Source organism: Salvelinus namaycush, chromosome 27 (assembly GCF_016432855.1).
Source record: "Salvelinus namaycush isolate Seneca chromosome 27, SaNama_1.0, whole genome shotgun sequence".
NCBI lineage: Eukaryota > Metazoa > Chordata > Actinopteri > Salmoniformes > Salmonidae > Salvelinus > Salvelinus namaycush.
In genome coordinates, this window is record NC_052333.1 from 36,793,832 (window position 1) to 36,865,920 (window position 72,089).

At 42.5% G+C, this 72,089-nt stretch overlaps 2 protein-coding genes and 1 long non-coding RNA gene across 5 annotated transcripts; 2 read left to right on the forward strand and 1 right to left on the reverse strand.

Moving 5' to 3' along the window:
- Positions 1–5,742: 5,742 nt before the first annotated feature.
- On the forward strand, positions 5,743–46,949 carry LOC120022696 (protein PRRC2A-like). 3 transcript variants are annotated; one of them, XM_038966679.1, is made up of 16 exons: positions 5,743–6,056; positions 13,485–13,636; positions 19,678–19,855; positions 20,258–20,354; positions 20,447–20,540; positions 20,664–20,807; positions 21,216–21,469; positions 23,340–23,580; positions 27,613–27,736; positions 27,986–28,187; positions 28,338–28,436; positions 29,135–29,738; positions 36,428–36,687; positions 40,019–40,340; positions 40,603–40,825; positions 41,282–46,949. In XM_038966679.1, exons 2-16 carry the CDS (start codon positions 13,522–13,524, stop codon positions 44,334–44,336), a joined length of 6,012 nt encoding a protein of 2,003 aa, XP_038822607.1. In that variant the 5' UTR covers positions 5,743–6,056; positions 13,485–13,521; the 3' UTR covers positions 44,337–46,949. The 3 variants fall into 3 exon arrangements, with proteins under 3 accessions (XP_038822607.1, XP_038822608.1, XP_038822609.1); XM_038966680.1 differs by having other exon boundaries at positions 5,743–5,834; XM_038966681.1 differs by lacking the exon at positions 28,338–28,436.
- Positions 46,950–48,596: 1,647 nt separating this feature from the next.
- LOC120022128 (casein kinase II subunit beta) lies at positions 48,597–52,064 on the forward strand. The gene is made up of 7 exons (XM_038965974.1): positions 48,597–48,709; positions 49,214–49,294; positions 49,593–49,695; positions 50,064–50,179; positions 50,293–50,368; positions 50,753–50,942; positions 51,160–52,064. Exons 2-7 carry the CDS (start codon positions 49,223–49,225, stop codon positions 51,248–51,250), a joined length of 648 nt encoding a protein of 215 aa, XP_038821902.1. The 5' UTR covers positions 48,597–48,709; positions 49,214–49,222; the 3' UTR covers positions 51,251–52,064.
- Positions 52,065–57,714: 5,650 nt separating this feature from the next.
- LOC120022502 lies at positions 57,715–59,127 on the reverse strand. Its single transcript, XR_005472606.1, has 3 exons — positions 59,044–59,127; positions 58,033–58,164; positions 57,715–57,933 (listed from the first exon to the last, which is right to left on the reverse strand). It is a non-coding gene; the product is annotated as an uncharacterized LOC120022502 (long non-coding RNA).
- Positions 59,128–72,089: the final 12,962 nt, after the last annotated feature.

Here is a 72,089-nt window from a genome sequence, read left to right on the forward strand (position 1 = left end):
CTTCTCCACCATATCCCCCTTTGACGAATGGCTCACACCATGAGCCAATCAGCAAATAGTAGAGATCATGGTTGATGGTAAACAGGGCATGCCAGACAAAATATGTAGCAATAAGCCAGACCTATTAGTAAACCTTCTTGCTCTCCAAACCCCACTAGCATATGCTGAGTCTGAGTAGACAGTAAGGGCCTTCCATTACTTAATGTCCACAGTCTGTTTTCTTTCTAGACGATACTGAAAACAAAATGCACGGCGAACTGGGAGCTGTGAACTGGGTATGTAGTCTACTGTGTATAATACTGAAGGCTTGATGCATGGCAAGATATAATAGTTGTGATGACTTGTTGAGTAGTTATAGATATCACTGAAAACCCCTTTAGTAATAGTGGCTTTTGTTTGCATGGTGGTATTGTGAAAGTGGGGTGTGATTTGACTTGATCACCCAATGAGGCACTATTCCTAATATTTATTCTTCCTTTTTCTTCAAGGAAGCAGATGTTCTTCTAAGGGACACCCTAGAGGCAGCAAGGTGGTGCGAACGCCAAACATTTAAAGGCACTGTTTCCCTCCCTAGTGTAACTGGGATGGACAGGGAAGACCGCATTACAACCCTTATTTATTTATTTACATTTATTTCACCTTTATTTAAAGAAAAATGTATTTCACCTTTATTTAACCAGATAGGCCAGTTGAGAACAAGTTCTCATTTACAACTGCGACCTGGCCAAGATAAAGCAAAGCAGTGCGACACAAACAACACAGAGTTACACATGGGATAAACAAACGTACAGTCAATAACACAATAGAAAAGTCTATATACAATGTGTGCAAATGTAGTAAGATTAGGGAGGTAAGGCAATAAATAGGCCATAGGGGTGAAATAATTACAATTTAGCAAGTCAACAGGGAGTGATAGTTGTACAGAAGATGAATGTGCAAGTAGAGATACTGGGGTGCAAAGGAGCAAAAAGGAGGAGTTGGCTTTGGGGATGACCAGTGAAATATACCTGCTGGAGCGCGTGCTACGGGTGGGTGCTGCTATGGTGACCAGTGATCTGAGATAAGGCGGGGCTTTACCTAGCAAAGACTTATAGATGACCTGGAGCCAGTGGGTTTGGCGACGAATATGAAGCGAGGGCCAGCCAACGAGAGCATACAGGTCGTATATATATATGGGGAAGTATATGGGGCTTTGGTGACAAAACGGGTGGCACTGTGATAGACTACATCCAATTTGCTGAGTAGCGTGTTGGAGGCTATTTTGTAAATGACATCGCCGAAGTCAAGGATCGGTAGGATAGTCAGTTTTACGAGGGTATGTTTGGCAGCATGAGTGAAGGATGCTTTGTCGTGAAATAGGAAGCCGATACTAGATTTAATTTTGGATTGGTGATGCTTAAATAGCTACGGTTGTATGATGGCCTGGATGAAGAGGAAAATATTCTCAAGGAACCCTTCATGTTCCAGTTACAGAGATTTTATGAGATGTTCTACGTGGAGGCAGTTGACAACAAGACAATTACTGTCTTTGTCTCTTTTGAGGAGCAGAAGTGAAGCCATTTTTGAAGAGTGGTCAAATCCTGTTTTTGTCTGCTGTGTTAATTGTGTTATGTTGCTTAGTAAAGATGACGTAGAAGTCATCTGAGTCTCTGATCTCTTTACTGGAGCTGGTATAACTTAATGTAAAAGCACATTCAGCTTTCAGTATGTCAATATGGTATAGTCTGTCTCCATTTTCACGAGGAAAGTAAATAGCAGTATAAATCAGGTCAGGTAGCAACTGTGTGTGTGTTTATATGCTCAATTAAATAATATAATTACAAAGTTATAACATTTATCAACACAATTTTAACAGTACATGACTTACATAACAAGTATGTTCACTGCGACAATATCAGTAGCTTGTCTCAAAATATAGCATGAAGCAAAAAGTGTTACACATCTGCTGGTACCACTTTATACACTGCTCAAAAAAATAAAGGGAACACTAAAATAACACATCCTAGATCTGAATGAATGAAATATTCTTATTAAATACTTTTTTCTTTACATAGTTGAATGTGCTGACAACAAAATCACACAAAAATTATCAATGGAAATCAAATTTATCAACCCATGGAGGTCTGGATTTGGAGTCACACTCAAAATGAAAGTGGAAAACCACACTACAGGCTGATCCAACTTTGATGTAATGTCCTTAAAACAAGTCAAAATGAGGCTCAGTAGTGTGTGTGGCCTCCACGTGCCTGTATGACCTCCCTACAACGCCTGGGCATGCTCCTGATGAGGTGGCGGATGGTCTCCTGAGGGATCTCCTCCCAGACCTGGACTAAAGCATCCGCCAACTCCTGGACAGTCTGTGGTACAACGTGGCGTTGGTGGATGGAGCGAGACATGATGTCCCAGATGTGCTCAATTGGATTCAGGTCTGGGGAACGGGCGGGCCAGTCCATAGCATCAATGCCTTCCTCTTGCAGGAACTGCTGACACACTCCAGCCACATGAGGTCTAGCATTGTCTTGCATTAGGAACCCAGGGCCAACCGCACCAGCATATGGTCTCACAAGGGGTGTGAGGATCTCATCTCGGTACCTAATGGCAGTCAGGCTACCTCTGGCGAGCACATGGAGGGCTGTGCGGCCCCCCAAAGAAATGCCACCCCACACCATGACTGACCCACCGCCAAACCGGTTATGCTGGAGGATGTTGCAGGCAGCAGAACGTTCTCCACGGCGTCTCCAGACTCTGTCACGTCTGTCACATGTGCTCAGTGTGAACCTGCTTTCATCTGTGAAGAGCACAGGGCGCCAGTGGCGAATTTGCCAATCTTGGTGTTCTCTGGCAAATGCCAAACGTCCTGCACGGTGTTGGGCTGTAAGCACAACCCCCACCTGTGGACGTCGGGCCCTCATACCACCCTCACGGAGTCTGTTTCTGACCGTTTGAGCAGACACATGCACATTTGTGGCCTGCTGGAGGTCATTTTGCCGGGCTCTGGCAGTGCTCCTCCTGCTCCTCCTTGCACAAAGGCGGAGGTAGCGGTCCTGCTGCTGGGTTGTTGCCCTCCTACGGCCTCCTCCACGTCTCCTGATGTACTGGCCTGTCTCCTGGTAGCGCCTCCATGCTCTGGACACTACGCTGACAGACACAGCAAACCTTCTTGCCACAGCTCGCATTGATGTGCCATCCTGGATGAGCTGCACTACCTGAGCCACTTGTGTGGGTTGTAGACTCCGTCTCATGCTACCACTAGAGTGAAAGCACCGCCAGCATTCAAAAGTGACCAAAACATCAGCCAGGAAGCATAGGAACTGAGAAGTGGTCTGTGGTCACCACCTGCAGAACCACTCCTTTATTGGGGGTGTCTTGCTAATTGCCTATAATTTCCACCTGTTGTCTATTCCATTTGCACAACAGCATGTGCAATTTTTTGTCAATCAGTGTTGCTTCCTAAGTGGACAGTTTGATTTCACAGAAGTGTGATTGACTTGGAGTTACATTGTGTTGTTTAAGTGTTCCCTTTATTTTTTTGAGCAGTGTATAATATTTCTTAAGATCTCCAAAAATGAAATATGTCTGTATACAACGTGTGCCTTGCGCAAACGTGTGTGTGTTTGCACTCAGTGTGCGACTGTCAAACCTCAGAAGGGCAAAAAAAAGGTGGGTGGGGTCAAACGTGGGACTCCGCCCACATTGAGCCAGGCCCCGAATTGCACACTGCAGTCAGGGGTGTTTTGGGTTCGGCAGCAGCTTGAAGGCCGGCGACTCCGAACGCCTGAGCTGGACAGGAGGGGGAGCCAAAGCGAAAGCTGGTGTGACAATAATGATTAACTTTAGTGGTTTTTATGACCAAACTCAAGGTTGATTTGTCTTCTATCCAAACAAATTCCCTTTCAAGATCAATGTCTTGATTGACATTGATTACTGTGTGTTTATGTTACATAGAGCTAGTTAATGCAACAACAAACAAAAAACTTAATGGAGGAGAGTAAAACAATTCATAAAATAAATACTTTAAGCGTTGACCACTGAAAAAAAAAGTACTAAAAATTACCCCACTTGAAAGCTACTCTATCATCTGCATACGTTTTAGTAATCTTCATGAACAGGTCTACTGTCCATCTTAACATACTGAAACTGTTCATGCATGGTAAATAGAGAGAACTCACAGAACATGAAATTATTTTATTTTATGCTACTCAGTCAGAAGTGGAAAGAGTACTGAAATATCCCACTCAAGTAGAAGTTCTGTTACTTTAATTACATTTTATTCAAGTAGAAGAAAAATGACGTTTAAAAAAAACGACTCAAGTAAAAGTCAAAAGTAGCTCAATTAAAAAGTACTCAGAGTAAAAGTAATTGAGTTACTTCAAAAAAAACATTGACGTTGATAATTAAGGTTACCTGAATGTTGCTACACATGATCTTGTCCATGCATTAAATTAAAAAAGAAAGAGAGGAAATTGTTACTTGACATCTTAGACCTTCCATCAAAATACATGTTTCACATTTAAAAACCATTCTCGAAAAGCTTCACATCTATTTGGTATTTTATTAGGATCCCCATTAGCTGTTGCAAAAGCAGCAGCTACTCTTCCTGGGGTCCACACAAAACATGAAACAATACAGAATGACATAATACAGAATATCAATAGACAAGAACAGCTCATGGACAAAACTACATAAAATAAAATTTAAAGGCACAAGTAGCCTACATATCAATGCATACACACAAACTATCTAGGTCAAAATTCTGATATTGAGATGCTGTCTCAAAGCGTTGAAGAATGGGAAAGTTTCAGTATTTCATCCACACGTTATAATCAACAATTATAATGTTTTGTTATGGATATACAGCCCCTGTGCTGCATCAGGATAGTGCTGCCTGTCTATAGTCTACAATGAATTAATGAATGAAATTACTAATATATTAATGAATAATTGAATGAATGAATTACTAATAAATGAATGAATTACTAATATTATTGACCGTTTTTTAAGGGGACGTTTGCCCATTTCACGTGGCCTTATTTTCACTGTTTCTGTGCTTGTGGTTGATCGCCCAAACTGTATTTTGTTTATTTTTTGTTTGGTCAGAGAAAATTGGTTGTCACTTTTTGAGTCATCACTTGCCATTGACTACAATGCATTAAGAAAATGTGTCTAAAGCATGTTAGAAAAAGCTCCAAAACACTCAAAAAAAATCTCATATTACATCAGAATCACATTCTGAATGTCTCTGCATTCGATTAAAAAAATCGTGCTCAAAATAAAAATAATAAAATATATTAAAATGTTAAAACAGTTTTGGGGGATCAACTACAAGCACAGAAAGAGTGAAATTAAGGCCACGTTAAAATGAGTGAACTTCCCCTTTAACGCTATGGTCACGCAAGAGAGCTGATCAAGAGGAGTAAGGCATAAACTATTGAATTGCATTATATTGTGAGTGAAAAACACACATTTGATTTTGTTTTGGTGTTGATAAATAGCAACCAGACAGTAGGACAAGATAAACACAGTAGACGGTTCGCTGATCAGAGTGCTGTAAAATACATTACGTAGCTAAATGTCAACACGATCTGACAATGTAGGATAGGGCGTGATTTAAATCCATGCAAATGTTGACATAATCAAAAATATTAGATCTGATAGGACAAAATGCGGATTCAGAACTCATGATGTTAATTTGAGCCCGCCCTCTTTGTGTGCCCTCCACCCCCTCTGCACTACGGTCTCTAGTAGCCGTTGACGGCTCTTGTAGTGACGGATTAAGCGCTCCTGTAATAATTTTATTTTTCATTGGTTTTGTGGAAAAAGAAAAAGGAGTACAAGTAAGCCGTTTTACACACATCAATCTCCAGTATCCCCTCTCTTATTTTATAACGTTAATTAATTTCTAGTTTGAGCTAGCAAAGTGGTAATTCTGCTAGCAAGCTAGGGTAAACGTTACTTGCCAGCGACAGCGTGAGCAATAAACTAGCTAACGTTAGTTAGTAGAGGGCTACATTACATTATTCTGCGATACAACTCGAGACAAGTCGGGACAAGACCAGGTTAGTAGTTACATCTTGTATTTCCTGATGTAAAATATTAGCTAGCTAGCTAACTATATTATAGTTGAAATGTAACGATGGCAACCGCAAGAGATGTGTGCTAATGTGGTAACATTAGTTAACTAACGTTAGCATCGGCTAACAGTCACTCGCTAGCGACAATAGTGTTGGTTAGCTAGCTATTAGCTGGCTGGTTTGGTTCATAGCAGGGCGATATGTAGAGATCTATTACAGATGGCTAGGTTACTAATTTAGATATATTGGTTCTACTGTATAGTTATACAATCTTGTTGCACAACAGCCATGCCCATGTGTATCACGGCGTGGGTCATAGCTACATGCAATGTTTGCATCGTATAGTTAGCTAGCTTAATTGCTAACCGGTTTGTTATAATGCAGATGGCCTACCCGCACCGCCATTTTGTTATGTTCTCTTCATAAAATAATTTGCGAAATCGCATAGTTCCTAGAAATTGGGATTTATACAATCTATACTAAAGCATTAAAAACTGAGTTGATTGACGTATTCAATGTGATTCAACGAGGAATGTAACTAAACTAATTTCACCACCGCAATTTATCTGGATATGCATTACGAAACATCGCAGTCCCCCTTCCCAACGTGAATATGGAGGCCGCATTAGATTGCTGTTCAGAGTTAACTATGGCTACAGTCAATGTGATGTTTATGCTAGCAACTATTTTTGGTGAAGCGGTATACTTGGACTGTGTTGTGCTGACCCTTGCCTTTGAGTGTGCTTGTGATTCTGATGGCATGCTGTGGCTGGCCCTGAACTCCTTTATGCGTTACAAGGCCCTTCCTGGTGTATTACATTGATGGCTTGTTTATCTGCCCTCTTAATCCCTGAACAACATGTTATTTGCTTGCCATCCCACAACCTAATTTTCTAATCTCATCGGGGTATTGAGGCACACAAGGTGTGCTGCTATTTGAAGGTGTTTGGGACAATAGTATGACTAAATGTACATTTATCCCATTAAAGCAACCCATATCTTCACGTCATACAAATGTGCATTGAACACATCCTTTATTTATCATGTTGTGTATTTAATGGTGGGTGCCTGCCGGTCTCTAATAATATTGTTGCAGTCTTTTAAATGGGTCAAGTTATCTTGTCAGTTGCTCTTGTGGTGTGCAGTGCACTATTACAAGGGTTCTCAAACTTCTTGAGGCCGGGGAACCCTTCTGTGATGGCAAAGTAATAAGGGACACCTCATAATTAGAACACAACTTGAGTGAGATACAAATAACATACAAGGTGTTTTACCATGACTTGAGATGTCTCGGGCCCTGGGAAGGAACATTTTAATGGTCCGCCTCTTGGCATTGGAAAGAGAATATTAGTTTAAAAGCTAATTTCTTGCAATTCTACATTTTTTTTTTATGGGGCAGCAAAATGTTTTGTCGCAGCTTTAAAGCTAATATCCTGCAGAGCGCTGAGGCGATTTTTAAACAACTAATTGACCGACTGCAGTAAAATTATTTAAATTCCATTTAATTTGTTTGTTTACTGTGAGCTCAATGCGCACCTTGCGCTGCAGTTTCTCGAGATAAATCAGATCATGCCGAACTGTGCAATGCAGTAAGGTGTTGTAGTTTCCAACAGGCCAATTTTCTACATAGTTTAGTGCAGAAAACGTGATGATTAACTACGATGACCATATTCCATAGTGGTGGCTACTTGTCCGGTCTGTAATGTGAATAACTGATGGTTAATAAGTGATAATCCATCATGAGACTTTTATTCTGCGCTACAGCATTCAACCCACAATGCATAGTGCATTTAATGTTTAATAAATATTATTGAAATCAAAAATCTTTTTATTAATAATATAACTGAAACCGAAACGACCTCAAGGCACTAATCGCTCAGCACTAATCCTGCAATTCTACACATTTTCCCAAGAGGCAGAGTGAGAACTTTGCCATATTAAAGCTTATAGTAGTCTCCAGTGTAATTCTATGAAATATGACCTATAATTAATTACAATATGAGTGAAATAGTTTTCCCACCAAAAAATTGTAGATAAGTATGTTTAAAAGCAGCCTTTTTTGTGTTGGAATAGTGTGTTGTCATACCCCAACAACAGAATGTTGTGGGCGTTTACCGGTCAATATTCATGCGAGTAGACCGCTGATTGGTCAGCTCATCGTCCTCAGGAGGATGACATAATCCTCAAGGAAACAAGCATTTTTTAGTGTGATTTGGGTTTTTTAACGTGTTTTTTAAATCTAATTTATGCATTGGCCACAGATACGATTATAAGATCAGTCAACAACTTTATTTGGGTATGAGTTAACAGAATATGAACATTTAAAAGTGAGATTTTCAATGGACAGTTTCTAATTACAGAGCATTTATGTAAATACAATTTTTGGGGAATTCAAGAAATATTGAGTTGAACAATTTATAATTGGCAGAGTACTGTGCATACCAATATCACTGTGAGCCTCTCAGACCCATTTTGTGCAGGGCAAAAAAATAAATACAATGTAATATTATTACTCTAAAATGTATTACACCCCATAAACTTATTCCGCTGGCCAAAATTAATTGCATCTGTCAAATCAAAATCAAATGTTATTTGTCACATGTGCCGAATACAACCGGTGTAGACCTTACAGTGAAATGCTTACTTACAAGCTCTTAACCAACTATGCAGTTTTAAGAAAATACATTAAAATAAGAAAAAAATAAGAAAAAAGTAAGAGAAGAAAAACAAATAATTAAAGAGCAGCAGTGAATAACAAAAGCGGGGTTATGTACAGGGGGTACCAGTACAGAGTCATTGTGCGGGGGCACCGGTGTCGAGGTAATTGAGATAATTGTGTACATGCAGGTAGGGTTGTTAAAGTGGCTATGCATAGATTATAACAGAGTTGTAGCGGGGGGGCAAATAGTCTGGGTAGCCATTTGATTAGCTGTTCAGGAATCTCATGGCTTGGGGGTAGAAGCTGTTGGCACTCCGGTACCGCTTGCCGTGCGGTAGCAGAGAGAACAGTTTATGACTAGGGTGGCTGGACCAGTCATAAGTCTGGACACCTACTCTTTCCAGGGTTTTTCTTTATTTCTACTATTTTCTACATTGTTGAATAATAGTGAAGACATTAAAACTATGAAATGACACATGGAATCATTTAGTAACCTAAGTGTTAAACAAATCAAAATATATTTTATTTTTGAGTTTCTTCAAAGTAGCCACCCTTTCCATTGATGACGGCTTTGCACACTCTTGGCATTCTCTCAACCAGCTTCATGCGGTAGTAACCTGGAATGCATTTCAATTAACAGGGGTACCTTGTTAATTTGTGAAAATACTTTCCGTAATGAGTTTTAGCCAATCAGTTGTGATAATGTGGGGGTGGTATACAGAATATAGCCCTATTTGGTAAAATACCAAGTCCATATTATGGCAAGAACAGCTCAAATAAGCTAAGGGAAATGACACTCCGTCATTACTTTTATTGGTCGACCGATTATGATTTTTCAACGCCGATACCGATTTATTGGAGGACCAAAAAAGCCGATACCGATTAATCGGCCTATTTTTTTTTAAATTTATTTGTAATAATGACAATTACAACAATACTGAATGAACACTTATTTTAACTTAATATAATACATCAATAAATTAAGTTTAGCCTCAAATAAATAATGAAACATGTTCAATTTGGTTTAAATAATGCAAAAACAAAATGTTGGAGAAGAAAGTAAAAGTGCAATATGTGCCATGTAAGAAAGCTAACGTTCCTTGCTCAGAACATGAGAACATATGAAAGCTGGTGGTTCCTTTTAACACGAGTCTTCAATATTCCCAGGTAAGAAGTTTTAGGTTGTAGTTATTATAGGAATTATAGGACTATTTCTCTCTATACCATTTGTATTTCAGATACCTTTGACTATTGGTTGTTCTTATAGGCACTTTAGTATTGCCAGTGTAACAGTATAGCTTCCGTCTCTCTCCTCGCTCCTACCTGGGCTCGAACCAGGAACACAACGACAACAGCCACCCTCGAAGCAGCGTTACCCATGCAGAGCAACGGGAACAACTACTCCAAGTCTCAGAGCGAGTGACGTTTGAAACGCTATTAGAGCGCACCCCGCTAACTAGCTAGCCATTTCACATCGGTTACACCAGCCTAATCTCGGGAGTTGATAGGCTTGAAGCACAGCGAAGAGCTTCTGGCAAAACGCAGGAAAGTGCTGTTTGAATGAATGCTTACGAGCCTGCTGCTGCCTACCACCGCTCAGTCAGACTGCTCTATCAAATATCAAATCATAGACTTAATTATAACATAATAACACATAGAAATACGAGCCTTAGGTCATTAATATGGTCGAATCCGGAAACTATCATCTCGAAAACAAGACATTTATTATTTCAGTGAAATACGGAACCGTTCCTTATTTTATCTAACGGGTGGCATCCATAAGTCTAAATATTCCTGTTACATTGCACAACCTTCAATGTTATGTCATAATTACGTAAAATTCTGGCAAATTAGGTGGCCCAAACTGTTGCATATACACTGACTCTGCGTGCATTGAATGCAAGAGAAGTGACACAATTTCACCTGGTTAATATTGCCTGCTAACCTGGATTTCTTTTAGCTAAATATGCAGGTTTAAAAATATATACTTCTGTGTATTGATTTTAAGAAAGGCGTTTATGGTTAGGTACACATTGGAGCAACGATACGCACCGCATCGATTATATGCAACACAGGACACGCTAGATAAACTAGTAATATCATCAACCATGTGTAGTTAACTAGTGATTATGATTGATTAATTGTTTTTTATAAGATAATTTTAATGTTAGCTAGCAACTTACCTTGGCTTCTACTGCATTTGCGTAAAAGGCAGGGTCCTCGTGGAGTGCAATGTAATCAGGTGGTTAGAGCGTTGGACTAGTTAACTGTAAAGTTGCAAGATTGAATCCCCCGAGATGACAAGGTAAAAATCTGTCGTTCTGCCCCTGAATGAGGCAGTTAACCCACCGTTCCTAGGCCGTCATTGAAAATAAGAATGTGTTCTTAACTGACTTGCCTAGTTAAATAAAGATGAAATAAAGATGTAAAATAAAAAATCGGTGTCCAAAAATACCGATTTCCGATTGTTATGAAAACTTGAAATCGGCCCTAATTAATCGGCCTTTCCGATTAATCGGTCGACCTCTAATTACTTTAAGACATGAAGGTCAGTCAATAAGGAAAATTTCAAGAACTTTGAAAGTATCTTCAAGTGCAGTCGCAAAAACCATCAAGCGCTATGAAGAGACCAGCTCTCACGAGGACCGCCACTGGAAAGGAAGACCCAGAGTTACCTCTGCTGCAGAGGATAAGTTCATTAGAGTTACCAGCCTCAGAAATTGCAGCCCAAATAAATGTTTCACAGAGTTCAAGTAACAGACACATCTCAACATCAACTGTTCAGAGGAGACCGTGTGAATCAGGCCTTCACGTCAAATTACTGCAAAGACAACACTACTAAAGGACACCAATAAGAGGAAGAAACTTGCTTGGGACAAGAAACATGAGCAATGGACACTAGACCGGTGGAAATCTGTCCTTTTGGTCTAGAGTCCAAATTGGAGATGTTTGGTTCCAACCGCGGTGTCTTTGTGAGATGCATAGTAGGTGACCGGATTATCTCTGCATATGTGGTTCCCACCGTGAAGCATGGAGGAGAAGGTGTGGGGGATGCTTTGCTGGTGACACTGTCTGATTCACTTAGAATTCAAGGCACACTTAACCAGCATGGCTACCACAGCATTCTGCAGTGATATGCCATCCCATCTGGTTTGCGCTTAGTGGGACTATCATTTGTTTTTCAACAGGACATTGACCCAACACACCTCCAGGCGGTGTAAGGGCTATTTGACCAAGAAGGAGAGTGATGGAGTGCTGCATCAGATGGCCTGGCCTCCACAATCACCCGACCTCAACCCAATTGAGATGGTTTGGGATGTGTTGGACCGCAGAGTGTAGGAAAAGCAGCCAACAAGTGCTCTGCCTGTGTTGGAACTCCTTCAAGACTGTTGGAAAAGCATTCCAGGTGAAGCTGCTTGAGAGAATGCCAATAGTGTGCAAAGCTGTCATTAAGGCAAATGGTGGCTACTTTGAAGAATCTAAAATATGTTTTATTTGTTTAGCACTTTTTTTGGTTACTACGTTATTCCAAATGTTTAATAGTTTTGATATCTTCACTGCTATTTTACAATGTAGAAAATAGTAAAAATAAAGAACCTTTGAATGAGTAGGTGTGTCCAAACTTTTGACTGGTACTGTACATTCATTCTAATCTTGACAAATCCATCCTTATTGTTCTGAAATCAAATCATGTATCAAGCATTCTACTTTTTGCCACAAGGACTCAAACGTACATGTGCAGAAGGGTGATGAAACCCCTACTACATCACAAACAAAAAACTTCTCCCAAATAGAAGCAGATTTAGTGATACTAGCCCAGCAACATGTGACAGAGCTGACATTCTCACCATGCAGTACCAGCACAAACAGGACTGTTTTGGGTGACTCACACAGAGACAGTAGGTAGGTTGGTATGTCTTTTCTGGGTCATTCTAGAAGAAAAACCCTTGAATGGGTAGGTGTGACCAAACTTTTGACTGGTACTGTATATATTTTGAGATCTGACCGCGGACCCCCTGCATTTTTTACGTATGGGTGGTCCCAGGAATCGAACAAACCATCCTGGCGTTGCAAGCTCCATGCTCTACCAACTGAGCTACAGAGGGCTCCAGTTGCACGTTAATTCATTTGATAATCAACTCATTGTGCAGTTTGCAATTGGCCTCCGTCTTTGTAAAATGACAAGGGGGCAACATTTTCCTCAAACAAGATTGCGCCGCCTACAAAGACGGATATTGTTTTTGTAATATTTGATCCGTTTACAGACACAGAACAACTCTCTAGCTGTAGCCAAATCTTTATGATTTGGACCGATGTCAGCCCAGTGGATTTTATTGGTGAGTTGTAAAATGGGCTCAACCCTGGTGTTGTTGCCATGGAGGCAACCCCTCTCAAGGCAGACCTAGAAAAAGTGGAACGTAATTTATAATGCATCACCATGGCAACTATACCATGGATCGCATTATTCTCTCGGTACAGTATTTCCTGTGTTGACGTGTTCATGGCAATGTACTGTTCACGTGCTAGCTCTGCTCACACATTGGTCTCTAATGTTATTGACCTGTTCTGAGCACTGTCCTCCCCCTCTGTCTGTCCACACTACAAACTTTGTAATGCATACACTGCTAAGCAAAGACTGGATATCGGGACTCGTTTTGTTGTTTAGAACCTGCATCAACTCAACACCACGTTTACCTTCACGTTCAGTGACGCATACATGGTGTCAAATGTCTCCATCTCTTTCTCTCTTCCAGTCTCAGGGCTCACCTTACTCAATGAGCGGACAGCGCAATGTCAGAGCGCTCTGGGCAAACTGCAAAGGGGAAGGATGGCAAATCCAAGTATGCGTCTCTCAACCTGTTTGATACCTACAAAGGGAAGAGCCTTGAAGCACAAAAGCCTGTTGGTGAGTATTCTCGTTTCCATTGTCCAGGTAGTGTGTTAGCGTGTGGAACAATGTCAGGTGTTGACGTGAGGTGTCCGGATCATTTTCTGATCCATCATAGGGGATTGGATTTGTTGATATCGATTATGATAAATGGGTCATATTATGCAATCATTTTTCAACATGAGATGTATGGGCCGACTTGACTAGAAGTGCATACACAACCCACGTTTTAGCACTTAACATTTTAGCGTTTAGTTTTAAGTTTTAATGTCACTTGTACAAGTGCAGTGAAATGCATTTCTTGCCAACTCAAAACTATGGCTGTGGCGGTCAATTTCGTCAGCCAGTGATTGTCAAGCTATTAACTAGCAAGCTATTAACAATTTCGTCAGCCAGTGATTGTCAAGCTATTAACTGGCAAGCTATTAACAATTTCGTCAGCCAGTGATTGTCAAGCAATCAATAGCTTGATTGTCAAGCTATTAATGGCTGTTTAATTAACCAACACATTTAGCATCCCCTGGCTTCCTTGCATTTAAACAAACTCATTATATAACCAGGAAGGGCTCATTGCGATTTGAAATGTACTTTTCAAGAGCGTCCTGGCCAATCTAGGCAGCACCAAGTCATTACACAATTACAGACAGATACAACATGAAAAACGACAAGTCATCTAGTAAAAACCATAGAAATCAATAACGAAATCATAAAAAAGCAAATTAAAAACATTGACAGGTCAAGGCCTCCGTCAAGGTCAAGGCCTCTGACACGTCGTCAGACCCACTGGCTCCAGGTCATCTACAAGGCTATGCTAGGTAAAGTGCCGCCTTATCTCAGTTCACTGGTCACGATGGCTACACCCACCCGTAGCACGCGCTCCAGCAGGTGTATCTCACTGATCATCCCTAAAGCCAAAACCTCATTTGGACGCCTTTCCTTCCAGTTCTCTGCTGCCTGCGACTGGAAAAAAGGAATCAGCCTCAAAATCCTTCATAAATTATTTTAAAAAAACACAAATCGGGACAAGTTCTTCCAGTTTAAAAGTAATTTGTAAGGCGTTCCAAGACGATGGTGCACAGTACATAAAAGCCCTTTTACCAAATTCAGATTTGGAACAGTTAGCAAAATGAAATCCTGCGAACGAAGAGTACCCACCACATTTCCGAAGAATAAAAATGGTAGTAAACACACATTGGCTTTTTAATTAAAAGTATACCGGTGACAGAGATTCAAAGCAATAAATTCCAACTGTTTACAAATAGTTTCAGACTTTGCCACACTTACAAGGAATGTAGGCTTTACATATATAGCCACACCCACACCCTTTTTAAATCGATCAGTGCGATACACACTGTAACCATTTTATACAAATATCCTTATCAAGAAGAGACTTGCGGAGCCAGGTTTCAGGAAACACAATTGCCATCAGTTGATTAAGCCAAAATCCTAACCCCATCAATCTTAGACAACAGGCTCCAATTGTCAGATATACTCACCCAGCGGCAATGTTTATTTTCTCCAGAGTTCAGTAAAGTCAGTGTGCAAAGCAATACCACTAGAATTGTCATTTTCTCTGAGAGATTTAAGAAATAGAGTCCAAGGAAAGGTAAGGGGAGAGAGGGACTGGGTGTGTCTGAGTAGATTGGGGGTCGATTGAGAGAACGGTTTGGGGATTGTTGCGCTGCCGCTGACAGCCAGGTGGAGAGCGAAGAGGAGCAGCTTGGACGAGACACTCAGCAGAGGGAAAGGGAGAGTTACCTAGGTAAATTTTGAGTAAAGAAGTGCAAATGGCGATTTAAAAGATTATCCAAGTTGAGGGAGACCCACTATCTTTACACCAGCAAAAAAGTAGTTTGCACTACACAACAAGGAAAGTATAGATTTGCTCCACTATAAATGAATTGCTATTAGTAGGTTAAAAACTACTAATCACAGACAAACGACTTGACATGCTGCCATCTTGGATTGAGAGACTGCATAGCCTACAAGCCACTGATGCAGACCTTTGAAACAACTATATTTAAAGTAATATAGCCTACGTCATCACAATAAATCCAATATTTATTTTAGACTGGTCTAAAGAAACATGGTATATAGTCTATTTCAGAAGAACAGAATAGCGTACTCTGAATTGTCGTTATGTTAGGCCCTGATCTGGCTGTGGGCTACACTGGTTCATTTTGCAGACGAGATTTGCTTTGAATTCCGTGGCATTATTTTGTAGTATGAAGAATACAACAGGGCTCTACAGTGCTACCATTTTGGGGGCATATGCTCCTAAATATTTTGCTGTGCTACCTGGAATTATAATTTGGGAGCACAAGTGCCTAAAAAAAAAAAAAAAAGAATCACCAAGGTAATAATTATTGTAATTTATTCGCTGTCCCGCATCCTCAGTAGTATTCAAACAAAGAAAGGAAAAAGTAGAGCTTCTTCAGGACCTGAGCTCCAAAGTAGCTAGGATTTATATAGACCCAGTTAAAATATATATATATTTTCTGCTGCTCATAAACCCTGTATTTTATAATTGGTGGCAGTTATTAGTATTATTATTATTAAAGGGGCAATCTGTAATTACTACATACATTTTTTTACTTAGAAATTAATGATATAAACCCACTGATTCCTGAAGAGTATTACTTATAAATGCCCCATGGACTTAGTACCCCATCAGAAGCAAATATACAAGATTGTTTTTCCAATGTTTGTAAACAAAGTAAATGTAAACAAACGCTGTATAGCCTCAAACGTGGTTAAAACTATAGTTTTCATATGTTGATGGTCAGTCCCTGCGTCCATAGCTCTATGAATTTGGTTACATTTCTCAAGCCCCATCCCTCAGCTTTTTACTGAAACTGTGGCGGCGATGATGCTTTGTTATCGTTTTAACAGCGGATTGCCCCTTTACTACCTCCGATTTTTCATTCTGGTCCTAAATGTATTTGTGTGCTCCTAGATTTTTCAGTTTAGGAGCAGATATGCTCATTGTAAAAAATGTCACAGTCGAGCTCTGTACAATTGAACATAGCTGAATAAAATAAAGGACATTTTCTCCAAAAAAATTGAGGTAGTTCACGCGTACGGCTATTCTGTGTTGAGCGGTTAACAAAGAAACAGGTCCTATGTGCTTAATTTAGTTATTTATTTCACTTTAGTTGTGATACAAACGTTGGGCTATATGTTTTGATTTGTAATACATTCTAAGGCTGCATGGTGCGATTTGAAAAAAGTTGCATGAAAGGCATGAGCGCTGCTTTGTTTTTTGTGCAGGCTGTACACACTTCATCAGTCTCTCATTCACAATTTGACAAGCACTTGATAATGCATCGAATTGCCCGGCGGCATCCTCTGTGTGGCCATAATGACCCCTAAAAAAATCCATGTCTTTTGTGGCTGTTGTGCCATTGGGCTGAATATAATAATTATAATTAGAGGTCGACCGATTAATTGGCATGGCCGATTAATTAGGGCCGATTTCAAGTTTTCATAACAATCGGTAATCTGCATTTTGGACGCCGATTATGGCTGATTACATTGCAATCCACGAGGAAACTGCGTGGCAGGCTCACCACCTGTTACGCGAGTGCAGCAAGGAGCCAAGGTAAGTTGCTAGCTAGCTTTAAACTTTGTAAAAAACAATCAATCTTAACATAATCAGTAGTTAACTACACATGGTTGATATTACTAGGTTAACTAGCCTGACCTGCGTTGCATATAATCAATGCGGTGCCTGTTAATTTATCATCGAATCACAGCCTATTTCGCCAAACAGGTGATGTTTTAACAAAAGCGCATTCGCGAAAAAGCACAATCGTTGCACGAATGTACCTAACCATAAACAACAATGCCTTTCTTAAAATCAATACACAGTAGTCTATTTTTTTTTAAACCTGCATATTTAGTTTAAAAAAAATGTTAGCAGGCAATATTAACTAGGATAATTGTCACTTCTCTTGCGTTCATTGCACGCAGAGTCAGGGTACATGCAACAGTTTGGGCCGCCTGGCTCTTTGCGAACTAATTTGGCAGAATTTTACATAATTATGACATAACATTGAAGGTTGTGCAATGTAACAGCAATATTTAGACTTAGGGTTGCCACCCGTTCGATAAAATATGGACCGGTTCCGTATTTCACTGAAAGAATAAACTTTTTGCTTTCGAAATGTTAATTTGCGGATTGACCATATTAATGACCAAAGGCTCGTATTTCTGTTTTTATTATAATTAAGTCTATTATTTGATATTTGATAGAGCAGTCTGACTGAGCGGTGGTAGGCAGCAGCAGGCTTGTAAGCATTCATTCAAACTTTACTGCGTTTGCCAGTTTAATAATAAAGTGTCTACTAGGACATCCAATAGTCAAAGGTATATGAAATACAAATGGTATAGAGAGAAATAGTTGACGCGTCACAATTCCTATAATAACTACAACCTTAAACTTCTTAACTGGGAATATTGAAGAACTGGGAATATTGAACCACCAGCTTTCATATGTTCTGAGCAAGGAACTTAAACTTCACGCACCAATCCCTTTAGCAGGATCGATTTGACAACATCCAGTGAAATTGTAGCGCGCCAAATTCAAACTACAGGAATATATTTCCTTGAATGTTGAATATTGATACGTGTAATACATCAAAATAAAGCTTAACTTCTTGTTAATCCAGCCGCGGTGTCAGATTTCAAAAAGGCTTTACGGCGAAAGCATACCATGCGATTATCTGAACATTTTCCAGCCAAGTAGAGGAGTAACAAAAGTCAGAAATAGCGATCAAATTAATCAATTAGCTTTGATCTTCATATGGTTGCACTCACAAGACTCCATGTTACACAATAAATGTTCGTTTTGTTCGATAAAGTCCCTCTTTATGTCCAAAAACATTTTGTTCAGTAATTTGGTTATTGCTGCCAAGGGTTCACATACTTTTCCCACCCTGCACTGTGAATGTTTACACTGTGTTTTCAACAAAGACATGGAAACATATAATTTAGAGTGTGTTATTAGTTTAAGCAGACTGTCTATGATTAGGATCAGATCAAATGTTATGACCGATTTTTGCACACATCCAGGTAATTCGAAAGGGTTCACACTACTTTATATGTACAGAGGTAAAGTGACTAGGCAACAGAAAATAAGAAAGATTAATAGCAGCTTGTATGTGTGTAGAGTCAGTATTAATGTAGGTGCATATTATGTGTGAGTGAGCAGATGACGGAGTGAGTGTACATCCTTCATGAGAACTGGAGTTACACATGTAAATCCTGTCTTGGATTTGGCTCCGTTTCATATAAAATGCCTATGTAGTTTTTTCCCCCCATTGATCGCGTAAACTCTGTTATAGTAAATATGCTTTGCTTGGGCTTACTCCAGGGCTATTCAACTGGTGGCCCGCGGGCCAGATCCGGACCGTTTATTAATTTACACTGGCCCTTTGATCAATTTTGAACACTACTGTCTTACTGTGTAAGTGAAAGGGAGAACTCCAATACATGGTGACAAGCCATATTAGCTAGTACCTAGGCAAGTGTCTGTATAATAATGTTATAATGATGAACGGAGTAAAGTACTGAGAGATCCTTGATGGAAACCTGCTCAGGACTTCAGACTGGGGCAAAGGTTCACCTTCCAACAGTACAACGTCCCTAAGCACACAGCCAAGACAACGTAGGAGTGGCTTCTTGACAAATTCAATTATTAGTGGGTCTCATGGTTGTGGAAGGCTTATCTTTATTTATTTAACTAGGCAAGTTAAAGGCTTATATTTAGCTGGGTATAATTTCACAAGCCCTGCATAGTTGACCCTTTACATTCTACAACAAAGCTTATTTAGATTTTTTTTGTATTTAAAAAAAATAAATAAATCAAGATATGCTTTTTAGGCCTAATCACCCAGCCCTATTCTCTGCGGTTCTTGCGGAGTCTTTATCGAACGCCTACATCTTGTCGGCGATAACCACTGTTGTTTTCATGACCTCATCTCCCCTCCCATTTGGTTCTCAGTGGTCTTTCTGCTAATGACCTCATCTCCTCTCTCTCTCTCCCGCCCCCCCGTCAGTTCCCCCCCGCCATGGCCTGCAGTCTCTTGGTAAAGTTGCCTCCGCGCGGCGCATGCCACCCCCTGCCAGCCTGCCCAGTCTGAAGGCGGAGAACAAAGGCAACGACCCCAACGTCTCGCTAGTTCCCAAAGACGGCACAGGATGGGCAAGCAAGCTGGAACCAGCAGACCCAAAGAGGTGAGGAGGAGTCCCCCCCTGGCACACTCCCCATGAGGCGCTCTATAGATTTCACTATACTAAATTATTCTCAGTCGCACTCTATTCACTGAGCTTTACTATTTAACGTGGTTGGGTATTATTGCCTCTTGTTTAAAGTCTACATCTGCCCAGAACTTGAATTGAATCGATTTATCATCATGATTTATCTGAATTAGCAGGATTGTGTCCATCTTCATCTGCAGAATAAATATATTCTAATGGTGATATGAATATACAGATGCTATGTTATCTCAAGAAACGCCAGCAATACCGCCGTGGGTCATCGGGAATAGGCCCCTACTAACTCGGTAATTGGCACAATTGTCTGACTGGCGTGTCTGACACTTACCCATCTGGCATTTCTCTCTCTCCTTCTCTCAGTACCGATGTATTGTCAGCACCGCAGCTGGAGTTGCCGCAGCCTGTGGTTTCACAGACGCCTGTACCGACCCGCCCGAGAACCCCGCCAGCTCCAGAGGTACACACCAATTCAATATCAATGTGAACTGCAACACAAAATGGTTCCATACCGCCATGGTCCTTATTGTTGTGCTGTTGTGTGTGTCTCAGGCTCCACCTCCGGTTCCCGCCCCGGTTTCAGCCCAGGCCGCAGGGGCAAGGTCCTGGGCTCAGGCCAGTGTTACACATGGAGCACAAGGAGATGGTGAGTATCATACTTTACGTCTGTCACGTCTCAGCGGACTTGACTGCATCATCAATGGCTTCCTAACTAACTCACGTCTGGATATTTAACTGTGAGTAACCCCTCCTCTCTCGCACCATACAGGTGGAAAGGGATCAAACCAACCGTCGCCATTCTCTCGCGAGGAATTTCCCACCCTGCAGGCGGCTGGCGACCAGGACAAAGCTGGCAGAGAACAGGGCACTGCAGATCAGTGGTATGGGCCCGGACCAAGCCTCCGCCCTCCGAGTGAGTAACGCTCATCTCTGTATAGGTTATTATAGACCACACAGTGAAGAGGGCTACCAACAGTACAGAAGAAGCAGTGGTCAGAGCAAGTGCATCTTTTTAAATTTCTTTGTATTTAAAAAAAATCACTATTAGTCACAACTACGTTGCAAAATTCCGGTAACTGCCCTAAAATTCCCACATTTTCCAGAAACCCCAATTGGCGGATATGCAGGTTGATTCTAAGATTCCTCTAACTGAAAGAAAGACACATTTTTGGGAACAGTTTTGTAACTAGGACATCGGTTATGGCAAGATTTCATTGCATGTCCAGTATTTGTTCCTGAATACAAAATGCTGGTATAAGTGGCTTTTATTCCCTCGTGTTTTTTTTTTACCTCTTTTCCTTGTTTTTCCCTCTCTCCCCAGACATGACGAGTTGGCGGGACGGTGGGGGCCACGCCCTGGCGCCCACCGGGGAGGGGGTCGCAGAGGGTGGCCCAGGCGGGGCGCTGGTCATAGAGGGGGCTGCCGTTGGTGGCCAGGCAGGCCCACTTCTCCACCAGCAGCAGAACCCACAGTCCCATGGGCCGCCTAGGAACCCCCCTGCCAGCAGCCCCGTGCTGCCCCAGCCCCCCGTGGGCCCTGGCTTCCCACAGTACAGAGGGATCATGCCTCCATTCGTAAGTCTACTCCTGGTGTAATCTCTGCATGTGTGCTCACAATAGATGTAGCTTTCAGAAAGTATTCACACCCCTTGACTTTTTCCATATTTTGTTATTAGAGCTTGAATTTCAAATGGATTACATTTAGATTTTGTGTCACTGACCTACACACAATACCCCATAATGTCAACGTGGATTTTCATATTTTTTTTATGTTAACGAATTAATAAAAAATGAAAAGCAGAAATGTCTTGAGTCAATAAGTATTCAACCCATTTAAGGCAAACCTCAAGTTCAGGAGTAAAATGTTGCTTAATAAGTCACATAATAAGAGCGTATGGGATTCACTCTGTTTGCAATAATAGTGTTTAACATGATTTTGTAATGACTACCTCATCTCTGTACCCTACACATACAATTATCTGAAAGGTCCCTCAGTTGAGCAGTGAATTTTAAACACAGATTCAACCACAAAGACCAGGAGGTTTTCCAATGCCTCGCTAAGAAAGACACCTATTAGTAGATGGGCAAAAAAAATAAAAAATACATTGAATATCCCTTTGAGCATGGTGAAGTTATTAATTACACTTTAGATGGTGTATCAATATACCCAGTCACTACAAAAATACAGGCGTCCTGCCTAACTCAGTTGCCGGAGAGGAAGGAAATTAACTTTATGTCTTGAATACAACATCACTAAATACCACTCATCATATTTACAAGCATGGCGGTGGCTGCATCATGTTATAGGTATGCTTGTCATCGGCAAGGAGTAGGGATTTTTGGGGGGGATAAAAAGAAACTGAATAGAGCTAAACAAAAGCACAATCCTAAAGGAAAACCTGGTTGTCTGCTTTCCAACAGACACTGGGAGACAAATTCACCTTTCATCTGGACAATGGCCTAAAGCACAAGGCCAAATATGCACGGTTTCTTACCAAGACGACCGTGAATGTTCCTGAGGGCCTAGTTACAGTTTTGACTTAAATCTACATGCAATATATGGCAAGACTTTAAAATAGCTGCCTAGCAAAGATGAACAACCAACTTCACAGAGCATGAATAATCTTTTTAGGAATAATGTGCAGATATTGTACAATCCAGGTGTGCCAAGCACGTAAAGACTTACCCAGAATACTCACAGCTGTAAACGTTGCCAATGGTGACTCTTAACATGTTATGACTCCGGGGTAGGAATACTTATGTAAAATGAGATAATTCTGTATTTCATTTTCAATACATTTGCAAAAATGTCAAAAAATTCTCTCACTGTATAGGGTATTGTGTGTTGATGAGTGAGAAGGGGAAAACACACATTTTATCAATTTTTTTAATTCAGACTATAAGACAACAAAATGTGGAATAATTCAAGGGGTATGAATACTTTGAGGGCACTGTTATCTCAGTAGCTAGCTTTTCATCCATTTGTAAAAGATTTTCAAGCAAAAACGCCTGTTCTTAATATTCACACAAAATATATGCACACTTTACCGGCAGCTGTGTTTCCATCAAAATGGCTTGTTGCGAATATAAAGCGTGTGATGATTTTAAAAGCACTTTGTCGTATAACGTGTTGTGTACCAAATAAAAAACTGAAGTTCTATGTGTTTCCATCCTGTTTTTTTTTGCTCTGTTGGTTTTGGAACAAAGTCTTGACAATACTGTCATATTAATTAGGTGTTTCTGTACATCAGTGGGTGTCTCGTTAGCGAAGTTTCCCATTGTATATTAAGGTGTTAGAACATCACACTGTTACAGGTACACACAGATGGGCTCTCAGCCTGTTAGCCACCAGTGTAGCAGCAGTCTATTGTCAATCTCTGCTTTTTTTGCACCACTGCTTTTGTGTAACTCTCTTAAGCAGGATCGCTCTCTCTCTGTCTCTCAGATGTACCCTCCCTACCTGCCCTTCCCGCCTCCCTACGGCCCCCAGGGGCCCTATGGGTACCCTCCGCCTGGTGAGGCACCTCCCAGGTTTCGCCAGCAGGGTCAGGACGGTCGCGGGCGTCCCCAGGGCGGTCCCCGTGGCGGGGGAGGAGAGATGGTGAAGCGACCCTCCATCCTGAAACAGGATGACCTGAAGGAGCTAGACGAACTGGACCACCAGGATGGAGACGAGGGCTGGGCAGGTGAGAGAGAGGGGGGAGATGTCAGGACTCATGAACACTTATATTTATTGATTATACTGCTCAGGGAGCAGTGGCAAGTTTAAAGATCATCACATGAAGAATGCGGGTACACTGTTCAATTGATATGAGAACATTCCTTAAACAAGATAGGAAAATTATGACTGGATAGCACTTTATGAAAGCATTATGTTTGAAAATTACACGTTGTGACACAGCTTTTTATTTCTCCACCGTAATCGCAAAGAATATTATTTTTTTCTGTTTGGCAAAAGCAGCCAATTGAGCATGACCCCCACCCACCCACCACAAGGAAGCCAGCCCCAAGGGTTGCTATTCCGCTTTTCATTATTTTTCAACCCGAATTTATGCTAATATAGCGGGAGTTTGCTAATACATGGGGAAACAAAGTGGGCATCACATTTGACTGCATCTCATGGATCCAGTAGTGCTGTGAGTAGGGGAGGGGAGACATATCAGGTTTATCCAAGTGGGAATACATCTGATACCCACTGTGGGTGTCATTGTACGCTGATGATTCATGTTTTGTTTTAAATCCGCAATCTGGATCCCTGCTCAGCCTCTTAGAGAATCTAGATAATTCTTCTATCCTGTCTGGATTACAACAGAACTATGATAAGTACCATATTACGTATTGGATCGCAAAAAAAATACAACTTTTACATTACTGTGTAGTTTACCAATAAAATGATCAGACGGTGAGGTTGACATACTCGGTATTCATATCCCGAAAGCAAGTAATGATCTCACTACAATACTTTTTTATAGAAAGTTGGCAAGATGGGAAGGACAATACCTGTCTATTTGTGAAAAAAATCACCCTGATCAACTCGTAACTGGTCATGTCCCAGTTTAAATATAAACGCAACATGCAACTATTTCAAAGTTCATATAAGAAAATCAGTCAATTGAAATAAATGTATTAGGCCCTAATCTATGGATTCAACATGACTGGGAATACAGATATGCATCTGTTGCTTACAGATGCCTTAAAAAAAGGTAGGGGTATGGATCAGAAAACCAGTCAGTATCTGGAGTGACCACCATGTACCTCATGCAGCGAGACACATCTCCTTCACATAGAGTTGATCAGGCTGTTGATTGTGTTCTGTGGAATGTTGTCCCACTCCTCTTCATTGGCTGTGCGAAGTTGCTGGATATTGGCACGAACTGGAACACACTGTCATGCATGTCGATTAAGAGCATCCCAAACATGCTCAATGGGTGACATGTCTGGTGAGTATGCAGGCCATGGAAGAACTGGGACATTTTCAGCTTCCAGGAATTGTGTACAGATCCTTGTGACATGGGGCCATGCATTATCTTGCTGAAACATGAGGTGATGGTGGCGGATTATTGTTACGACAATAGGCCTCCATGATCTTGTCACGGTATCTCTGTACATTCAAATTGCCATCGATAAATTGAATTCGTGTTCGTTGTCTGTAACTTATGCCTGCCCATACCACAAGGTGCACCTGATTTAGTGATCATGCTGTTTAATCAGCTTTTTGATATGCCATCTTGGCAAGGAGTAATTATCAATAACAGGGATTTTTTTTAAATTGGGCACAACATTGAGAGAAGCTTTTTGTGTGTGTGGAAAATTTCTATCATTTTATTTCAGTAAATGAAACATGGGACCAACAATTTACATGTTGCGTTTATATTTTTGTTCAGTGTACCTATGGCCCTGCCCACACATGGGCCTGTTTTTAAAATTATATGAGCAAAAAATATTCCACTTTATTTGGAACGGCAAGCCAGATAAAATGTTCCTATTTATATAATGAATAAGAATTTGGATGGCAAAAATGATTAAATATTAAAGCATTGGTGGACCTCACTAAAGCAGGGCTCATCAACTAGTTATAGCCACGGGACTATTTTTTTCTTGAGCGGATGGTTGGAGGGGCCGGAACCTAATTACAAATCATTTGTAGACTGCAAGTTGACCTCAAGAAGCCCAAACGGATATGTTTGACTAAAAATAGAAATATGGTTGCTATTTCACTTTAATCCCCCAGAAAAGACAGAACAAATGTTACGGTTAAACTCAAATACACGAATTGATTTAAAAAAACATATCTTTAAAAACGGTATCTTTGTAAATTGTATAACTCCACCAGTCCTATGTCACACATGCAGTTAACAAAACATATATGGACATGTCTGCTCTATCCAAAATTACAACCAACTGATTGCAGTATTACCACAAAAATGGAGGCAAGGAACTTTTCTGTCAGCCCTGCATTAATAAAAAAAAATTGTGATAAAGAATACCATTTTAATTAAAGGACTAAAATTTTTACAGCTGTGCCATACAGGTTGCAAAGTGATTTAAGATGTACCGATTCCATGGTTTATGAAGTGATACATGATTAAATTTAAATTAGACAACATTCTATTGGTAGAATTGAATCTATATGTGGGACAAAACCATCCCTGCTCTGCAGATTTTCCTGCAAAGAGATGGAATCATTAGATCACTTGTTTTGGTACTGCCTTTATGTAGCTTGTTTTTGGTCACAGGTTCAGCAATTGCTGAAGAATTGCAACATTTACCTGGATTTAACTTTGCAAATTGCACTGCTGGGGATTTGAAAAGTAATAGTCAATCGATCAGTAATATAATTATTCTGTAGAAGCTATGAGAATAAAGGTTTAGATCTTTTGTGAAACAGCCGTTTAAAATGATCTGGCAATTAGAAATCAAAACTAAATGGTTTTCAGAGATAGATGGGAGGGGTTGAGGGTAGGGCTGGGCGATATGACAAATCTCATATCCCGATACATCACTATATATCACCTTTTCAATTAATAGTTTATATAAAATGACCACATGTAAAGGCCTATTTCTTATTGTATTTTGAATTATACTCAACAAATAAAGGTACTTACTCATATTTGATTTCTCCTTTAATTGAGAACTTTTGTGCACATGTTCAATGTATAAAATCTACAAAGGTAAATAGAAAACACTTCAACTATAGTTGCAATCAAAATAATATGGTCTAAAATATCCAAACCAAACATATAATACTATTTAATAGTAGAACTGTTCGAATTGTAGCAGCAAACCAATTAATACAGCTTTAAAAAAAATATTGGTTTATAAAATACCAAATGTAAACATGGTACAATTAAGTTTAAACTATAGCAGCAAAATAAGGCTCACAAATAAATATAACGAGTAAACAAAACACTCCTTCAAGCTTGAATTAACGTTACAGCATTATATGAAAACAACCAAAGTGCTGCAAACAAATTTTTGGTGTCTCATCCGTAGACTCTACGTACTATTTCACGTGATTCTTGCGTAGTTGGTAAGAGGTTAGTGGTGTTTGAACCTGTTATCGCGACCGGCCTGCGGCATATTTTGTAGAGGGTGGTTTTCTGGTCCGTGCCAGACTTCATACCCAAACTATGTCCATGCGACCGAAGTAGCCCCTGCATTAGGTACGAGCTCCGTGTCTCCGTGCTCTGTGTCACGTTCACTCTCTTCCATGTTTGTTTGTGTTGCAAATTTCATTCCACACTGCACGTGTGGAAGACCGCAAAGTGTTCAATTGACGAAAAAATATTGCCGTAAAGAGTGTGATTTGCGACAACGAAATAAACGTTAGAAGAACGTCTATCGTTTCATATTATGCTCTATCGTCACGTCACGATATATATCGCCCAGCCCTACTTAAGGGTAGCTGAAGGGTGGGGAAAAAAACAAAATAATAAAATAACTAATGTAAAATATACTGTGTACAGTAAAATGTATATAGTATGCATAAGCCTAAGTATTGTCCGTTAGTTTACTCCAATTAGGGGAGGGGTGGTCGTATTAGGGGAAATTAATAAATATGTGGGGGATTGGAAATTATGCAGAAAATTACATTGATAGAAGCCACAATTTATCTGCAATATTAAAGCTGATCTACCCCCTAAAAATAGTTGAGGATGTCAGCGGTACAAATGCGTTCCATTGTGCTTCTACTCTGAACCGTTTGGTCTGTCAAACAGGGGCACATGAGGAAATCGACTACTCAGCCAAGTTAAAGTTCAGCGACGATGAAGGAGAAGAAGATGAGGAGAGGAACGAGAGACCCGAGAGGAGGGAAAGAAGCGAGAGCAAGAACGGCCCACGGTATGTCCCACAGTAGCTGCCCAACATAACAGAACGACATGGTGTGGGAAATACAGTTTGACCGTTTCAAACTTTTTGTACTGTTCTCTGCTCGCAATCCTCCTTTGTGCCATCTAGACCGAGACACCCACATAAATGGTTCCTGAATTAATAAATGACGGAGACAGAAAATAACGAATTCGTGAAATTAGTTGTTGCATGTGGGATTGCTTTTGACGTGACACACGTGTCTCTCATTTCCTTCCCCAGGGAGAAACAGAGGTCTCAAGAAGGTCCCCTTCAGGTGGTCCAGCGCTCCCGAGCCTCTGACAGCGGAGGGGACAGGGACACCAGCTGCACCCCTCCCTCCAATGCCGACCACGACTGCTCCCCACCCCCCTCAAGCAAGCCAGGATGGGCTGAGGGGTGCAACAGCGGCTGGGGGGGCCAAATTGCCCCCGCCACCTACCAGGTACGGCTAGTCTAGTAGACGTTCAGAGGCAGCTCAGGGATAATATGCAAGTGAACAATGACCATTTTATAGTAAAAAGCAGGATTGCTTTGAGAACGTGGATATTAGCGTAATGGCTAACTGTAACCTGTGACTGCCTGTACACTACAGGGGCGTAGGCCTGGACTGGGTGGCCCCCGGGAGCAGCCCTCCCCCCCACCTGGGCCTCTCCTCCACCAGGGACAGGGGCCTTACTCCTACTACCGACAGGTATCTGCCTACCTGGGGAGAGAGAGGGCCTCGTATATACACTGAGTATACAAAACATTAAGAACACCTGCTCTTTCCATGAGACCGACAGGTGAATCCAGGTGAAAGCTATGATCGTTTATTGATGTCTCTTGTTAAATCCACTTCAGTCTGTGTAGATGAAAGGGAGGCGACGAGTTAAACAATGATTTTTAAGCCTTGAGACATGGATTGTGTATGTGTGTGCCATTCTGTGTGAATGGGAAAAACATATTTAAGTGCCTTTGAGCGGGGTATGGTAGTAGTTGCCAGGCACACCGGTTTGTGTCAAGAACTGCAACGCTGCTGGGTTTTTCACGCTCAACAGTTTCCCATGTTTATCAAGAATGGTCCACCTCCGAAAGGACATCTGGCCAACTTGACACAAGCATCGGCGTCAACATGGGCCAGCATCCCTGTGGAAGGCTTTCAATACCTTATAGAGTCCATGCACCAACGAATTGAGTGTTCTGAGGGCCAAGGGGGGCAACTCAATATTAGGAAGGTGTTCCTAATGTTTTGTATACTCAGTATATATCCGCACAGCATTTTCACACACTTTTTTTGCGGATCAGTTATTAATTTGAGTTATTCATACCATCTTAGGGAAGTTTTATTTTCATAATGCAGCCAAGATTGTGGTCGTGTGTGTGTCCTCATTCCATTTTCTCCTCTCCCAGGGCCGCAACTCTCCTAATCAGTCCGGCCTGGTGGTAGCCCCCGGAACTGTCTCTGCCTCCCTGGCCCCCGGGAAGCCCGCCCCCTCCCCGCAGCTCCAACAGCAGCAGGCTACTTCCCCCGTCCCCGGAGGACCCACACCTCCGCCTCAGACAGCTAGTCTGCTAGCCCCGCCCCCTGGCGAAGACGAGGACGAGACGTGGCGCCAGCGCAGGAAACAGTCCTCCTCAGAGATCTCAGCCGCCGTTGAACGTGCCCGCCGGCGCCGCGAGGAGGAGGAGCGAAGGATGGAGGAAGAGCGGCGCGCGGCTTGTGCTGAGAAGCTGAAGAGGCTGGATGAGAAGGCCCAGCAGCAGGGTGGTGGTGGGAGCAGCGGAGGCTCCAAGCCCCCCAGTCTGGACGGCAACTCCGCCACGGCCGGAAGCCCCAGCCCTTCCCTATCGGCCTCGGCCTCCTCCCCTAACATCAGCCAGCCCCCTTCCCCCTGCGTGGACCATGACGAGCCCCCCCTGGCTGCCCAGGCTTTGACCAGGGACCTAGTGCCAGGGCCCAGTCCCACCGACAGACAGAGGGCCAATAGCAACAGCAGCTATGACTCCATTACTGGTGAGTTTTGACTAGGGCTGTGGCGGTCATTAAATTTTGTCAGCCTGTGATTGCCATGCAAATAACCGCGGTAATTGACCCTTGATTAACTTAAACATGTTTAGCATCTCCTGGCTTCCATCATAGCCTACAAGCCAATGATACGGAGCTTTTGGAACATCTACATTTTAAAGTCTAATAAATTCATTTAATATAGCCTACACCATCACAATAAATCCATTATTTATTTTAGGCAGGTCTAAAGAAACATGATAAGAAAAAAAATCTAGCCTATTTCAGAAGAACATAATAGCATATTCTGAGTTGTTCTTATGTTAGGCCCTGATCTACACTAGTTCATTTATTAGACAAGATTTGCTTATAATTCCTGTGGCATTATTTTATAGTAAGAAAAGTACAATTGAACAATGCTGAATAAAATAGAACGGATATTTTTACCAAATGATTTCCGAAGAAGTGCGCACATGCGGGTATTCTGTGTTGAGCGGTTAACAAAGAAACAGGACCTCCTATATGCTTAATTTAGAGTTATTTATGCAACTTCAATTGTGATTCAAACTTTACACTACATTTTTATTTTTTATATTTTTTATATATACATACGTACTAAGGCTACATGATGCGACTAATGATGATTTGAAAAAAGTCTCATGAAATACATGAGCTGTGCTCGGTTTCTTGCATAGGCTGCATACACTTCATCAGTCTCTCATTCACAATCTGGTCTTCACGTAGATATCTTAATCGAAAATGACTCAGGTAAAAGTGAGTCGCATAGTAAAATAACACTTGAGTAAAAGTCAAAGTATTTGGTTTTAAATATTTAAATATCAAAGTAAATGTAATTACAAAAATCTACTTAAGTATCAAAAGGAAAAGTATGAATAATTTATAATTCCTGATATTAAGCAAACCAGACAACATTATTTTCTTGTTTGATTTATTTACCGATAGCCAGGAGCACACTCCAGCACTCAGACATCATTACAAATTAAGCATGTGTGTTTAGTGAGTCTGCCAGATCAGAGGCAGTAGGGATGACCAGGGATGTTCTCTTGATAAGTGCGTGAATGGACCATTTTCTTGTCCTGCTAAGCATTCAAAATGTAATGAGTACTTTTGGGTGTAAGGGAACATGTATGGAATAAAGTACATTTTCTTTAGGACCGTAGTGAAGTTAAAGTTAAATAAATAGTAAAGCACAGATACCCCCAAAAAACGACTTAAGTAGTACTTCAAGGTAATTTTACTTGAGCACTTTACACCACTGACAGAAATAAATAAAATCATTCAAAATCGGCTACTAATGATTTGGCCACAGAGGATCATTAGCTTCTTCTTCAAAAATCATTTGTGGATTGTTTTAAATCTCATTGCCTACAGTCAGAAGGAAAGGCAGCGCGGCAAATGCCAAGTACATGATTGTTGAGTTGCGACTGCCTTCGAAAAGTAGAGGCCCAGCCAGGCATGTCGCAATGTTTCAAAGTACAATGGCGGAAATCATAGGTTGGAAAGCAAATGGTTATTGATGTAATCTGTCTTTTTAGTTATCAAAATGATCAACTTAATTGAGAGAACAATAGTATTGCCTGTCTTATTGGCACCAGCCTATGGACAACGTCATTTTTATTGATCTGTTTGTAAGTGTAAGCAGAGTAGGCTACCCTGTAATTTGTCATGTAAAAAAATATTATGCTAATGTATCCATTCATATAAAGTGTAGTAGAATAGCATTACATGTGTTTATAAAAGGCCCAAAAAATTTAGTGCAAAGAGAGAAGAAATCTGATATAGCCTATTAGCCTAGGCCTACTCTACGCTACACGCGCTCAGCCATGCATTTAAACGTCTTTTTTTGCGAACAGTGATCAAATTTTTTGTTTTGTTTTGTTGCCTAAATTGTGACTGTCCAATCTACTCATCACATTCCGAATAGTAGGCTGTCTTCAAAAAATCTACAGTTTCATGGAATGCTTTATTATAAAGGCACATTTTTATGGTGGAAATTTGCTTCCCCTTGAATCTCACGCTGCCGGCTTCACCGGTTGTAAAGCAGATTAATGTGCTTAATTTTAAGAGTTGAGCAATAAATATAGCAGCACCAGAAAGCTGGGATCTTCTTTTAAATAGTGGCCAGCCAGAAATGTTTTTTTCCCCATACACGATTGCACAATGACTGGGCCTATAAGAACACGTGTCACTAGGCTATGTGCTCTCCAACTGTGTTTCAGGGGGCCTAGGCCTATAGGCTATGTTTAGCGTTATTTGGGCATTTATAGTCGTGATACGAACCTTATCAAAACATATAGGCCTACGGTCTAGGCTACCTGATGCATGTGACTATGATATGAACAAGTCATGCTCTGTTTCTTGTCTTAGACTGCACATGGTTGGCATCATTCACAAGTCACCCATCGGACTATTCTAAATGTAATCTTGTCTTTACATATACTAAATAATATACATGTAGTAGGCCTAGCCTATAGAAAGCTGATGGTATCCTCTTTTAAATAGATGTCATCAAGACTGTTTTCTCATGCAATTGCCATAGAAATGTTGCGCAACATGGGCTTATGGGCTCAAGTTTATTTTTCACATGCACCGAATACAACAGTGAAATGCTTACTTCTAGGCCCTAACCAACAGTGCAATTTTTAAGTAAAAAAATAGGTATTAGGTGAGCAATAAGTAAAGAAATAAAAACAACAGTGAAAAATAACAGTAGCGAGGCTATATACAGTAGCGAGGCTATATACAGGCACCGGTTAGTCGGGCTAATTGAGGTAGTATGTACATGTAGGTATGGTTAAAGTGATTATGCATATATGATAAACAGAGAGTAGCAGTAGTGTAAAAGAGGGGGTGGTGGGTGGCGGGACAGAATGTAGATAGCCCGGTTAGCCAATGTGCGGGAGCACTGGTTGGTCGGCTCAATTGAGGTAGTATGTACATGTAGATATGGTTAAAGTGATTATGCATATATGATAAACAGAGAGTAGCAGTAGCGTAAAAGAGGGGGTGGTGGGTGGCGGGACAGAATGCAGATAGTCCGGGTAGCCAATGTGCGGGGGCACCGGTTAGTCGGGCTAATTGAGGTAATATGTGCATGAATGTATAGTTAGTGACTATGCATATATGATAAACAGAGAGTATCGTCAGCGTAAAAGAGGGGGGCGGGACACAATACAAATAGTCCGGGTAGCCATTTGATTACATGTTCAGGAGTCTTATGGCTTGGGGGTTAAAACTGCTGGTCCTGGACTTGGCGCTCCGGTACAGTTTGCCATGCGGTAGTAGAGAGAACAGTCTGTGGCTGGGGTCTTAGACAATTATTAGGTCCTTCCTCTGACACCTCCTGGTATAGAGGTCCTGAATGGCAGGCAGCTTAGCCCCAGTGATGTGCTGGGCCGTACGCACTACCCTTTGTCATGCCTTGCTGTCGGAGGCCGAGCAGTTGCCGTACCAGGCAGTGATGCAACCAGTCCAGATGCTCTCGATGTTGCAGCTGTAGAACCTTTTGAGGATCTGGGGACCCATGCCAAATCTTTTTAGTTTCCTGAGGGGGGAATAGGCTTTGTCGTGCCATCTTCAATGCTGTCTTGGTGTTTGTTGGTGATGTGGGGACACCAAGGAACTTGAAGGTCTCAACCTGCTCCACTACAGCCCCGTCGATGAGAATCAAATCAAATTTTATTTGTCACATGCAGATGTTAATGCGAGTGTAGCGAAATGCTTGTGGGGGCGTGCTCGGTCCTCCTTTTCCTGTAGTCCACAATCATCTCCTTTGTCTTGATTATGTTGAGGGATAGGTTGTTATTCTGGCACCACCCGGCCAGGTCTCTGACCTCCCTACAGGCTGTCTCGTCGTTGTCGGTGATCAGGCCTACCACTGTTGTGTCGTCTGCAAACTTAATGATGGTGTTTGAGTCGTGCCTGGCCACGCAGTCGTGGGTGAACAGAGAGTACAGGAAGGGACTGAGCACGCAGCCATGAGGGGCTCCAGTGTTGAGGATCAGTGTGGCGTATGTATTGCTACCTACCCTCACCACCTGGGGGCGGCCCGTCAGGAAGTCCAGGATCCAGTTGAAGAGGGAGGTGTTTAGTCCCAGGATCCTTACCTTAGTGATGAGCTTTGAGGGTACTATGGTGTTGAACACTGAGCTGTAGTCAATGAATAGCATTCTCACGTAAGTGTTCCTTTTTTCCAGGTGGGAAAGGGAAGTGTGGAGTGCAATAGAGATCGCATCATCTGTGGATCTGTTTGGGCGGTATGCAAATTGGAGTGGGTCTAGGGTTTCTGGGATAATGGTGTCAATGTGAGCCATTACCAGCCTTTCAAAGCACTTCATGGCTATGGATGTGAGTGCTACGGGTCTGTAGTCATTTAGGCAGGTTACCTTAGTGTTCTAGGGCACAGGGACTATGGTGGTCTGCTTGAAACATATTGGTATTACAGACTCAATCATGGACATGTTGAAAACGTCAGTGAAGACACCTGCCAGTTGGTCAGCACATGCCCGGAGCACATGTTCTGGTAATCCGTCTGGCCCCGCGGCCTTGTGAATGTTGACCTGTTTAAAGGTCTTACTCACATTGGCTACGGAGAGCGTGATCACACAGTCGTCCGGAACAGCTGATGCACTCATGCACGCCTCAGTGTTGCTTGCCTCGAAGCGAGCATAGAAGTGATTTAGCTTGTCTGGTAGGCTCGTTTCAATAGGAAGCCACGAGGCTGTTCTTCCCTTTGTAGTCTGTAATAGTTTGCAAGCCCTGCCACATAAGACGAGCGTCATAGCCGGTGTAGTACAATTCAATCTTAGTCCTGTATTGACGCTTTGCCTGTTTGATGGTTCGTCGGAGGGCATAGCAGGATTTCTTATAATCTTCCGGGTTAGAGTCCCGAACGTTGAAAGCGGCGCCTCTAACTTTTAGTTCAGTGCGGATGTTGCCTGTAATCTATGGCTTCTGTTTAGAGTATGTACGTACGGTCACTGTGGAACACTTACTGATAAAGCCAGTGATTGATGTGGTGTACTCCTCAATGCCTTCGGAAGAATCCCGGAACATGTTCCAGTCTGTGATAGCAAAACAGTCCTGTAGTTTAGCATCTGCTTCATCTGACCACTTTTTTTATAGACCGAGTCACTGGTGCTTCCTGGTTTAATATTTGCTTGTACGCAGGAATCAGGAGGATAGGATTGTGGTCAGATTTACCAAATGGAGGGCGAGGGAGAGCTTTGTATGCGTCTCTGTGTGTGGAGTACAGGTGATCTAGAATTTGTTTTCCCTCTGGTTGAGCATTTAGCATGTTGATAGAAATAAGGTAAAACTGATTTAAGTTTCCCTGCATTAAAGTCCCTTGCCACTAGGAGCGCCGCCTCTGGGTGAGCGGTTTCCTGTTTGCTTATTTCCTTATATAGCTGACTGAATGCCAGCATCTGTCTGTGGTGGTAAATAAACAGCCACGAAAAGCATAGCATAGCTGAAAACTCTCTAGGCAAGTAGTGTGGCCTGCAATTTATCACAATATACTCTACTTCAGGCAAGCAAAATCTAGAGACTTCCTTCGATTTCTTTTACCAGATGTTATTTACAAATATGCACAGACCGCCCCCCCTCGTCTTACTGGAGTGTGCTGTTCTATCTAGCTGGTGCAGCATATCCATGTCATCATTCAGACACGATTCCGTGAAACATAAGATGTTACATTTTTTGATGTCCCGTTGGTAGGATATTCGTGATCGTACCTCGTCTAATTTATTGTCCAATGATTGTACGTTGGCAAGTAATACTGACAGTAAAGGCAGCTTTCCCACTCGCCTTCTCCGGATCCTTACGAGGCACCCTGCTCTGTGTCCTCTGTACCTGCGTCTCTTTCTCTTGCCAATAACGGGGATGTTGGCCTTGTCGGGTGTCTGAAGTACATCCTGTGCGTCCTGCTTGCTGAAGAAGAAATCTTTGTCTAATCCGAGGTGGGTGATCGCTGTCCTGATATCCAGAAGCTCTTTTTTGCCGTAAGATACGGTGGCAGAAACATTATGTACAAATTAAGTTACAAATAACGCAAAGGGAACAAAGCATAATAGCACAATTGGTTATACGCCCGTAAAACTGCTGCCATTTCTTCCGGCGCCATCATGAAGTGTTTGATTTTATTTTCAAATGCATTTGCATTGATGTCAGTGTGACTAGAGGGACAATAGAGCGCTGAGTACCAGGCCATTAGCGACTGGTGGTTTGCAAATTTGGTAGGCTACTAATGACTATCAGCGACATCAGAGGGCAGTTTTGGAGAAGCCTATTTACTGTGACTAAATGGTCACGTGGAATATGACTGTGGTCATGACTCGTGACTGCCGGTGTGGTTGTGATACGGTCACCGTAACAGCCGTAGTTTTGACTCGGCAATCTGGTGTTGTCTACATAGTTCAACTTGCTTAGCCATTTGATGTGGATATCTCTAAAGAAAAGTCTGTTTGGGGCATAGACAAAAGGCTAATATGGATTTCGCCAAACAGTTGTGTATCTTTGAAGTTGTTGATTTATCAACATCTTAAATTCATAATAGTACCTCTGTTGACCTTCCTTCAAATTTGATAGCATGTTACTTGTGCTCGTTCACATCTGCTTACCTCTTCCAACAACCAGTGGTATATCATTGCTGTATTCTCTCCCCTTCCTCCATCCAGATGCCCAGGTGTATCCCCAGCCCCCCACTCCCCAGCTGCAGCAGCCCCCTCTGGAGGTCCTGGTGCCTGGGGAAGGGAAGGAGGAGATCCTAGGTAGTGCTCACGTCCGCAGCGGAGGAGGTGGTGGTGGAGGAGTGGTAGACCCAATGAAGGTAGAGGGCATGGGAGGAGGAGCAGGTCGCCAAGCCAATGCCCTCCCCGGACAGGGCTTTTCCAAGTACCAGAAGTCCCTGCCTCCCCGCTTTCAGAGGCAGCAACAGGTCAGTCTAATAACCTATTGAAGTCATTACCAAATGTACATTTATGGGTAATGATCTTAAGGACTACATTTGGTTCGCTATGCTGCTCCACAGATTGCAGCTCGACTGAAATACATATTTAATTGGTCACTGGAAAAGGGTCAATTTCCAAATGTATGGAAGCATGCTAAGATGTGTCCAATCCCGAAAGACAACGAACCCTTTACGCCTGCCAATAGTCGACCAATCAGTCTACTTACTCCCTTCACTCAGTAAGATATTAGAGGGTATTGTGAGTAAACATATATGGGAGTACATGGGAAATTATTTCTAGATTTCAGTGCAGCAAAATTACTAAATGTTTTATTTACTTTTGTAAATATGCTTTTTCTTTACATGTCAATATGTCAGTGTATTATGTCTGTTTTGTAAATTGTATTTTAAAGTTTAAGGACTCATCGAAGATGAGGACTTATTTGGACTAAGAAATCCTAATAAAATCAAATCTGTTAAATCTGATGTGACGTAGACAAGAGCCGAGACATACACGTGGGGGATGAAGCCCAGTCAAATCGACGTATTTGGGGTATATATTGTCCCTTTCACATCCCAAATTGAAGTTCCATTCTACAAAGCAAGCAAACCGTTTCATTCACTGTCCCAGAAAAGAACCCCCGATCAATACAAACCAAATCAATGTGGGACCAGAGTAGTTCTTCTGTCCTTGACGCTGCATTTCAGATTGGCTTAACATTCCCAACGTGCCAATTTGAGGAATTTACCACTACCTTTTTGTGGCTCCATTTTATGACTGCAGTCCCAATACAACAAACGCTATAAATAATCTGTGTTCGAATTCAGTCTGAGTAGGAGTGCTGATATAACACCTTTGTTTGTTTGTTTTTTCCTTTATAATTATAATGAATAGCAATATACAGTGCATTCGGAAAGTATTCAGACCCCTTGACTTTTTCCACGTTTTGTTACGTTGAATCCATTTTAGAATAAGGCTGTAATAGTTTTTCCCCCCCATCATCAATCTACACACACTACCTCATAATGACAAACCAAAACATTATTTTTGTGTGATTTTATAAAAAATATATAAAACATGACATTTACATAAGTATTCAGACTCAGTACTTTGAGGTACCTTTGGCAGCGATTACAGCCTCGAGTCTTTTTGGGTATGACGCTACAAGCTTGGCACACCTGCATTTGGGGAGTTTCTCCCATTCTCTGGAGATCCTCTCAAGCTCTGTCAGATTGGATGTGGAGCGTCGCTGCACAGCTATTTTCACGTCTCTCCAGAGATGTTCGATTGGGTTCAATTCTGTGCTCTGGCTGGGCCACTCAAGGACATTGAGACTTTTCCTGAAGCCTCTCCTGCTTTCTCTTGGCTGTGTACTCAGGGTCGTTGTCCTGTTGGAAGGTGAACCTTCACTCCATTCTGAGGTCCTTAGTTTTCATCAAGGATCTCTCTGTACTTTGCTCCGTTCATCTTTGCCTCGATCCTGACTGGTCTCCCAGTCCCAGCCGCAGAAAAACATGATGCTGCCACCACCATGCTTCACCGTATGGATGGTATTGGCCAGGTGATGAGCGGTGCCTCGTTTCCTCCAGACATGACAATTGGCATTCAGGCCAAAGAGTTAAATCTTGGTTTCATCCGACCAGAGAAATATTGTTTTTCATGGTCAGAGTCCTTTAGGTGCCTTTTGGCAAACTCTAAGCGGGCTGTCATGTTCTTCTTACTGAGGAGTGGCTTCTGTCTGGCATCTCTACTGTGAAGACCTGATTGGTGGAGTGCTGCAGAGATGGTTGTTCTTCTGGAAGGTTCTCTAGTCTCCACAGAGAAACTCAAGACCTCTGTCAGAGTGACCATCGAGTTCTTGGTCTCCTCCCTGACCAAGGCCCTTCTCCCCCGATTGCTCAGTTTGGCCAGGTGGCCAAATCTAGTTAGTCTTGGTGGTTCCAAACTTCTTCCATTTAAGAATGATGGAGTTCACTGTGTTCTTGGGGACCTTCAATGCTGCAGACATTGTTTTGTTCCCTTCCCCAGATCTGTGCCTCGACACAATCCTGTCTCGGAGCTCTACGGACAATTCCTTCGACCTCATGGCTTGGTTTTTGCTCTGACTTGCACTGCCAACTGTGGGACTTTATATAGACAGGTGTGTGCCTTTCCAAATCATGTCCAATCAATTGAATTTACCACAGGTGGACTCTAATCAAGTTGTAGAAACATCTCAAGGATGATCAATGGAAACAGGGTGCACCTGAGCTCAATTTCGAGTCTCATAGCAAAGGGTCTGAATACTTATGTATATGTGATATTTCAGTTATTTTTTGTAATTTTATTAATATTTGTATTTAAAAAAATGTTTTGCCGTTTTTTTCTCCCCAATTTCATGATATCCAATTGGTAGTTAGTCTTGTCCCATCGCTGCAACTCCCGTACGGACTCGAAGCTTGAGAGCCATGCGTCCTCCTAAACACAACCCCGCCAAGCCGCACTGCTTCTTGACACAATGCTCGCTTAACCCGGAAGCCAGCCGCACCAGTTTGTCAGAGGAAACATTGTACACTTGGCTACAGTGTCAATGTGCATGCGCTCGGCCCGCCACAGGTGTCGCTAGAGCGCGATGGGACAAGGACATCCCGGCCAGCCAAACGCTCCCCTAATCCGGACGACGCTGGGCCAATTGTGTGCCGCTTCATGGGTCTCCTGGTCGCGGCTGGCTGCGACACAGCCCGTTATCGAACCAAGATCTGTAGTGACGCCGCTAGCACTGTGATGCAGTGCCTTAGACCGCTGCGCCACTCGGGAGGCCCTGCTCTTTGTAGGGTCTGCTCTTTGTCATTTATTGGAGTTGAGACATAAGATTACGTTTTCCTCTATTACAGTAACATTTCTCCATGTGTTTCAGTGTACATAGAGTATGACCGATTATGTTGGACCAAACCGCACATGCAAAATAGTGAGTTGAAACTGCTTGTTAGAGAGGAAGAAGTGATCTTTCATCTTTATTGTTGCGAGTGGCAGGGGCTTGGTGTATGTGTTTGAGTGGGAAGGTGCACTCAGCACAAAAGAAGCGAAGGAGACCAGACCAAAAAGATAAGATAAGAACAAGCGGACATAAACGCTCATAAAATCGGAAAAACTAAATAATTTGATTCTCCCGATGCATGCATTTGGAATTTTTTGCGCAAAAAAATACATTCTAATTAATCGAATTAACTTGATATATCTCCCAGCCCTACCCGCGTGACTAAGCCGCTTTGGATAAAGGGTCTCCTAAATGGCTTATTTATTTATTATTATAATATCTCGCCCACTTGGTGTCTTCAGGAGCAGCTGATGAAGCAGCAGCAGCAGTGGCAGCAGCAGCACAGCCAAGCAGCCCAACAGAGTCAGCAGCAGCTCCCGCCTCAGCAGTCACCTCAGCAGCAGGGCCCAGGTGCCACCCCTCAGACCCAGGGTCCCAAGCAGCAGCAGTCTGGGCCCCTGCAGTACCCTCCGCAGGGCTCCATGGGCCGCGGCCCCCTGCCCATGAACTTTGACCCCCGCTGGATGATGATGCCCTACATGGACCCCCGGATGATGCAGGGGGGCATGCAGGGTCGCCCTCCAGGGCCCATGGACTACTATCCGCCCAACATGCAACACGCAGGTAGTGTGGTTAAGGAGTAGGCATATTGTCATAGAGCTGAATCTGAATTTGCATGGAACTTAGTTTTGTGAAGAAACAAAACATTGTAAATCCTCTTGAGGTCAATGGCAGATTTGTGCAAACCAGAATTAAATGTAGGATTTAGCCCGTAGAGATTATGGTAATGCAATAAAGTTAAAATGCTATAAGAAATAGCACCAGGTTGTCAGCCAAAATTTGAATAATTGTGTGACTTTTCTAACGTGACACATCTCTGTTGCAGGGATGATGGGACGAGAGCGCTCCGATTCGGGGGGCTCTGGTTCGGAGAACTTCGACAGGCAGCAGCACCCGGGACACCCCCACCGGGGGACGCCCCCTATGGACCCCAAACTGGCCTGGGGGCCGGAGGTGTTCCCTGCGGTCAGCGAAGGCAGGGGACTGAGTTCCCCTCTGAGACAGAAGCAGGCTCTGGAAGAGGACAATGTCAGTGGCAATGGGACTAGGTAAGACGGGGGGGGTCAAATGTCAATCATTTAAAGGGATACTACTAATCTACTTCCCCAAAGTCAGATTTACGTGTGGAAACCATTTCTTTGCCTACTTATTATAGGAAGTTGCTAGCTAGCTCTAGCGCAATTGTGAACTAGCGTTAGACTTCCAGTCATTGTGCTAACGCTTGTTAGCATTGGCTTGCGAAACTACCTCTAAATTAATACTGGACAGAGAAATAAAAAATGTATCCACGAGTTCATCTGACTCTAGGGAAGTAGATAAAGATAAAGTTGCCCAAATCCTGAAGTATCCCTTTAATTGTCAGATCATACAATACTGATTGAATAGGAAAATATGTATTAGTTGAAATCACATTAGATTATAAATATTTGAATTGAGTCAGTGTTGTAAGTACAGGATGCGGTTTCCATAAGTGTCTTTTATAAAATCTCTGGTCTTTATTTTAGGAGTGACACCCCTCCAGTCCGTGGTTTGCGAGAGGGAGGGCTAGGCCCCATCCAGCAGCCAAACTCTGGCTCGGGCTCCTCCAACCAGACCCCACCACCTGTGGGCACTCAGGTGGGGGGCCAGGGAGGAGGCAGTCACCACCACCAGTCCTACATGGGAGGCCGGGGCAACTACAGCAACTTCCCCGACCAGGGCTCCCGCATGGCCCCCCACCAGCAGCAGCAGCAACAGAGGGGGAGTGGTGGAGGCTTCGGCCACCAGGATGAGGGCCAGAGCCACAAGGGCGGCCAGCAACAGGGCCAGATCTGGGGGGCCCCCCACCCCCAGTACGACCGCAACGGGCGCACTGACCTCTCCCCCCTGGAGAATAACAACTCCCACCACCTTCAACACCATGGTCATCAACAACATCAAGCCCCCTCCCACTTCCATCTCCACAAGCCCGAGAATGGCCGCGGCGAGAGAGGAGGCGAAGCCCCGAAGAAGGGTGACCCCCCGCCCTTGCTCCAACAGCCGTCCCTCTCCTCCTGCTCATCCTCATCTTCCTCATCCAGGGAGGACGGCAGTGGAAAGGCGGTCCTGCATCACCTCCCACCTCAGCGCGAGGCCGACACAGGAACCGGGCAGAGACATGAAGCAGGAAGCAGCAGAGAAATGAAGCAGGATAAGATGGGCCCTGGCCACAGCCACTCTCAGTCCTCTGTGACATCTCAGCAGTCCCAGCAGCAGAGGCAGGGCCAGGAGCAGCACCACCACCGTGACCCCAAGCCCAACCAGAGGGAGCGAGGCGGGAGGGAACACAAGACTGAGACCCAGTGGGGGCCAAGGCCTGGCAGCAGCAACACAGGGGTCCCCTCCTCACACAACAGGAGAGCAATGGGTGGAAACTCCCGCGGAGGGGAGGATTCATCCAATCACCCAACAGCGTCTGACCACAACAAACCCGCCGGTGGCCAATCGGGAGGCGGCAACACCAACAAGAGGGCGGGGCCTATCAAGAGGCCTGTGCTGAAGAGAGATGGAGGAGGGGAGGGCGAGGGAGGAGAAAAGACCAGCGGCGTCTTCGGAAAAGACAAAGACGAAAGACAAGATGGAGGCCATTCATCAGTTAAGCAGGAAGGATCCTCCGGCCCACAGAGCTTCGCTGCAGTGTCTGGTAAAGAAGAGCCGGCTCAGACCGGTCCTAAACCCAGAAACGGAGGGAAGGATCGAGCAGCAAACGAACGAGGAGGAGTGGGTAAGGGGCCCAAAAATGGGGTCAACCCCACCCCCTCATCAGGGTACTCCGGCCACCCCTCTAACAGGCGGGACAGAGAGCGTTCCTTCGAGAGGGGCGGTGGTGCGTCCTACCACAGCGTCTCGGCCCGTGGCAGCAGAGTCGGGCGAGGTGGCGAGTTCTACGGGCGCGGCCGGGGTTACCGAGGCACCTACACGGGCATGGCCGGGGGTGGCAGCGTTAGCCGTGGCAGGGCAGCGGGCAGCAGGAGCAGCCGAGACTACCGATCCGGCGGAGGCTACGACGAGGCATCGGGGGGAAGGCGCGGCCGAGGGGGGTCGCAGGCCAACCCGGGGCGCGCCCGTAATCAGAGCGAGACCCGCAGCGAGGGTTCTGAATACGAGGAGGTCCCAAAGAGGAGGAGGCAGAGGGGGTCTGAGACGGGCAGCGAGAGTGCCGCCAGCGACCTAGCCCAGTCGGACAAAGAAGACCGCAAGTCCAGCACCAAGAACGGCAGCGGCACAGATAACGTTACCGGTAGCGGCTCCGCCCCACCCAGAGGCTCTCATGCCCGGGTGTTCACCCCCAGAGGTGTGCCTTCCAGGAGGGGCAGGGGGGGAGGTGGCGGGGGAGGAGGTGGTGGGGGAGGAGGTATCTATAAAAGTGGTGGTGGTGGAGGAGGAGGAGGAATGGCTGGAGGTCACAGGTCAGGATCTCGGGCCGACCCTCACGGCTGGGCCTCCAAGTCCTCAGCCTCAGTCCGCAAGCATCAGGCCCCAATGCAGTCGGCCGCACCCAAAGACACGGGTCGCGGAACCAGTGGGGAGAAGAAGGAGAAGGCAGCAGACGGAAGCCAAGCTCAGAATCAGGGAGGAGCAACCCCTCTGCAGTCTATACCCGCTGCACCTACTCCAGCCCCACAGGGCTCCACAGAGAACGGAGGAGTTGGAATCCAGCAATCCATGGCTAACCCCACTACCAACTCCAGCGGGCCCCTTCCACTCCCTCTCTCTGGGCCGGATGGGCGTGGCTTCCCTCGCGTCCCGCGTGATGGCTTTGAGCGCCCTCCGAGACGCCGTCGCCACGGCCGCTCCCAGCATCAACAGGATAAGCCACCGCGCTTCCGGCGGCTGAAGGAGCGAGAGAACGCCGCTCGCATCAACGGAGAAGTTGGGGTCATCGGAGGAGGACGACCCTCCTCGCCCGGACAGAGTTATGTTCAGGATGTCACTGACGGCACTCCCAACGCGGCGCCCACAACCGGCGATGCCCCCAATGCTAACACCAATGCTACCACGGCTACCAACAACAGCAACAACAGTACCGGTGGCCATCTTGGAAGTGCTAACGCAAACAGCCACCACCACTACAACCAGGGCATCTCCGGCCAGGCCCACTCTCAGCATCACCACAACCCAGCAGGGGGTGCCAAATCCCCCGACTTCTCCAACCAGAACTCCGATCAGGCCAATGAGGAGTGGGAGACCGCCTCCGAGAGCAGTGACTTCACCGAGTTCCGGGAGAGGGAGGGAGGAGGAGGGAAGTCCTATTCCTCCCATCACCCACCCGGAAGAGGAGGTGGTGGTGGCGGGGGAGGAGGAGGGGTCGGAGAGCGAGAGATGACGGCGAAAGAGCAGGCGGCAAACAAGAGAAGCTTCTCCAGCCAGCGTCCCGGGATGGAGCGACAGAACAGGAGGGTCAACGCTGGAGGAAGAGAGGGAAGAGAAGGAAGAGGCCCACGGGGACCGCCCAGTGGTAGTGGAGGCGGAGCCGGAAATGGAGGGGGCCAACGCGGCGAGCGCCGTGGAAACTGGCCTTCCCCCAAAAACAGGAAGTGAAGTGGAAGATCTGGAAACATTTCAAATGCATCCACCCCGCCCCACTGTTATTTATCCCTTTGTCTGTCGTTCCTTCAGCCTCTCTGTTCTCGTCCCTTAACATATTAGCACATTATTGTTCAATACATAGTTATGGAGACAATGTACACACTCACGTTAGGCTTCTTTCGCTCTTTATCCATCTACTATCTACTGTCCGTTATTGTAAAGTGTCACTCTGCTCCCCCCTTTTCAGTTGTACCCACCACCACCCTTCAGAATTCCACCCCGTTTTAGGATCAGCAGACACACTTGTTCGTTTTGAACACACACCTTTTGACGGGAAAACATTTTTAAAAAAACAACACACGTGTTTGCATTTACAAGCACAATATGACATATAACAGACATAAACAATCACGCGCAGTAGTTTGTGTGTATGCAGTATGATATGTTAAACATGTTGGATAAATTGGCTAACCAGGAGAAGGCAGATTTGTATATTTATGTACCTGTGTATATTTCTACCACGCTTTGGGCTGGGGTGGTATTCTGTAGGGCAGTTATCTGCATTATATTTTCCCACGTGGGGTGGGGGGGTGCAGGTTCTTATTTTAACGAGAACAATTGTACCATAGATTTATACAAATAATTATCTTTGTGTTTTGTTTCCCCTCTTTGCCTCTTGTCCGTTTTGTTTCAGCCCCCTCCCCCCTTAAAAAGTTAGGGGTGTGTATTTTTATTCTGCAAAGCAGGTCTTTAAAATAACTTTTTATACAATTCCCCCCACCTCCCTCTGAGTTTTTGATCTCCCGACGAACAAGTACATCTCTTTAATTACTGTGACAGCCACAACAGGCCAGTTGAAGTACTACTGCTCACCCATCCACACTCTCCTCACATTGATTGTTGTCTCTGATATCAATGTCTTTGCTGCTTGTTCAGAACTAGACGGTGTGATTTTGTTCCTGTTGACCTGCTCTTATTACTTTCTGTTGCTCTTTTGTTCCTGTTAGATATAAGGTTCTCTCAACGTAGCATTCTCTTCTCACAAGCTGCAGACGTTCTATACCAGGGGTCTCGAACCTTATTCCTGGAGAGCTACCCTCCTGTAGTTTTTCGCTCCAAGCCCAGTTGTAACTAACCTGGTTCAGTTTATCAACTAGCTAATTCTGAGAAACGTGTGTGTGTGTTAGATTAGGGTTGGTGTGAAATTCTACAGGACAGTAGTGCTCCAGGAACAGGGTTGGGAGAGCCCTCTTATATACACTGCAAAAAAGGACGTTTTGCTGAAGAAAGAGTCTCTCCTGTTCATCAAGTTTGTTTACCCTAAGAACACTGAATTAATAGCTTGAATGCTTTATATAAAAAATAAAACAAATACATTTTCTGTGGAGGCCATTTCTTTTCTCAAGATACTTTCACATGAAACTTCTGGTCAGGGAAACATTTGTTCAATGAAAATGCAGGTCAGGTTGCGAGAAAGAAATATAAAGTTATATGCTCTTATTTTAAGATACCGTTTGACTATTTTTTTTTCGATTTTTTTCTTTTCTTCAATTGATAAATGAGTCCACTCCTATAGTATAAAGAACTGGTTGGTGTATTTTTATTGAACAGATTTGTTACATTATGCAGTAGGTGTCGTACTCTGGTTCCAGAGTGCTAAGTTTGGCCATCAGAGTATTGTACTACTATATTCATGCTGTCCTACTCAATGTAGGAAGGCGCTCTACTCAAATACAACTGCACTGTGCTGTAGAAGAGACAGACCCCTGTAACAAAAGTCGGGCTGGCAAGAGCTCCATATTGAGGAAGTATTTTCAAAGTGTACATTATTTCAAGACAACCTTTCCAAAACCTCGGTGGCAACTATATAGCTCAATTGAACTGAATCTTGGACTATGGTGGAAAAGGGCCAGGGTGATGTGTTGTCACACCACTGATTTCCCAAGTGTCCAAATACATTTGCAAGGTATAATACTATTCTCTAAGAGTGTTACAGGGAATACATGGGTTTAGAACTTTTGATGTAGACTGACAGATTCACAAAATGGCTTACAGCTTGTTTTGAAAATTTGATGGGGGCGGGGTGCAGCATCCAAGTTAAAAATTGATAAAATTATAACTTTTTATTTTATTTATCTGCATACATTTTTCACTGCTTGTAAGTTGGGGTTTGTTTGTTTACTGACAGCCACCATTTTAAGATTAGCTTTGGGATGTTTTGAGTAGGGCATTTGAGTGCATTTGTGTGTGCATGCATTTTCTGGTGTCTATTTAATAACTTTTTGGGGGGGGAGGTCATGTGGATGGCAAACACTTTTGCCTTGTTTGCCCACACTTAGTTTTAAGAACTATATTAAGACAATTCTACAGTTCTTTCTTATACATTTTATGTATATACATTCAAGTATATGTTTATCCAAATTAAGTACATAATCAGTTACTTGGGTATAATGCCATTTTTGACATACACCAAGGCAGGCAAAAAATGAAGTGGGTAAATTTTATTTTCCACTGACTTCTACTAAGCATTACCACATCCATGGGTGCAACTTGCCTTGCCTGTGAAAAAAAAAAAAACATTGGTAGCCATACACTTAACACAGGCTTATGAGCCCTGCATCCTTCCTTAACTCTTACTATTGATGTGCTCATATTGTATGTATCCATGTTTTAAAGAAAACAATAGTGTATTCTTGAAAACCTCAAAGATTGTACTATATTTACAGCATTACCAAGGTACCTGGAGTGGTTAAAGCTGTTCTATAATTTATGGTTTATTAATGGAACCGTAACATACCAATATATATACATGTGTATATATCAACGTTTTTGTCTACCCCAACTTACATTCCCACAAACAAATGTTGCCATTTTTTAAGTTCAAGGGAGCAATGTACAAGCAGAGAAGTGTCTTATTATAATAAAATTACAGAGAATAAACTTTTGTTTTAATGGAAAATCTGGTTTTGTCTGAGTTTATTATGAATTGCTGCCATGTGAAGAAGTTGACACAAATTAAATCTATATTAATTTCAGCACCTGGGCAATGGTAGGTGGTTCTCTGCACTGATATGCATGTACAGTACCAGTCAAAAGTTTGGACACACACTACTCATTCAAGGGTTTTTCTTTATATTGACTATTTTCAACATTGTAGAATAATAGTGAAGATGTCAAAACTATGAAATTGAGATGGTTTGGGATTAGTTGGACCGCAGAGTGAAGGAAAAGCAGCCAACAAAGCATATGTGGGTACTCCTTTTAAGACTGTTGGAAAAGCATTCCAGGTGAAGCTGGTTGAGAGAATGCCAAGCGTGTGCAAAGTTGTCATCAAGGCAAAGGATGGTTGCTTTGAAGACATGATTCCATATGTGTTATTTCATAGTTTTGATGTCCACTATTATTCTACAATGTAGAAAATAGTAACAATAAAGAAAAACCCTTGAATGAGTAGGTGTGTCCAAACTTGATTGGTACTGTACATCATGGTCTTGCAGATTGATGATCGGTGTATGGAGGATAGGACATTCCAATTTATTTGATTGGGAAATACTGCTCAGTTATGGAAGGGTGCTCGCTGGATAGAGCGCTTAGCTGTTAACTAAGAATTTGTAGGATCGAGGCCTTCCCACCTAGAAAGGCTTTAGCTTAATTAAAGTGTCTGGGTTGCATTCAGAAGATGTGGGATAAAGTCCTGCAAGTTTTAACAAGGGCTGGGAGATTTTCACTCCCGCTTAGAGCTTTGAAGGCTCTTGGTCTTAATGCTATCCTAAATCCTTGACTGGGTACTGCAAGCCATATAAAACCAAAGCCTCCCCTACAGAACTTGGCCACCTTTGTTACAGCATGATTCACGAAGGACCCAAAAATATGAGGAACGGTATTCTTCCAGTGTCCGCAGAAGGCATATAATCTGTAAAAAGTCATTACAAGCAGATGAGGAATTTGTTATTCTTATCTCTTAATTTTTTTGGAGGTATTTTTTTCAAACTGCATTGTTGGATAAGGGCTTGTAAGTAAGTTGTATTCGGAGCATGTGACAAATACATTTGATATTCAAATCAAATCATATCTATCCGCTCTGGACTGCCCTCACTGGTGGTTTACCAGAGAAGAAGATTCTGTTCTCATCCTACATTTTATACTGGACAATATATTAAAATCATAACGCAATAAAACCTCTGTTTTTCGGCCTTTCTCTTAATATTGTTGTTGAAGGACTTCAAAACTACAGTACCCATAGTCTCTGAATTTGTACGTCATCAATTTGCCTACAACGAAAACACCTACTGCAGCGGTTTACTGGGAGGTGGTGTCCATTTTATTTACAACACTAAATATTACGTTTCTTATATTTTACTTGCGTTAAACCCATTAAAGAGGGGGTAAGTTACCAGAATTACTACATGTATTAATGTGAGATATGCTATAGCTAAGAGGACTTGCGACTGAAAACTGATCAAATTTAATGCGGCCTAGTTTGGACGATGCGCCATATTGAATTTCCACCTGGCTTTAACGTTAGCTGCTAGCTAAGGATGTAACTTAGCTAGCTATCATTTTCAGCTGGTCATTTAGCAAACTTGGGTACGCTACTAATTATGATTGTTGATGTAACATAGGTATTTTCATGGGTAATATCCTTATTTCGTACACTTCCAATGTCAACTAACGTTAACTACACATTTGCGCGGTAACGGTAGCTAACTAGGTAAACCTACAGTTAACGTTTTCTAGTTACCTAGCTAATTGCTCTTATGGTTTTGATATAATTATGTTTGTCTTTTTTATTGTAGCTCACTACCTATGATATTTTTGTGTTGCTGAACTATCAACCGCCGTTTTCACATGACTGAATGGCTCTGTTGTTGAATGTCTTTACCCTTTAGTCTCCCGAGATGAGCAGTTCAGAGGAAGTGTCATGGATCTCCTGGTTCTGTGGACTGAGGGGAAACGAGTTCTTCTGTGAGGTCAGTATCTAACAGCACCCAGGGCAATATAGCCAAACTCATAGACCAATAAGTGAATGTAAGCTAAGACAGGGGTGGCCAATCCTTTATCCTGGATGTGCAGGTTTTTGCTTCAGCCCTACACACCTGAATCAGCTAACCACGGTATTGATAGGCAGGTAGTGAGTTGAGGAGTGCTCGAGTAAAATCCTGTTATTCACAGCCACCCCTCACTACACAAACACACTTTCATGCATGAATAGGTCTGGCATTTGTCGCTAACTTCTGTCACCGCTTCTGTCCTCTCCTCCATTGGCAGGTGGATGAGGACTACATCCAGGACAAGTTCAACCTGACTGGGCTCAATGAGCAGGTTCCCCACTATCGCCAGGCCCTGGACATGATCCTGGACCTAGAACCAGGTCAGCCCAACTCCAGAACCATCTCTACTGCACTCGGAAGTACAGAACATCCCACACAATTTAGATCAGAATACAAATATTATTGTTGCATCACCTCAGTGTTAAAGTTATGTACGCACACTAAATTGCCTCAGTGGTCACTAACCCTGATCCTGAGTTATAGTGTGTGGCAGGTGTTTGTTCTAGCCCAGCACTAAAACACCCAATTCAATATTTTTGGGTTGCTGTATTAGATGCCGATATCTTTAGCATGTGTAAAGACGTCACAGTTATGTACACAATTATGCTTTTGTGAGTTATCTTTAAATCAGAACATATGAGTGGCCTCTTCCCCTCTCTTATAAGCTCTTCCCTCCTATGTTCCACAGATGAGGAGCTGGAGGACAACCCCAACCAGAGTGACCTCATAGAGCAGGCAGCGGAGATGCTTTACGGGCTGATCCACGCACGATACATCCTCACCAACAGGGGCATCGCTCAGATGGTACAGCGACTACCTTTCTCTGTTTCCAATGTTTGTTGAGAGGCTGCATATCACATGTATGCAGCATTTCTCCTGAAATGTTTTTCACATTGATCTCTATCTCTCTTTCTCAGTTGGAGAAGTATCAACAGGGGGACTTTGGCTACTGCCCCCGCGTCTATTGTGAGAACCAGCCCATGCTGCCCATTGGTGAGTGTGTGTCTGTCTTGTTTCAACCATTACCACCCACGCCTAGTGTGGGGACAAGTAATTGACCGTATAAGACTTAAGGGTTGTTTTGATTAATCTCAAAGAGCAACATTTGTATCTTGGCTTTTAATGTTCGTGTGCCAAAGACAGAAACAATTCTGGGTATCCAGCCACATTGCTTTCCGAACCCAAACTATGCTACGCAGATCCTCCGTGTACTGTATCGTTGAATCCTCTGTGTAATATTTGAATGTATTACGATCCGTGTCAAATCTAATCTTGTTTCCAAAAGACACCTGGATGAATACAGTAGTGTGTCCTCGAGCATTTCATAATAACTTCAGACCAGTAACGTCTCTAAACGCTCCCCTTATCCCTCCCTAGGTCTGTCAGATATCCCAGGCGAGGCTATGGTGAAGCTGTACTGCCCTAAGTGTATGGACGTGTACACGCCCAAGTCCTCCCGGCACCACCACACGGACGGGGCCTACTTCGGCACTGGATTCCCACACATGCTCTTCATGGTGCACCCTGAGTACAGGCCCAAGAGGCCTGCCAACCAGTTTGTGCCAAGGTCAAGTACAACTGTGTCACCCTAAAATAGGGTTGTGCCTTTTCATGTCATTCCCACGTAACTCACTGAAAGCAAGTCCTAGATCAATTTCCTAATAAATATCAGGTACATACCATAGGAAAGTCATGTAAAATAAGTGCTACCATAATAGAATCTCTTCATAGACCCCTATCACACGCTCATCAAGATCTAATGAATTCTCATGTCCTCACAACAGGCTTTATGGATTCAAGATTCACCCCATGGCCTACCAGCTCCAGCTGCAAGCAGCCTCCAGCTTCAAGAGCCCTGTCAAAGCCATCCGCTAAAGCCCAGAGAGAAAGAGAAGGGAGAGAAGATGAGGATTATGAGGGGACGGGTCAGCTGCACCAAGCTCCATACAGATGCCTCCTCCCCGTCCTGCAGACTTTATTATTTGGTTTAGGTTAGGACGTTTGAGAACAATGTGTAAAAAATTAAATGTGAGCGAGACAAACGCACAGGTTCTATCCCAAACCCTCACACACACACACACACACACACTTAGAATTACATGTGTCTGTTACCAAACTCACCAGTGCCAAAACAGAAAAGGGGGAGGGAAAGAAAGTCCATGGATGTTATTGGATTTGACGCTACTGTTTCCTTTTGTGAAATTACCCCATTTTGCCCTGATGAACTCTCGCCATGTTCTGTTTTTTTTCTGTCCTGTCTTTGGCACGGTTTGGTAAAGGGTCGTGGTAGAACGTCACCACTGGTTGAATAGCAATCCCTACTCTACCCCCATACACATGTACACTGGCTGGCTCTCACAGAGACTGCTTGGTTGATGATAAGGACACAATCTGTCACTAAGGGTGTTGCCATCTCACCTGCTTCTGTAAACCATTGTTTTACCAAGGCACACACTCAGGCTTGTATCACTCTTATTGTGTGACACTCCCTGAGGCCAATGTGTCAAGGCAGTCATTCACAATAGTGTTCTGTCAAATTTGCCTTAAACAGAGATGCGCGCTGTGATTTGTGGTTTACAGGAAGTGCGAGTCTAGGACACATAGCTTTGAGTTTGTATATGTGTGACGTAGGATAGACACGAATAAACCTGAAATGAATTAAATGTTCTAGAAGGACCCAGAAAAGACATACCAATCCACCTACTGTCTCTGTGTGCGTCACCCAAAACAACAGTCCTGTTTGTGCTGGTACTGCATGGTGAGAATGTCAGCTCTGTCACATGTTGCTGGGCTAGTATCACTACAACAGGACACATCTCTCTCCACAAACGCAACTGCACTGACTTGACTGGTGACCCTCCACACATTATAGTATAAATATTTATGTAAAATATAGTGACAGAAAATCTGCTTCTATTTGGGAGAAGTTTTTTGTTTGTGATGTAGTAGGGGTTTCATCACCTTACTGCACATGTACATTTGAGTCCTTGTGGCAAAAAGTAGAATGCTTGATACATGATTTGATTTCAGAACAATAAGGATGGATTTGTCAAGATTAGAATGAATGTACAGTACCAGTCAAAAGTTGACACACCTACTCATTCAAGGGTTTTTCTTTGTTTTTACTATTTTCTACATTGTAAAATAATAGTGAAGACATCAAAACTATGAAATAACACATGGAATCATGTAGTAACCAAGAAATTGAAACAAATCAAAATAGATTTTAGATTCTTTTAAGTAGCTGTCCTTTGCCTTGATGACAGCTTTGCACACTTGGCATTCTCTAAACCAGCTTCATGAGGTAGTCACCGGAATGCTTTTCCAACAGTCTTGAAGGACTCCCGAGCGGCGCAGCGGTCTAAGGCACTGCATCTCCGTGCTAGAGGCGTCACTACAGACCCTGGTTTGATTCCCGGCTGTAGGGCAGCGCGCAATTGGCCCAGTGTTGTCCATCTTAGGGTTTGGCCGGGGTAGGCTGTTATTGTAAATAAGAATTTGTTCTTAACTAACTTGCCTAGTTAAATAAAAAAGGGCTTCCCACAACACTTGTTGGCTGCTCTTCCTTCACTCTGCAGTCCAACTTGTCCCAAACCATCTCAATTGGGTTGAGGCCAGGTGATTGTGGAGGCCAGGTCATCTGATGCAGCACTCCATCACTCCTTGGTCAAATAGCCCTTACACAACCTGGAGGTGTGTGTTGGGTCATTGTCCTGTTGAAAAACAAATGATAATCCCAATAAGCGCAAACCAGATGGGATGGCGTATCGCTGCAGAATGCTGTGGTAGCCATGCTGGTTAAATGTGCCTTGAATTAAAAAGAAAAAATCGCAGACAGTGTCACCAGCAAAACACCATCACACCTCCTTCACGGTGGGAACCACACATGCGGAGATTATCTGTTCACTTGGCGTTCTCTCACAAAGACGCAGCGGTTGGAACCAAAAATCTTACATTTGGACTCCTCAGACCAAAGGACAGATTTCTCCCAGTCTAATGTCCATTGCTCGTGTTTCTTGGCCCAAGGAAGTCTCTTATTATTGGTGTCCTTTAGTAGTGGTTTCTTTGCAGCAATTCGACCATGGCCTGATTCACGCAGTCTCCTCTGAACAGTTGATGCTGAGATGTGTCTGTTACTTTAACTCTGTGAAGCATTTATTTGGGCTGCAAACTGAGGTGCAGTTAATTGCCGATTTCTGAGGCTGGTAACTAATGAACGTATCCTCTGCAGGAGAGGTAACTGGGTCTTCCTTTCCTGTGGTCCTCATGAGAGTCAGTTTCATCATAGCGCTCATGGTTTTTACGACTGCACTTGGAGAAACTTTCCAACTTCTTCAAATGTTCTCTATTGACTGACCTTCATGTCTTAAAGTAATGATGGACTGTTGTTTCTTTTTGCTTATTTGAGCTGTTCTTGCCATAATATGAACTTGGTCTTTTACCAAATAGGGCTATCTTCTGTATACCAACCCTACCGTGTCACAACACAACTGATTGCCTCAAACGCTTTAAGAAAGAAAGAAATTCCACAAATTAACTTTTAACAAGGCACACCTGTAAATTGAAATGCATTCCAGGTGACTACTTCATGGTGCTGGTTGAGAGAATGCCAAGCGTGTTTAACGCTGTCATCAAGGCAAAGGGTGAATACTTTGAAGAATCTCAAATATATTTTCATTTGTTTAACACTTTTTTGGTTACTACATGATTCCATATGTGTTATTTCACAATTTTGATGTCTTCACTGTTATTGTACAATGTAGAAAATAGTAAAAAATAAAGAAAACTCTTGAATGAGTAGGTGTGTCCAAACTTTTGACTGGTACTGTATGTCTGTGTTTTTTTTGCAACCGTGGAAGAGTGACCAGGATTCAGAATTCTCAATAAACATTTTCTCTTTTCATACAATTGTGTTTGGTTAATGTATAAATTAGGTAACTGTAGCAGTCTGATCTGTGATTGTATACTATACATTGTGAAGGCAGTAGTCATAAAGGGCTTATAGCTGATGCGCAAGACTGTTTATTTGTTTGTGTGTGAGAGAGAGCATGCATGGGCATACCGGTGAGGAAGCACATGCTCTGAGGTGTGAATGTATGACTAACATCTATACGTCCAACCTCAATTCAATTCTAAAGGCTTACTTTGTGTGTGTGTCTTAATTCCTGGCAATGTGGTGCGTCACATGTTTGAGACATTTCATACAGGGCTTATACATTTGCGGGAAGTTATACAATTTCCTTAGAGATAGATTGAACACTCATCTTTGTATCTGTACCATTAAAGTGTCTGTGACAGCATGGGAAGCGCCATTGAGGCAATCTCCATTTTGAAGTAGTACATTTTCCTCTTCGCGATTGGCTGATTCCTCCTGATGACCCGGTTGGACATGACCCCAAAAGGGTCATCAGGAGAGATCAGCCAATGAAGTTGGAAGTCCCAACCAGTTGACTACATTAAAATGGTGGAAGCCCTGGAAAACTAAAGGCATAAACCTTTAAATGACTTGGTAACAAGAAATACATTTATTTCCATGACAGATTTAAAAAGCAATTTTGGACTGACCATTGTAGATATTTTCAAATACATGCAATTTAAGAGACAAAATTCATAAATTATACAGCACAACGGCAGAGGCATGTCTTAAGTGTAAACCTAATAATGACTCAATCATCGATGCTTGCTGGGAATGTTATAAAATCCAAAAGTTATGGGCAGGGCTATAAAGTTGGCCGTCAGAAGTATTACAATGTAAACGTAGTTTTAATCCGTCTGTCTGCATATTTCAAGACATGGCATATGGGGATGTAGTGAGATACCCAAAAGGCTGGACTTTTTATTCTCTTCTTATCACTCATCTTGGAAAAATGTATACTAAAAACGTGGAAATCAATCAATCCCACAGTTAACACATCAGAAAAATCTAATGATTTATTGTTGAAATACACGGGCGACAGAGAAAAACAAATTGGTAGGGGAAAGCGAGGTAAGTTGTCACACGGGTAAGTTGTCAAACCTTTCATACCTCCAACACTAGACGCGCTATCTCAAAAATCAAATATCTACTTTGTGGGACTACATGTCTTATGGTCAACTTCCTGTTCACATGTGGTCAAGGTCACTCTAATCTGAGGTGAGCATAAATTTCTTATTTTTCCCCTTCAAAAGTAAAAAATTGGCACTTTACATTTTATTCAATTAAACTTTGTTAGGTATGAACGTTCAAAATTATAATTTTGCACTGAGTAGAGGAGACAATAACATATCTTTTGATACTTTAGCTGCAGTTCTATGTTGAGCTAACCTTGTTGCCAGCCAACATTAGCACACATGTCAGTTTGGGGCAAGTTGTCTCAATGGCCTTGGGGCAAATCTTCACATGTGACAAATTGCCCCAGTATACATAGAACATGCTCAAAAAACATTGTGATATTGTGTAATCAGCTCTGATAATAGCATTAAATGTTACTGTAAATGGATCATTATAAACTCAGCAAAAAGAGAAATGTCACTTCAGGACCCTGTCTTTCAAAGATAATTTGTAAAAATCCAAATAACTTCACAGATCTTCATTGGAAAAGGGTTTTAACACTGTTTTCCATGATTGTTCAATGAACCATAAACAATTAATGAACATGCACCTGTGGAACGGTCGTTAAGACACTAACAGCTTACAGACGGTAGGCAATTAAGGCTGAAAGGAGGCATAAGGTGTGGCCAGGGCAATAAATTGCAATGCCCGTACTGTGAGACACCTAAGACAACGCTACAGGGAGACAGGACGAACAGCTGATCGTCCTCGCAGTGGCAGACCATGAGTAACAACACCTGCACAGGATCGGTACATCCGAACATCACACCTGCGGGACAGGTACAGGATGGCAACAACAACTGCCCGAGTTAGACCAGGAGCGCACAATCCCTCCATCAGTGCTCAGACTGTCCGCAATAGGATGAGAGAGGCTGGACTGAGGGCTTGTAGGCCTGTTGTAAGGTAGGTCCTCACCAGACATCACCGGCAACAACGTCGCCTATGGGCACAAACCCACCGTCGCTGGACCAGACAGGACTGGCAAAAAGTGCTCTTCACTGATGAGTTGCGGTTTTGTCTCACCAGGGGTGATGGTCGGATTCGCATTTATCGTCGAATGAATGAGCGTTACACTGAGGCCTGTACTCTGGAGCGGGATCGACTTGGAGGTGGAAGGTCCGTCATGGTCTGGTGCTGTGTGTCACAGCATCATCGGACTGATCTTGTTGTCATTGCAGGCAATCTCAACGCTGTGCAGACATCCTCCACCCTTATGTGGTACCCTTCCTGCAGGCTCATCCTGACATGACCCTCCAGCATGACAATGCCACCAGCCATTCTGCTCGTTCTGTGCGTGATTTCCTGCAAGACAGGAATGTGAGTGTTCTGCCATGGCCAGAGAAGAGCCCGGATCTCAATCCCATTGAGCACGTCTGGGACCTGTTGGATCAGAGGGTGAGGGCTAGGGCCATTCCCCATAGAAATGTCTGGGAACTTGCAGGTGCCTTGGTGGAACAGTGGGGTAACATCTCACAGCAAAAACTGGCAAATCTGGTGCAGTCCATGAGGAGGAGATGCACTGCAGTACTTAATGCAGCTGGTGGCCACACCAGATACTGACTGTTACTTTTGATTTTGACCCCTCCTTTGTTCAGAGACACATTATTCCATTTCTGTTAGTCATGTCTGTGGAACTTGTTCAGTTTATGTCTCAGTTGTTGAATCTTGTTATATTCATACAAATATTTACATGTTAAGTTTAATGAAAATAAACGCAGTTGACAGTGAGAGGACGTTTCTTTTTTTGCTGAGTTTATATACGTATGGTTTAGAGCAGCAGACATATCCCTGGACTACACAAGTCAGGCTCTAGCGTGTGTATGTCTATTAGCACACTACATGCCTACAGATATACTTCATACAGAGTCATGAATTTAGTGTGGTGTTATGAATAGCATTGTGGCAAAGCGGGCAAAGAAGATGTTTAGTTTGTCTGGGAGCAAGACATCGGTGTCCGTGACGTGGCTGGTTTTCTTTTTGTAATCCGTGATTGTCAGTAGACCTTGCCACATACGTCTCGTGTTTGAGCCGTTGAATTGCGACTCCACGTTGTCTCTATACTAACGCTTTGCTTGTTTGATTGCCTTGCGGAGAGAATAGCTACACTGTTTGTATTTGGTCATGTTTCCAGTCGCCTTGCTGTGATTAAAAGCGGTGGTTCGCACTTTCAGTTTTGCGCGAATGCTGCCATCATTCCACGATTTCTGGTTAGGGAAGGTTTTAATAGTCACAGTGGGTATAACGTCACTGATGCACTTGCTAATAAACTCGCTCACCGAGTCAGTGTATACATTGCGTATACATTGGGGATAATGTGTGTGAGTGTGTGTGACAGAGAGAGAGAGTGTGTGTGTATGTTGTTTCATTTTCCTTGTCAGCCACCCATCTCTGCTTTGTCAGTCTTGATAGGCCCAGTGTATGCACTTCTGGGTGAGGCTGTCGGGCAGTGGTGGAGTGCATGGCAGATCTGAAGGAGAGATGCACAAAGTTACAGTAAATATACAGTTCAACAACATGTTTGTTGGTGTGAGTGAGCGTTTGCGTATGTAATATAATTCTGAATTACCTGTATCCATCTGGGAATCCTCAAAATGTTCTCCCTTCACAGCCAGTGTAGTAGGATCTGGTGCAGTCGGTAAATTAAATACCACAGCTGAGGACTGCTGTGACTGCAGCTGAACTGCTGGGGGTGGCAGATCTAAAAGAGAGAGACACAATCTTCTTAACTGACAGTAATCGTACAACTAAACAGACGGAATAAATGTAAGGCCTAGATTCAATCAGATCAAGCATTATCCGGCGATCTGTCAAATCGGAAAGCAGCTGCTCTTGATCATTGTCACGAAACTTCAACCGTCTTACTTGCGTTACATGTTCGAGAAAGTGTAGGCTATATAGAAATAAGGATGGTCAAATTCAAAATCATTAAACGAAATAATGAGGATGTAACGGCTGTTGGAAGGAGAGGACCAAGGTGCAGCGTGGTACGTGTCCATATTTATTAAATGAACACTGAAATAACAAAAATAAAAGAATAACGACCGAAACAGTTCTGGCTGGTGCAGACACACAACAGGAAACAACTACCCACAAAACACAGGTGGGATGAGGCTACCTAAGTATGGTTCTCAGTCAGAGACAACGATAGACAGCTGCCTCTGATTGAGAACCACACGCGGCCAAACACATAGAAATTTAAAACATAGAACAAAAACTTAGAAGGCCCACCCCAACTCACGCCCTGACCAAACCAAAAATAGAGACATAACAAAGGAACTAAGGTCAGGGCGTGACAGAGGATTTCTATCAGCCTAATGGAGGTGTAGATTACATCTCAAATTCCAGTGTTCAAACTTGTAAACAGGGCTGCATGAGATTTCTGTTAATGCAACTCCGTGGAGCCAATGGCAAAGTCCGCTTTGGGTATAAATGCCAGGAGCCGCTTGTGGATTTGACAGCTCTAACACAGTTCCACATCTCACACCGCCAAAACATCCGCTATGCAGATGTCGGCTAAAGCGGATGTGATTGAATAGAGCACCAAGTGAGGGCGAGGATGCATGTATGTGATAATTACCTGTATCACCTGTCGTGACCAGTATAGCAGGTGCAGACGACTGCAGCTGTGAGGGCTGTGGTTGAGATAATAGGGATGTCAGATCTAAAAAGAGAGAGGAACAATTTTCTTAAGTGGAAATAATTATACAACAAAACAGATGTGTGTGATAATTAACTGGACCACATCACATCACTGCTTCAGGTCTACAAGCCTCTGGAAGTTCCAGCATTTCACTCCAGGACTGGAACAGCTTGGTGGAAACACTCACCTGTCACCCAGCGAGCTTGGTTGACAGATCTGAAAGATAAGCACAATATTATTTTAGTGACAAAGCCTTGACTACACTAACCTAAATGTGTAGCGGTATTAATTAGAGAAGGGTAAAGAAGATTTTGTTCGGGCGCCAGGCAAGTATTAACCATGCCGAAAGAAAAATAGTAGAACAGCGAGAGTACCACTACCAGACCCACACACATCAGCAGAAGAGACTGCCTAGAGTGTAGCCTGTTGACCAGATAGCCAGCGGAGAGAAAAAAAGAATACACACCCTATAGATCCCACATCACAGCACAGTCCTTCCACAATTCTTGGTAACCCCACCAAGCATACCTCATATAATAATAATGGCAGAGCAAATAAACAGCAACTTCATACAATAAAGAATGAACCCAGTCATCACACAGAGGATTTGCAATAGTTTGTATTCTCTTCCAGTGGAGGAGTGCAGAGGGTATGAATGTGTGGTGTTCATATACACACTAGTCCAGCTCCAATGAACTTCAATGCATTTAGGAAAATAGAGTCTGTTGCAGAGTAAAGCACTGGAACATAGCGGGAAGAGAAAGAGAGAAAGGGAACAAGAGAGGTCTTAGCTGTGGTCTTTAGGGTGCAGGTGTACGGTCTGACTGTCCGATGGTGTGTTGGGTTATAGTTTAACGCTTCACAACAATGTTGCTACTAATCCATTGCGATCCATAACCGTTGCGGTCCCAAATGAGAACAACCACGTCGTCAAGCGATCACACCGAGGATTGATTTAAATACTGTATAACTACATACGCTGAAGACAAACAAAAAACTTCTGCAGCATAGCACACACAATCAAAACTGTCGCGCCACCCAAGAGCTCCTCCCCAAAGAGCTGAACGAGCTCTTTTATTTCCTCCTTCCTTACTGCTCATGCGCTCTTAAAGTGGCAGCGCACGGTGAAGGCTCCGTGCAGGATTTCGCCACAAATGAAGTGTGTGATTAGTCTACACAAATTAAAACACAAATTAAATAAAGGATGCAGGAACTGAGCCCTAGGACAATGCCACAGGACTACCTGGCTGATGACTCCTGGCTAGCCCTGTCCCCAGTCGACCTCGTCGTGCTGCTGATCCAGTCTCTGCTGTTTCTGTCTGCGGCTATGGAACCCTGACCTGCTCAGGACTCACCAGAAGTGCTACCTTGTCCCAGACCTGCTGTTTGATCCTGTCTCTCTCTACCGGACCTGCTGTCTCAACCTCTAATTACTCAGCTATGAAGAGCCAACTGGCATTTACTCCTGAGCTGCTGAACTATTGCACCCTCTATAACCACTGTGATTATTATTTGACCCTGCTGGTCATCTATGAACGTTTAAATGTCTTGAGGAACGATCTGGCCTAAACGGCTGTACTCCTTTATAATCTCCACCAGCACAGCCAGAAGAGGACTGGCCACCCATCAGAGCCTGGTTCCTCTCTTTCTTCCTAGGTTCCTGCCTATCTATAGGTCGTTTTTCCTAGCCACTGTGCTTCTGCGTCTGCATTGCTTGCTCTTTTGGGGTTTTAGGCTGGGTATCTGTATAATCACTTTCTGACAACTGCTGATGTAAAAGGGGCTTTATAAAATGCATTTGATAGATTGCTTGTATATGCTTCTATTCACGTCAGTAACTCTAAATATTACATTGAGTTCTCTTACATTTCCTCAATAGGAAGTTGTACCTTAAGCCAACACTTCTTCCTGGTCTTTTCTGCTGGGGACAGGGGGCTTCAGGTTTGGGAACTGAGGGCCTAGAGATTTAAGAAATTAATGAAATTCAATTTGGGTTAGCTGTGTATCTCATCTGATTGAGAATTGCTGATGATATACTGTATATGTCTATTTTCTTTTGAAAATCTGACACTGAACGACACAATTATATCAGGTGAGAGTGCACACAACTGTTAGGTTATTTTACCAGGTCAAAAATAACATAATTTGGTCAAGGGAGACCTGGCAAAGAGGACAGAGCTCTCAAGTAAAAGGCTTATCCATAGCATCAGCTTTGGTATGGATAAAGACAACGTGACACCGCCACAGCTGCATGAATGTGTGATCTTTCTATAATATTAGCTAATTGAACAATTTCTAGAGCGGGTAGTAGTGATGGGCATTCTGCTCAGCTCACCAAAAAGAGCCGGCTCTTTTGGCTCCCAAATGGCAATTAAAAAATATATATTTTGTATTTTTTCTAGTCAAACAGTATGATTGGTGTAAAAAAATTCTGATTCAATGAAATGAAATCATACTCTACCTTAACCACAATGTATTTAAAAATGCATAGGTTTGTTATGAAATAGAATGCTATTAAACATGTGCATTTAAAGTATACCTTTTTCATGTATATAAACAAAGTGCATATAAAAGTAAGAATTAAAAACGAATACAATCTGAACAAAATAATAATAGAATATTGCACATATTCACAAAAAATAAATAACAATGTGCAAAACTGCAGCATCCCACTTAAAACATTAAACTGGTCCCTCTTTTCGCTCTCTTCTTTGTTGCCATGGTATAAACAGCAGCACATAGCAATGCTGACCATACTTTGCTTTTATGAGAGATTTGCATTCAGAAATGCAAGCTGCCTCACTTTCGAGGGGCTGATGCGGTTTCTTCTCTCAGTAATTATTTTTCCCGTTTTTGAGAAGACCCTCTCAGAGGGTACGGATGTGCCCACTATGCAGAGTCTCCCTGTCATGACTTTAGTAAGCCGTGGGTAGACAGAGGCCTTGTTCTTCCACCAGCTCAGAGGATCTGCAGATCTTTAGAGGAGGGGCTCCTCCAAATAGGATCGCACCTCCATTATGGCATCTGCTGAGAGATTACTTCGTGCTCCATCCCCAGTTGCTCTCTCTTCAAACAGCATCCAAACAGCAGATGTTTGTGGCACTACTGCTGGTGCTTCTGCTCCCTCTTCTTCCTGTTGCCCTGGTGCCTGAGCCAGCTGACTGCTGGGGCTGTCCCTCCCTGCTGCTGAGGTTATTCTTTGAAGAGCCTCATCAATCGCTCTGGCATCACTTAAGGCTAACTTCTTAAACCTGGGGTCAAGTGCAGAGGTTTCTGATAGCACGTGATTATATTCCATTCTGTGGAACTTTCTGTCCATTGATGAACATGGGGTGTCCATCAACTCTGTCACATGTCCTGTGGTTACATTTGCTTCTCTCTGGCGGCTGGCTGTGATTCGCTGCAGACCCTTACACAGGAATATCATTTTTGAGGCTGTCACATAGCTGAAAAGAGAGAACATTAACTTATTAGTTCAGGTTCATGTTTTGTCTACTGATACTACATTCTCATCTACTGCTCATATACATATATAATACTGGATTAAATAATATGTAGTAATAACTGCTTACTGTACCTCTCTCCACTGATCTCCACAGTGACCTGCTCAAAGGGTTCCAAGACTCTGCACACCTCCTCCACCACCTCTCTTTGGTCAGAGCATCAACAGGTGCACTGACAATGGCCAGGGTAGAGATGATGGCATCCTTTGACTCAAGAAACAGCTTCAACATATAAAATATTGAATTCCACCTTTTAGTGCAGTCTTGTTTAGGCCTCAGCTCAGGCATCCCCATCTGGCGTTGTGTAGACTTTAGTTTTTCAGCACCTACTGTGCTCCTGTGGAAGTATTCCACAGCTGCTTTGACTTTGTCCACAGTGGCCTTCATCACCTTCAGAGCATCTCTTACAATCAGGTTGATTGTGTGGGCAAGACATGGATCATGGGTCCATTTTAAAATGTTCATGGCTTTGGTTATGTTAGCTGCATTGTCGCTAACACAACAGACCACTTTTCCATCTACTTGCCATTCTCTGGTCACTCTCAACAGTTCCTCTGCCAAGTTCTCTGAGGTGTGTCTGTCGCTGAACTCAAAGCAGTCCAGAAGACAGCTAGACATCAAAAATCTTCAATGAAGTGACATGTAACCAACATGTAAGAAGTGGTTACCCTTGATGTCCAGCAGTCAGTGGTAAGGCAAACTGCAGTAGCTTTTTGGACTCTTTCCCGCACTGAAGCCTGTGTGCTCTTGTACAGTTGTGGAATAAGTGATTTTGAAAGGGGTTTCCTGCTTGGAATTGTGTACAATGGATTTATTGGTGGCAATCATTTTAGCCAATGCAATATTAGTTTGGCCTCGTTTTGCTACAGACATAGACTTTGGCATAAACTGGTCCATAGAAGACTGTGTTGCTGTGGGTCGTGGAGTAGGCCTACTTGACTGAGTGTAGGTGAAATCCCTGAGTCATTTCCTTCCTCTCCGGCAATTGAGTTAGGAAGGATGCCTGTATCTTTGTAGTGACTGGTTGTATTGATACATCCAAAGTGTAAATAATAACTTCACCATGCTCAAAGGAATATTCAATGTCTGCTTTTTTTTTTTATCTACTTGAATGAGTGGATACATCTCCACGTGTGGAGGTGCTGGCTCCACCACTATCACTAGCAGGCCCGCTAGTTTCTCCAAGCTCCGCTACAGCTAGCTTCACAGTTGGGTGCACAGTTCACATATGCCGGTGTAGGTTGTGCGTATAACCGGCTTTATATGAGATTTTGTTTTGACAAATTCTACACTGTGCTCTAACATTGTCTACATTATTAATATGCATCCAAATGTTACTGTGCTTCTGACTCATTTTCCAGCTGTTGTTTTCACAGCTGTCCTTCCTCTCTCTCCTCGGCTGCTTGTGAGTGAGTTGGCTCGGCCCTCCCTCACGCATCTTTGGTTCATTAGTTGACACTGCATGTCTGATTGACAGGAATGACAGGTGAGGCTGTTAGTCTGGGCAGACAGTCAGAAGGAATGTGTGTGCGCTTGAGCATTTAGACCTATATTATATGATGTATTTTTTCGTTCTTTGAATTAGTTCATTCTATTCATTTAAATATTTTTATTATTCATATGTTATTTTTTATATATTTTTTATAAATAGATTCGGCTCTCCTGATATGCGAGCCGGCTCCCAACGTTCGCCTACAAGAGCCGGCTCTTAGAACCGACTCATTCGCGAACGACCCATCACTAGTGGGTAGCTAAAGCAAGGGGCTATACCAGCACACAAGTAGACTACAATTGCATGCTGGGCCGGGCATGCCCTGAGCTAATTAAGTGAGCGCTACTGGAGCGGAATTGGAGGGGATTAAAAGGCCGATGCTCCAGCCTTTGTGAATCTCGCTCAGCGCTCCAGTCAAATTGGGAACGCTTCTCTCCTGACTCCGCTCAACTCACATACTCTGCACAGGTGTGAACTGAAGCGCTATAGGTTATTTATTATTAAGCTGACAGTCCCCCAAAATCGGCCACTAGAATTACTTTTAAAAATGTGTACGTTCGCATAACTTATTTTATTGATTTCCCACAGTTTTATAAGTCAGAATACAGTTATCAAGACCTTCCTACGACCATGTACACGTCCTCCTTCGAATAAACGTGTATTTGCCTTCCTGTGGTGATCAGCTGCATCATTACATCCGTTTAAGGGGCGGCCCTTAGAAAAACATTTATCCAGCTCGACTGCTTCACTGCACAGACAACGCAAAGTAATCGCTGAATTTGTATCGAGCAGGCGGGTTTAAATACATAACTTTCATAGCTGTACGATAAAGAATGCAACCTTCACACTTCATGAAACCTAAAATAAGTAAAGAAGTACATTTGTGTGGAAGTAAAACATTTGTTTTACGTCGGAGGCAGACACATTTCAAATGCTCAGAACGACAAAATCGAGCCCTTTACATAGCCCTTCTCCCCTGGTCTATAGGAGGGAGCGAATATTGATTTAGACGTTCGCAGATTTTGACTTTCACTAATGCCATGATATGTTTGGTAAAGTAATAAAGAATATGAAATATTTTTGGTAGATGTTCCTAAAACAGAGTATAACCATATATTGGCATATTATAAAATCTGAAAAGGCTTATTCACAATAGTAAAAAAAAATCATACCATCATATTTTTATATGTTTTATTATTATTTTATTGTGTACTAGATTACATGGGTTGAAAAGTGTTGTTTTCTCGGGCATAAATAAACAATTTCAGGTGAAAGCCGAAGGTCATAGCTTTCTAGGGTGGGACACCACGACATTAATAAAATATTGCCCTCTTGCTAAAACCATAGCAAACAGTGCAAAACGGCTGTCATCTCAATTGTTTTTAATATAAGTAGTTTGTGAGAAGCAAAGACAATTGAGAATTGTTTCAACAATACAGTCTTTTATTTTAGCTTAGATATTTGCGTATGACCAAATTTTCGACTTTTACGCCACATTCAGTCAAAACCGCTAGCCTAATTGTAACTTCAGGTAACTTCAATTCAGACAAGCAATAAATCAGTCATAAACAGAGTATCAGATACTGTTGATGGGGGCAAATGTTATGTTCTATTTTATTTTCTGAGGTTGAAAGCAAAATACTCAGGTTGGTCCCCAGTTACAACCACAGATGTGAAGTCTTTGTATGTGAAACAAATGAAAAAAGAACCTCTCTAACATGAGGTAAGGAAGTAAACAGACGGGTAAAAAAAATCTGTGAGGGAAGTAAAGAGAAAGCATCTTTAAACGGAAAAACAGACATATTTTTAGGGGAGATAGAGAGCAAGGGATACATTGCAAAAAGTGAAATCTAAGCAAGACTAAATATCTTATATTAGTGTTTTAGTTTTTTGTACCAAGCTAAATTATCTAAATGTCATTGGCAAATATTTAGCTTATTTTAAATGAAAAAAGGCTTAATACAAGTGATTTATTTCACAATATATTTTTTTGATATTTGACCTTAATCATCGTATTAAGGTCATATCTCCAAAAATATTTTGAAATAAGATACATTACTTGTTATCTTATTAATTTAGCTTGTTTTACAAAAAAACAATACTTTGTTAAAATTCTAAGTGAATTATCACTCACTAGATTTCACTTTTTGCAGTATAAGAGAGTAGCTGTGTTTCAGGGTGTGGCTTCAGAGACATTTCACATACTGTAACATTTGCCATTTATTATTATCAAAATTCTTCAAGGTCTGTCAAATTGGTTGTTGATCATTATTAGACAACCATTTTCAGGTCTTGCCATAGATTTTCAAGCAGATTTAAGTCAAAACTGTAACTCGGACACTCAGGAACATTCACTGTCTTTCTTGGTAAGCAACTCCAGTGTAGATTTGGCCTTGTGTTTTTCGGTTATTGTCATGCTGAAATATGAATTAATCTCCCAGTGTCTAGTAGAAAGCAGACTGAACCAAATTTTCCTCTGGGATTTTGCCTGTTCCTAGCTCCATTATTTTCTATCCTGAAATATCAACCAATCCTTAACGATTACAAGCATACCAATAACATGATGCAGCCACCACTATGCTTGAAAACATGGAGAGTGGTACTCAGTGATGTGTTGTATTGGATTTTCCCCAAACATAACACTTTGTATTCAGGACAAAAAGTGAATTGCTTTGCCACATGTTTTGCAGTATTACTTTAGTGCCTTGTTACAAACAGGATACATGTTTTGGAATATTTTTATTCTGTACAAGCGTCCTTATTTTCAGTCTGTCAATTAGGGTAGTATTGTGGAGAAACTACAATGTTGTTGATCTATCCTCAGTTTTCTCCTATCACAGCCATTAAACTTTATAATGATTTTAAAGTCACCATTGGCCTAAGCAGCAGGTGGTTAGAGTGTTGAGACAGTAACCGAAAGGTTGCTTGTTTGAATCCCCAAGCCGTCAAGGTGGGAAAATTTGCTGTTCTGCTCTTTAGCAAGGCAGATAACTCCCACAACAAGTGCTCCCCGGGCACCGATGATTGGACATCGATTAAGGCAGCCACCGAACCTCTCGGATTGAGGAGTTGGGTTAAATGCGGGAGACACATTTCGGTTGAATGCATTCAGTTGTGTATCTGACTAGGTAACCCCCTTCCCTCATGGTGAAATCCCTGAGTCATTTCCTTCCTCTCCGGCAATTGAGTTAGGAAGGATGCCTGTATCTTTGTAGTGACTGGTTGTGTTGATACATCCAAAGTGTAAATAATAACTTCACCATGCTCAAAGGAATATTCAATGTCTGCTTTTTTTTTTAAATGTACCAATGTACCAATCTACCAATAGGTTCCCTTCTTTGTGAGGCATTAGAAAACCTCCCTGGTCTTGAATCTATGTTTGAAATTCACTGCTTGACCGAGGGACCTAACAGATAATTGTATGTGTGGGGTAAAGAGATAAAGTAGTCATTAAAAAATCATGTTAAACACTGTTATTGCACACAGAGTGAGTCCATGCAACTTATTATGTGACTTGTTAAGCACATTTTTACTCCTGAACTTATTTGCCATAACAAAGGAGTTGAATACTTATTGACTCAAGACATTTCAGCTTTTCATTTTTAATTAATAAAACAAACAATTCAAAAAACATAATTCCACTTTGAAATGATGGGGTATTGTGTGTTGTAATAAATAAATAAAAATCGCAATTTGTATACATTTTTAACTCAGGCTGTAACGCAACAAAAGTCAAAGGGTGTGAATACTTTCTGAAAGTATATATTATTCTACTTTTTTACCAAAGACAGTGCTGCTCCTCTTTAGTAAAATGAGCAGTACGCAACCATGTGACTGCCCTGACTCAGTCACATTTTCCAAGGGAGAGGAGAGTGGGAGAGGTCACCACATGGCTCAGGAGTTTTGACCACAGCATCAGAAGTAAAGACCTGTCCCTCCTTTGGTCTCTCCTCACACACACTGGGCAGAAGGCCAACAAGTTTCCTCTTCATTTCCTACTGATATTATCATTATTCTTCTATTGTCATTTTGTTGTTAAGTGTATGCTTTCTGGGCAGTGCACTCAAGAGATTGCATTGGGCAACATACTGTAACTTCCAAAATATAACAGTGATTAAATTTGTATGAATGGTGCCAAAAAGGATCGTCAAAAGATTGTTTAGTCTATGTGTGTTTGTATGCGTGCTCACATATGTTGTATTGTATGGAAATGCATGTATAGTCTGATGTTGGAACATTGATCATAGAAAAGATTAGTGTAAGAGCACGGCAGAATGGGATTGCAACATCTCCACTACAGTATGCCTGTTTCTCACAGAGATATGTGAAATGTTCCCTCAACCACACCTGCTGGCTTCACCGCACCCTTTCATCCTCTATTTTTTATATATATATCTAGTCCTAACCTATACAATATGCTTTTTCTTACAATTGTTAATTTTTACATTTTCAGCCAGCTGCAGTTTCTGGAAATTCTTGTCCACAATTACATTACAATCAATAGCCCTAACTCTCCAATATTTTCCATACTCCTATTTCTCTTTCTCTCCTATGTTATATAACTCCTGGGTTTTCTCCTGCTGCAGTGACTGATCAGAATAGAGATTGGCATTGCTGTTTACTCCCAAACACCCTTTGCATCATTGACAACAGTTGAGAAACATGTCGGAGACTCTGGGATCTGTGAGTAAAACAAAGACAACATTCTCCCGGGCCAAAACAAACTCCTTATTTTAGGATTTGAAGTAATGACTTTGAGGAAGCCATTTCATCACTGTTTTGCCTCTGAAGAGGAGACACAGAAACGCCCCTTAAAGCCACACAGTCATTCCTGCTCAAAGTCACCTACCACACAAATGTACATAGTAACACAAACACAATTCATTAAATTGCAGAAGAAAACAATGAGTCAAGATCAACTCAACAGGTTATTTAAAAGCTCCCAGTATTTGCTTTTCCAGTTACACTGGTGGGAGTCACTCTGTCAGTCACTGTTAACTCATTTACTAACTGTTTTGTCTTTTGCTGACTCAAACCTCAAAATCTGATCAAGATTAAAATGAGAGACTGACATATCATGAGCACAATTTGGAGATGCTTGCTCAGACTACAAGACCAGACTTCCTACTGGGCACACTATGTCATTTCAATGTGGATCATTTGGTAATATTTTGTTGAGACGTTGATCAATGAGATTTACAACCTATTTTCACCCACTCAAAAAGACAGCGAAAAGCTTGTTGAATTTAAAATGTGTTATCACTTTGCTTTCGACCATCTAAAATAACAACAATGTCTGATTTTTGGGTTAAGTTGTCACCCAAATGTCTATCCCTGCTCTTTCAACCATTTAAAAAGTGGGAATACAATGTCAGATATTTTCTTAATGTGATTTTGTTCATGTTTTGTTCATGTGATATCACTGTGCTTCATCTAATAGCAAAACAAATGACCTGGATTGCAGTTGAGATTACATTAAAAGTACAAGGTGCAAATGATCAATGCTGTTCAAGATTCTGCGCAGATTATTAGGCAAAAAGCATTTGTGAAGATCTCCACTGACCTGCGATGACCTATGCATGCTATTTTGAACAGATATGATTACATAATACTAAATGTATAGTTACAGTAACCTCAAAATGTGGCCATGGATGTGTTACTCATTTTAAGATTGAATGTGACATTCGTTTGTAAGATAACTTCAGGCTATGTACTGTATTACAAAAGTAATATTGAATTGTGTTTGGTTGACAATGCAACCAAATGTCAACATTTAAAGGGGATCTACCTAGTGCTTGGAAAGTTCCATCTGAGCCACTTTAATCCCATTTTTTTACTTTTTGGATGAGTTGGAGACATGAATCCAACATACAGTATCAATTTTGTTAATTGTAGACAAACTGGGATTAAAGCAAGTCAGTGGCACATATGGAACTATCCAAGCAGAAGATACATCTACTTCAAATGCTGATATTTGGTTGCATTGACAACCAAACACAATTGAATATCACTTCACTTCACATTTGAAATCAACCAGAGCTTGAAACCCTAGGCCAATTGTATTGTCTATTTTTAGTTAAATTATGGGTTGAATTGAAACAATAGCAAATGCTATATAGGCCTAAATAGCATCATTGATGATTGATAAACTATGGTCACATTTCATTTGCTCTATTAAACCAACCCTTTGGAATGTCTTCCATAGCAACAGTGAATCTATTTCATTTTTAAGTGGAGATCTCTCAACAACCATTCTCTCGATAGCACATTGGTCATAATATCATAGCTAAGCAGGGCTTGGTTAAAACCTTTGGTGGAAGACCAAGAGGTAGCTGTAGTAGATCAATTCTCCAGTTGGAGGTGCTGGCTGTCCAGCTTATATATATTTTTTCTGATAGTGGAAATAATGTTGAAGATCTGACATTGTTTTAAAGGTACAAATTCAACATATTTTATACAAGGTTGGTCTGTTGAAATTTGGTTACCATAATAACATAATCCTGTGGTTGAAATTTCCCCCTCAAAACAGTTGATAACTTTTTTCAAATCCAATGTATTTTCCACGTCACAATACGTTGACTAATTACGTTGAAACAACGTTGATTGAACCAGTTTGTGCCCAATGGGTTGCCAGAATAACAAGCAAACAAAACACAATAGCAACCATGCATTGCGGAATGTTCTCATATTTGGGGGCATGATGGCCAAGCCCAATGACTGAAAGAATTGTGTTTCTCTGATCACTCCAACATTTAGTGCTGGAGGAAGATCGTCTCTTACCAGACTCCTTCACACAGTGATCTGTTCTAACATGTTGGCACAGGTTGAAATGGCATGCACATAGCTTATTATATTGTGCTGTGTGTGTGTGTGTGTGTGTGTGTGTGTGCATGCATATTTGAGACTTACTACTGCTGATGGGAAAATTCCACACATTGACATTGGAGGTAGGTAAGCCCACTCTATTCCCCTCCCTGTATATACATCATTATAGATTCTATAGTGATCGTATGGCAGGCCTATGATGTACATACGGGGAGGGGAATAGATACACTTCACATTAGCTGTATTTACCATAGACACTGCGGTTTAAAGAACCAACTGCCACACCTCCAAGGGATATAGACGTACAGGGAGGGAACAAGATGTACTTCGTATTAGCTGTATTTACCATAGACACTGCGGTTTAAAGAACAAACTGCCACACCTCCAAAGGATATAGACGTACAGCTAATATTATTATTGGCAAATCATTCTAATATTAATATTCCAATGGAGCCAACCTTCAAATGTAATCCTTTTTAGAATTTCAAAAACATATAAACGGTCAATGGTCACATGCACAGTAAGAAACTCAGGCCCTTCTCTTTCACAGAACAACACAGACACATTTCAGACAGGATAGGCAGCCAGAGATATTGGGAGAGATATTGGGGGGGGGGGGGAAACTATGACACAGAAAATAACACAACCAATGTCTTTCAATTGCAAGATATTCATTTTTGTGTAGTTGAAACTGTCTATTTGGGCCTGTTTGCTCACTTCTGTTTTTTTCCCCATAGGTTATGCATTTCCCAACATTTAGAATACTTCTCCTTTCAGCAGACGCATTGGAACCCCAAAATAGTAATACCGTTAACATAACGTAGGCCTATTTTGTCTGATTCCTCATGCCCTAATGCCTATATAATGACCTCTCGCCTACTAGGTTGGCATTAAGCTCTGTTGGGCATAATAACATTCGTAAAAGGATGGGGAGATGAGTTAGAGAAAGCCAGGTATACAACTAGTGTACCCTTCTAGTTACTCCGACAAAGTACAGGTGAGTTCGTAGTCTTTACAAACTGATTGATTGTTTTTGTTCCGGACTGTACAGGTAGATTAAGGATATTGACATCAGTGGAGGCTGCTGAGGGGAGGACGGCTCATAATAATGGCTGGAATGGAGTCAACGAATGGTATCAACCACATGGAAACCAGTGTTTGAT

Excerpts from the sequence above, each read along its gene's own strand:
- LOC120022696 (XM_038966679.1), top strand. The coding sequence starts at position 13,522 with ATGTCAGAGCGCTCTGGGCAAACTGCAAAGGGGAAGGATGGCAAATCC. Across the intron at positions 27,737-27,985 it reads GAGAGCAAGAACGGCCCACG|GGAGAAACAGAGGTCTCAAG; the intron begins GTATGTCCCACA and ends TTCCTTCCCCAG. Across the intron at positions 28,437-29,134 it reads CTTACTCCTACTACCGACAG|GGCCGCAACTCTCCTAATCA; the intron begins GTATCTGCCTAC and ends CTCCTCTCCCAG.
- LOC120022128 (XM_038965974.1), top strand. The coding sequence starts at position 49,223 with ATGAGCAGTTCAGAGGAAGTGTCATGGATCTCCTGGTTCTGTGGACTG. Across the intron at positions 49,295-49,592 it reads GAAACGAGTTCTTCTGTGAG|GTGGATGAGGACTACATCCA; the intron begins GTCAGTATCTAA and ends CTCCATTGGCAG. Across the intron at positions 50,369-50,752 it reads CCAGCCCATGCTGCCCATTG|GTCTGTCAGATATCCCAGGC; the intron begins GTGAGTGTGTGT and ends ATCCCTCCCTAG.